Below are 71,639 nucleotides of genomic sequence, written 5' to 3' on the forward strand. Positions count from 1 at the left end.
ATAAATCAAGCTACATGATGTAGCATGCAGTACAGAGGAAGCAACAATAGAATAATGTGACCAAGAAAGAACTTGCATAGCTGCCACAGGTCAGGGGTTGGCAGTGGGCTCTCAGTAGCTCCAGAGGATGACTCTGGTCCTGCACTGAAGGCTGCTGAAGGGCAATACATATCCATGTATTGATATCCATGGGCCATCCAGGCCCTTGATATCCATGGGGGATGCATTCCAGGACCCCCATGCAGGGTGACCAGATAAAATGAAGGATAGAATGCCTATGCCTTTAGCCATTGTATAGAAGAGAGAATCTTGGGAGGTGCAGCTTTTTAAACCCTTCCATGTTGAGCTGCACCTGCCAACATTCCCTCTTCTATACAATGGTTAAAGATATAGGTACTCTGTCACCCATTGTCTCTGGTTACCCTGCCCTCATGGATATTGAATTCTGTGGATAATGAAATTTGTGGGGCGAGGGCATGCCATCAAACTGCATGTGCTATCCAGTCGCATCCAGGAAGAGGTGAAGGGAGGCTGCATGTAGCCTACCCATGTCTCAGAAGACATATGAACATAAGAACAGCCCCACTGGATCAGGCCATAGGCCCATCTAGTCCAGCTTCCTGTCTCTCACAGCGGCCCACCAAATGCCCCAGGGAGCACACCAGATAACAAGAGGCCTCATCCTGGTGCCCTCCCTTGCATCTGGCACTTCTGATCACATCTGGGAGGTCCTCTGAGGCCTTCGAGCTGTGGCTTCAGCATCCACAGATATTCAAATCTATGGATGCCAAACCCACAGATAAGGAGACTCCCACTGTACTGCCCAGATGCAGACAGCGTGGGGTCCTATGATCATGCAACACCTGTGTTGACACAGCTATTTTGATTGCCAGCGTGCTTCTGAGTGTGATGCAAGGCATGGGTCATAATCTTTAAAGCCCTACACAGCAAGAATCAGAGTGCCTTAATGATTGCCTCTCTCAACACACATTTGCCCAACCAGAAATATCTTGCTAAAATAAATAAATGCTCGTTTATTAATGCACCATACGTGTACATTTTCATATTTGTTGTTGCAATTCACTTGGAGAGCTGATTCTGGTGAAAAAGTCACTAATAAATGCATACGGTAACTAAAATCATCAGCAGTGGTCTGCTAGGCAATATCACCTTACCTATTCTTGGTCTGTTTCTCATGCCAACAAATGTTTCCCCACCTGAACATTTCCAACCCTGTGAATACACAAGTGAAAGTATATCGCCATCTAGTGGATAATAGATAGATAGCAGGGATTTTATATTTGGGGTTCCCCCTCCCTGAGTGGAAGGTTGTCAGAGCCATATTCAAAACAGTGATTTTGTTTCATACCAGCTGCAAACGATGGCCTGAATTGTGAGCTATCGTTTAATTCCAAAAAGAATTCAGTCCCTTGCCTGGTAACCAACTATAGTAAAACACCAAGAGTCCAGCACCTTTGGAACCAAGGTGGTACTGGATGATCAAATCCCAGAAGGTGCCATCTTGTGCAGAACTAGCAATGGGGTTGTCACACACACTACCATCTTGGTGATTCTATTGCTACTTCCATTACTGCCAAGTCACTTGAGTTGTCCCCAAGCAGCTTCCTTAACCTGTCTTGGCCTCGCCACCTCCAAGTCAGGTGTGACTCAGGGGCCAGCTGGTACAGGAGTCTGCTCCCAAACAATTTTGGGGTGGGCTACTGGGAGTGACAGACAGTTGGGCTCTGGACGGTTGGAGTTTCACAGAACTAGTTAGACCCCGGTATCCACGGGGGTTCCAGCCTTCAGTGCATTCTGGACTGAGCCTGGGAAAACAAAGGAGTCTCACCGTGACCCCGAAGTGGGTCTTTCAGTCCTAGAAGGAGCTCTACTGTCTTGGAAACCATGCAGTTTGGCCATGAAAAGGATAAAACGGATTTTGGCACTTTTTAAAAGAGGCTTTAAATTTGGACCCTGATATCTGCTGGCACCCATGGCGAGTCAAATCCGCAGATGCTGGACCCACAGATACTGCAGGTCCACTGTATTTTTGATTTAGGGTGGAATTAGAAGTTTCTGCCAGAGATATGGAGCTATCACAGCCCTTTCTCTCATTTTCCCTTCTTCCCAGTAATTTCTAGTGCAATAATGCATGTTATATCACGTCATATATAACGTCAGCCTTCCCCTGGGGGCTGGGGATAAGAATAGGCCCTCAGTTTGGCTGTACTTGTCATAAGAGGCGACTAAACAGCCACCGGGTAGATGGGACTCGTCAGCCTGGGAAGGCAGCTCATCTGAGAGAAGGAAAACTCTGATCCCAAACCTCCACTGCCTTGTGGCTACATCCAGTTATGGAAAAGGCTTCCGGAGTCAACCTCGAGGCAAAATCCGGAGCCAGAGTCCCTGAGGCAGTTCACGGCTGAACACAGTCACGTTCTGGCAGCTCCTGCGACGCCGCTGGAACCAACCGTATTGGCCTCTGCCTTTCCATTGGACCATTTCAGCAACGTGGAGAGGGGGGATTTGCTGCATGGGTAACAGCCTATCCTCCATACCTACTTTGCCCAGGCTTCGCGCACTGGAGAGGACACTCTGTTCCAGAGCCACCATTCAGAGCGCAATACCATAGTCTTCCGAGACTGAAGGATGCCAACACACAATGCATGTTATATCACGTCATGTCATGGTCAGTGTTACCAGGAAAAGTCGGCAGCAAATCTGTTTCTTGGTCTGAACATATGACTCTGCTCGATATTACTTGTCCCTCTAGCTCAGTGACTCATAATGGCCTCCCTAGGGTTTTAGGCAGGGACATTCCCCAAACCTACCTGGAGATGTGTCGGCAATTGAACCTAGGACTTTCTGCATGCAAAGCAGGTGCTCACCTTCCACCAGAGTGCACCCTCTACCTGTTCAGATTTCATACTGAAGTTAGGACAGACAGAAGAAAATATTTCTTTACCCAGCATGTAATTAGTTTGTGGAACTCTTTGCCACAGGAAGTAGTGATGGCATCTTGCCTGGATGCCTTTAAGAGGGGATTGGACAAATTTCTGGAGGAAAAGTTCATTACTGGTTACAAGTCATAGTAGGTATGTGCAAGCTCTTGCTTTTAGAGGCAGGCTGCCTCTGATTGCCAGATGCAGGGGAGGGCACCAGGACGCAGATTGTGACTGTTGTCTTGTGTGCTCCATGGAGCATTTGGTGGGCCATTGTGAGATACAGGAAGTTGGACTAGATGGGCCTTTGGCCTGATCCAGTGGGGCTCTTCTTATGTTCTCATGTTCTTATACATTGTCTCCCAAATTCCTATGATCTGGGCCAACCCATCCATGAGGCCAGCTGAAACAGTATCTTCAGGCAGCAGTTTGCTGGAGCACCCGTTTCTGTCTCCCTGCTTGCTTCCACTTCACCTTTTCCCTTTTCCACTCTCTGGATTGGAAAAGGAAGAGTGGAACAGACAGGAAGAGGAAATGTGGAGGGGAGGAGACATCAGAGATAGAGCACTGCAGAGTGTGATGAACAGAGGCTGGCATACGGTAGGCTAATAGGAGGGGCAGCATTTGGTCTGCTACCTCAGGTGTAAGGAGATCTTGGGTGGCTCTGACTCAGTACAGGATACACAGTATTTTACTTTTATCTTGATTTTAATTCAGAGAATCTGGTTTCTGAAAGCCAGGCATGCAACTATTGAAAAGATCAGCTGAAAGACAGTGTAGTTCACAAAACATTTATTTCAACAGAAAGCAATCCAATTTCCACAGTAACAAACCCTAACATGCCAATAACACTTCACATTGTTTGCTTCAAAACTGTTGTGGTGTTACATTCTTATACAATTCCGGCTTTCAGCATGAACAAGATCAATGTGTTGGCTTTTCAAGACAAGTGAACACTAAAAACAGAGAAACTGTCACAAAATATGCATGGTATACCACACAGCACCTTACAATAAAACGAAACACACAGTATAACCATTTTTATTCATTCTGGTGACATCTCAGTGATTTTGAAATAGTTATGATTTTTTTTAAGGAATTAAAACCCAATTCAGCCCCTATTCAGAATTTTACTTGTTACTGCATTTGTTGCATGCAAGCATTTCCACTGCTTAACAAATGATCGACAGTACTGATCACCTTTTGGGGAAAGAGTGAATGTTCACCAAAAGTATCTTCCACATTCAGGTAAAGGGGTCTGTCAAAAATGGATGTCATGCTCCATAAATTAAGCAGCACAGGTGCTGGATAAAGAGCTGCATTGACAGGAATATTTAATCACAAAAGAATTACTGGGAAATGTTGCTTTGAGGTGATATTTCCATGTAAAAAAACCACTTGCATAAACTCTTTCAAAGTGAACTGTCAGTAAGTTCTGTAGAGGCAGGAGAAAGAAAGCCAGCTTGAATGGTTAAGACTTTAGGCAACAGCAGCAGATGTGACAACAGGATAAAGAATTAGAGAGAAGGAGAAGACAGTACATTCCTTGTTATCACTTCCATACCTACACTGTGCTGCTGTGGCTGATCTTGTCCCACTTCCCGGGCCCGATCTGCCTCCTAGAGCACACTCTCCTGCACCAAAATGCCTCATCCCTGCCTCCATTCCATCCTCTGGCCACCCTCTCCCACCCTCCTGCGCCAGCTTGCTTTTGCCAGCATAAACTCACCGTGTTCAGGGATGGATCAAGCAGGGGAGGCCAGCACACATCCATGTGCCAGTGTGCCTGCTCAAGAGTGCACTGGCCCAGCAGCACTTCAGGATTGCTCTGGAAACAATATTTCAATATCATCTTCAACACTCTGAAAATAACTCTCCACTCCAGTCATGGCTACTTGAGAGATCTGGGTCAATGCAACTGAAGAATAAACAATTGAAGCCCAATTATTTTTAACTACACTTCAACACTGAAAACTGTGCCAAGCAAACAGCAATCAAACCTTTCATTCAGGACTGATTTGCCCAAGGCAAGACAGCCGCAGTCATTGGAAGCGATTCTGTTTACTTGCATGAACCTATTCTGAAAACTAGATTTCCTTTCACGGCAGTGGCAGGGATTGGCCAAAATGCAGGCAGCTTTAGCAGCCTTCAACCCATGCTGAATATTATGCAGCAACGCATCATGAACACCAACTAGGCTCAATGCCTCTATATTACCAAAACTGCTGCTCTGCAAGCAGAAATAAGAGGCATCCTCCCAGCTATTTGTCCATCAAGTTGAAGATCATCTCGCAAGTCATTCCTGTCTTCTCATCACCCAAAATAACTTCACCTTCCTTCGTAAAGGAAACACCATAAGGGGAGTCGTACTGAGAGTTCAGACCAGCAGACCCTTGAGGAGGGAAGAAAAAGGAGAGGAAGTAGAGAATCTGACAATAAATACATTGGCCCTCATCCCTCTATTCGCACATAGCCCTGTCAAACCAATAATAATTGGTTTATATAGATACCAATTTATATATCGCAAAAATGGTATATAAATACTGTTGCTGTTATTTACTATTATTATTATTAATTATTCCTATTACTATTATTATTGGTGATGATGATGATGGGCTGGTTATAGTCTGCAATTCAGGATTCTGGGAATCCTGCATTTCAAGATCCTGGGAATGGCAGAGATATCTTTGCAAAAATGTATGAAGATATATTTGTGATTCCCAGGATCTTGGCTAGATCCCGAACTACAAACTATAACTAGCCCAGCATAAGCTGTGATGAAGTTACAGCTTCATCATCATCACCACCACTGTTCCACTGTTCGCGTGGGGGGGAGGGGAGAAGGCACACAACCAAATTCAGCTCCCAGCTTCTTTCAATTCATATTGATTTCCAAGAGATAACTAATTACAATGTGCTTAATTCTCTCATTGAAGTCAACAAGAGTTCCAGGTGCTAAACACCAGATGGGCTGGGCCCCTTGCTACGGAAAAAAGAAAGCAAGAAAAAAATTACCTAATCCAATAGTTAAAAACGTACACTTATCACTTTGTGTAAAGTGTTAGGCCTTTAACTAAATTTGAGATCCAGTTATTGGCAGCAGCTAAATTGCTACAACTTGGAAGAAAAATGTGTGGATGTTGTGTGAAGCAGAAGATGGGGCAAGCTCTCTTTCTCATTCAGAGAAATGTTGGAACCATCTTGGTCAGGAAATCCCAGCAAAAGTGTAGGAGTTCATTTGGGAAACCGGAGCCAAGTATTTTTGCTGTGCCAATTTGCAAGTAATTATTTTAAACTACCAGCTCTGTGGCATCTCACACCAGTAAAACTGAAAAAAGACATGAAAGTCAGTCCATGATTTCTGCTGGAGATCAGGCAGGCCTGTACAGAAAAACAGGGGACATACTGATGACCTCTGTTCCTAGCTATGAAACTTCCTGGGTGACCTTGGGCCACTCACCACCTCTCAGGGCTGTTGTGAGGACAAAGGGAGGAACTATGTACACTGTCCTGGGCTCCTTGGAGGAAAGGTGACTATAAAAAATGTGAAAAATAATAAAAATAAAATTTGCTTGTTTTGAAGGTTCTGTTTAATGGGTGATTGAAACAGAAGATATCAGCAAGTTTCAGGATTGATTGGCTATCAGATTTTCGATAGTGCCATTTGTTCAAGTTATCCCAAGAAAAGGATTTGCCAGCATGGAAGCTACAAGGAGCTACGGATATTATGTTGAAGTGGGGAAAGCACAAATACAAGCGACTTTTGCATTGGCTTCTCATACTTCCAGCACAACCCCTGAAAGGAGAAGGATCTAAGGGGAACTTCCTTATGTGGAAGGACCATGTGGAAGGACCCCGACCATGGGTCCCCCACCTAGCTAATATCTGCTCCAACTAGCAGCTGTTTTCTGTCTGAGCGGAACTCTTTCCTGGGCCTGTTACTGGAGATCCAGTTTTATTGGAAATGTGATGGATTAAACCCGAGACCTTCTAAATGCAAAACATGTTATGAATCTCCCTGGGTTGAGATGTGCGACATCTGGTGCTTGCTCATCTTGGCACAGGGGAGATGGATTTCAGCCCTCTTGGGACATTATACTAGCAGTGGAAAAAGTGAATGCATAATCACAGGTGCTTTCCTCATTCCAATGTAACATCCACATCCTTATTGTAATCATAAAATTTTAACTTAAAGGAATTTTTATGGCTTATAAATTGTTGCTTCTGATATGGCAAAACTCAAAAAATTAAGGAAATGTGCATGCTACAATATTTGTGATCCCATTTGTTTGCCTGTACCGGCCACGTGAGAGTTCAGTTTTTAATACTGCATTGGTAACAATGGGTCGTTTCAACGTAAATAAGTGTAAAGTAATGCACACTGGGGCAAAAATCAAAACTTCATATATAGGCTAATGAGTTTTGAGTTGTCTGTGACAGATCAGAAGAGAGTTCTTAGGGTGCAGGTGGACAGCCTGGTGAAAGTGTTGACCCAATGTGCGGTGGCAGTGAAGAAGGCTAATTCCATGCTAATTCCAAGGCTTACACCAAATGTTTCACAAGACAACAAGACCAGGACGCAAGCTGTGTCTTGTTGTCTCGTGTGCTCCCAGAGACATCTGGTGGACCACTGTGAGACACAGGAAGCTGGACTAGATGGGCCTTTGGCCTGATCCAGCAGGGCTATTCTTATGTTCTTATGCTTGGGATAATTAGAAAAGGTATTGAGAATAAAACAGCCAATATTATAATGCCATTGTACAAATCGATGATAAGGCCATATCTGGAGTATTGTGTCCAGATCTGGTCACCACATTTCATTAGCCTGTGAAACACTTTGCCACAGGATGTGGTGATGGCATCTGGCCTAGATGCCTTTAAAATGGGATCGGACAGATTTCTGGAAGAAAAGTCCATCGCAGGTTAAAGGGCATGATAGGCATGTGCAACCTCCTGATTTTAGAAGTAGGCTACCTCAGAATGCCAGATGCAAGGGAGGGCAGCAGGATGCAGGTCTCTTGTTGGGTCTTGTGTGAGTCACAGGAAGACCCAGGTGGGCCACTGTGGGCCACTGTGAGACACAGGAAGCTGGACTATTTAGGCCTTTGACCTGATCCAGCATGGTTCTTCTTATGTTCTAGTTTTGATATGGATGAGCCCCAACCAAATCCAGTCTAGCAAAAACTTGCTTTTCACACCCAGGCATTGCCAAAATGCCTTTAGTTCTCAAATTCCACCTGAGATAAGCTTAGTTATTACCTTCTTGATTGACATCATGGCTTGATCTTGCACATTCTTTCTTTCTGCTCTTGTTTACTTTGCTGGGCCTTTTAGTCTTTGTCTCTCCACATTTCTCTGCATGTTTACGCATATTATTCTATCCAATAGAAGATATAAAAAATAAGTCCCATAAATGTAAAGCTTTCAGATATAATGCAGCTGAAAAAATCTTCAAGAGATGACAAAATGGCATGAGAGAACAAACTCATCTCCTGAAACAATCCAGGTGCCACATTGGAGAAGACCCTCTATACATGCCAAGAACCATCACACAGCTACCTTGCTGAAGCTGAGTAGGTCTGCGTTTGGTCAGTGAGAATCTGGGTGACCATGCATGAGGTCTTGAGCTCCATGGTGAAGAATGCAAATACAATAAATAAAGGAAGTGGGATGCACAGAAAGGCATACCTTAAACACCTTGGTTCTAAGTTGTTCAGACTATCAGCCCAATGCTATTCTGGATTGGGCTGTCACATGCCATATTCTGTCAGCAGCCATTTTGGGAGTGCTGCAACAAGAGGGGGCATCACTCCTGGAACATCACTGGACCTGCCTGGAGCAGGAAAAGCAGTGGCAGAGGTGGAGAGGGGGTAAAATGGGGCAGGGAGGAGGAATGGGGGCAGGAGGCTGCAGGAGGGTGTGGATCCAGCAGTGAAGGTGTGCACTAGACCCTATCCTCTCATTTTGCAGTATCCCTGCCTCCTTGCTCTCCTCAGACTTGTTCCAGCTACAGAACTGGTGCAAGTCTAGGGAGGCTTCGGAGGGGTAAGGCGATCCCCTTTTCCCTCCAAAGCCTCCCAATCCGTTCCCACCCCACTGGACATAGCACACTTTTCAAATAGGACTGGGTTCGAAATGTCCCTACTTTGTAAAGGGTGTCCTTTTTACCACAGTGTCAGGCAGGCAGGTTTGTCCCCAGCTTATTTTCAGATCAAATTTAAACGCTGCAAACTTCAGAGCTGTATATACACAAATGCCAACGAAGCTGCATTGACAAAGAGGCACAGAATCTTGCCTGCATGAGGCAGGAAACTTGGTACTACTTGGAGCTTTGCCAAAACATAGAAATGCTCTTCAGGCTGTGCACTGGTTCTGCCCTTATGTCAGTTCACAGGACTCAGCCTACACTGGGTGTCAGAAAAATGACACAGCAAAAACTTGTGTCCTGAAAGATACATTCTGATAAGTGAAGCCAGTTAACTAACACTGCATATATTACTTTAATTTCCCTAACTATTCTGCTTCTACTAGTAATCTGGAGAGGCAAGGGCAGTGAACACCAACCCTGAGATTTCACCAGGCATTGCCCAGAAACTTTGCAGCCGATCTTGGCGCTGTTAGGTTTATCTTTTTTTAAAAAAAGTTTTAAAGGATCGTTCTGAACCAATGAATTTGCTTTATACCAGGTCACCTTCAAGGTTTCAGATAGAAAACTTTCCGCATCCTACCTGAAGCTACCAGGGATTGAACCTGAGATCTTCTGCCTGTGAAACAGGTGAGCTATCATTGAGGTACAGCCCTATATCAAACACCTGACTCCTTCTGCCCTTACGTGAAACAGCGGACCATGCACAACCCTGGAATTATTTGACTTCAGACAATTTCCAAAGGGGTTCCTTAAAGACAAGGTAGCATACCCAGCGTGAATAGCCCTTGCCACACTTCGGGCATTCATAGATTCTTGGCTGAAAATTGACATCATGGTATTTCTTGAAGTGAATGGTGAGGAGCTGCTTCTGTCGAAAGCATTTGTTGCAAGAGATGCATATGAAGGGCTTCTCACCGGAATGTGTTCTCTTGTGCATAATCATGTGACGCTCCTGAAAATGGCATTGGACAAAACAAAGGCAATCATTGGGGGGGGGGGAAGGATTTTTTGTTTTAAAGATGGAATATGGGGAGATAGACAAGGATGGTGAGGCTGTAGCTCAGTGGCAGAGCACATTCTCTGAATGCAGAAGTTCCAAAATTCATCCCAGGTATCTCAGGGGAAGGCTTCGGAAGACCCTTTGATGAAATCCTGGAGATCGCTGCCAGTCAGTGTAGACCAGGGGTGCCCAAACCCCGGCCCGGGGGCCACTTGCAGCTCTCAGAGGCTCCCAATCCGGCCTGCGGGGAGCCCCCAGTCTCCAATGAGCCTCTGGCCCTCCAGAGACTTGCTGGAGTCCATGCTGGCCCAATGGTACTACTCTCAGCGTGAGGATGACTGTTCAACCTCTCACCTGAGCTGTGGGATGAGGGCTCCCTCCACTACTTGCTGTTTCATGTCTGTGATGCAGCAGTGGCAGCCAAGGAAAGGCTGGCCTTGCTTTGTGCATGGCCTTGAGCTACTGCAAGACCTTCATTCATTTGTATAAGTTCCATCTCTAATATATTCATTTATGTAAATTTATTCAAATTTTAAATGTAAATTAATTATTTCCCCCCCCCCCCGACCCACGACACAGTGTCAGAGAGATGATGTGGCCCTCCTGCCAAAATGTTTGGACACTCCTGGTGTAGACAATACTGTCTTTGATGGACATAGGAGAAGGCAGCTTCCAATGTTCACACGGAAGCAATGCAGGGTATATATGCTGCAAAAAGATGCTAAACAGGGCCAGTCGTAAGGACAGAACAACAAATTATGATGCGCAGCTCAATCCTATGCTTCCTGGTGGCGCTGAAGAGGCTACCACTGTATCCAGCAGGCTCTGGGAAGTCTCCGGGAGTCTCCTCGTGTCTGCACTGGCTATTTTGCCAGCGCATATGCGAGAGTCTCTATGTTGGGTTTCTGGCCTGACACGGAGTTCATGATCTGGAGCAGCAGGGCTCCACTTGTCCAACCCACTCCTGCCCCAGTTTCTCCCCCTGTTCTGCCCTCCCCCCCCCCAGAGGCTGCACTGCCACCTGGTTGTTTCATTTACCCCCCCCCCCAGTGACATCATGTCCTCCCCCTGCTGGAGCTGGGCCCGGTGCCTGACTGTGCAATAGACATTTGCACAGAGCTCAGGCTACCCCCCCCCCCATGAATTCCATCCACCTGGCCATCAGATTCCAACTACCTGCTTGCACGCATAACTGCACTGATCACACCTGAATCTCTTCTCATTTCTGTGTGTCTTCTTGTGCTCTCTGAACGCGTACCGCTCATGGAAGGTACCTTCACAGTAATTGCACTTCAGTGGCACTTCAATGTATGAATGCAGGTTTCGCAAGTGAATACCTAAAACAGTAACAGGACAGAAAGTTTTTAGTATTTCTTATGGACCCCCCCCCCCCCCAAAAAAAAAATTACATATGAAGAGTCCTCAGTTGGATATACTATACACGTATGCCTTCCTGAGTGCTGAATGCATTAGCTATATAGGTAGAAGAAATCAGGGCTTTGGAAACCAGCATTTCTGACATATTTTCGATTCTGCGTTGGAAGTGGAGCCAGTTTCCAAGCTGACAAAGCTCATGATAGTCACAGCAGGTCATCTCACAGTGGCAAACCATTGGCAGTCAATGGAAACTTTTTTCTCATCCAAAAACAGCACGTTTTGGAGGCAGTGATGTTCCTATGGGGGGGGGGGCAAAACAGTAAGTTATGCAGGTGCCTCAACTCACCATGAAAGTGGCCCCTCCCCTCACCTTCGGAGCCATTCCTGATGGCAAGAGTAACACAGAGGCATCTGCTTCCCATTGCTCTCATGGGCCAGAATGGCTTCAGAGGTGAGGGGGAGTGGCCACTTACATAACGAGTTGAGGTGCCTGCACAATTTACTGTTTTGCCCCTCCCCTGGGAATGTCACTGAGGGAGGGATATCACCAGGACTGGAATCACGGAAGTGACAAAGTTCTAAAGCCCCCTCCCTGCCCCACACTATTTTAAAGGGAAAAGGGGAGAAAAAACACGACCAAAGTCCTGGTAACAAATAGTTTAGTCCTCTGTGACTCACTAATGTACACTTGTTCGCTGATCCTCTAAGACAGGGGTGCCCACATCCCGACCCATGGGCCATTTGTGGCCCTTGGGGATCCCAAATCTGGCCTGCGGAGTGCCCCCAGTCTCCAAAAAGCCTCAGGCCCACCAGAGACTTGCTGGAGCCTGAGCTGGCCCAATGCAACTTCCCAACACGAGCTGTGGGCCTAGTTTTCTCTCCGCTGCTTGCTGCTTCATGTCTGTGAAGCAGCAGCGGCAGTGAAGGAAAGGCTGGCCTTGCTTTGCATAAGACCTTTTATAGGTTTGGAGCTATAGCAAGACCTTCAAGTCTCTGCAGCTGCTGCTTTGGGCTTTCTGGGGCTGCCCATGTGCTCGCCACCCTTAACTCTACCTATGGAGAGGAATGGTGAGTCTCGCTAACTTCGAAGCACATCCCTGATTTGCTCCTGACTGACGTTATTTTACCCATCCCTGTGTCCATGTGCATCATTGCCTCTGAACAATTTATGTCTTTATGTGTTTTATTTCTGGGCAAAACGTGTGTGGTCAAGAGTCATGTTCAGTCACGTTAAGAGTAATGTTAAGCCTTTTCTCGCTTGGTCAGTATGTTTGGTAAAAGCACATCCCTGACTGTCCTGTGTGCATCACTGCCTCAGTAATATTCATTTGTTCATATATGTTCCAACTCTAATGTATTCATGGATGTAAATTTATTCAAATTTTAAATGTAAATTAATTCTTTTTTTCCCCTGGCCCCCGACACACTGTCAGAGAGATGATGTGGCCCTCCGACCAAAAATTTTGGGCACCCCTGCTCTAAGGACAGGAAATGTACATCAGAGGGGGAAAATTCCTAGGAGTGTGAGGTCTTACACTTTTAAACATAAGGAGTCTGAAATATTCTGTTTTGTTCTCCGATGCTTAACAGGTTATTGCGACAATAAAGTTAAAGATTCCTTCGCCAAATCACAAGTTATGACTCTCTTGGACTCAAAAAATAACCTGCAATACAGGCTTAATGAAATGTAAAGCAGCCAGAGTGTCAAGAATTATATAATTAACTGACTTTTGCAAAATAGAGATAAAAGTCCAGGTGTTAATGCGCCAGGCCGACATGACGATCAAAGTTAACCATGGAGGCTGGCCTGACAAGGGTGCATTAATTCAGAACAGCCACAAGATGGTGCCACTTGACTTTGCAACAAAAAAATCCAGCTGCTTGCAGATTGTTGCCAAGTGCAGTAAGACCAGCAAACCCTAAACAGTAGAATGCGCCAAGCCCTGCTGCAGCACAGCTCATGTCTGTGGGGCTGCACAAGCTCAGTTGTAATAATAGAGGCTTCACTGCGGCACTGCTTAGCAAACTGCTCCTACTGCCTTTCTGAGGGTTGAGGCAGGTTCATATGGGAGACCAGCAGAGAACGACTGGAATAAGAAATTTCTGGGGGGGGGGGAGAGAAAGAGAGAGAGAGAGAGCATACAAGAACAATTTATGAAGATCAGCTCCCCCCTCCCCACTTTGGTTACTGAGGTTGGTTGGCAACCTTCAGTCTTGAAAGACTATGGTATAAGCCTACAGCACCCGGTATTCCCAGGCGGTCTTCCATCCAAGTACTAACCAGGCCTGACCTTGCTTAGCTTCCGAGATCAGACGAGATCAGGCATGTGCAGGGTAACAGTTACTGAGGGTGGGGGCCTTTTTAGACTACAATTTTGGAATGCCCTCACTAGGGACGTCTCGTGGGCTCCCCTTCTTTCTGTTGATCAGGTTTTGGAAACTTTATTAGGTATGCTTTCCAATGCATAATGTCCTGCTGTTTCAGTTCAATGCTTCTACTTTTTTTAATGTCAAAATGTTGAACACAACAGTTTTGCTGCTTGTTTATATTACTGGACTGCATGCCATTTAGATACACCTTTGGTAGGAAAGTGGGATATAAATAAACAGGGCTTTTTTTCTAATGGAACGCGGGGGGACGCAGTTCCGGCACCTTTTTGCAGGGGCCCCTCCCCTTCCGAGGCATTCCAGGAGGGGGGGAGTAAAACAGAGGCATTCGCTGGGTGGGTGCTGGGGGTGCAGGGTGGGTGGGCGCCTGGCTCTTGCCTGACCGCACAACAACCCCCTCCTGCCCCATCCCCAAGCTCTCGCCTGAGCCCAGCCCACCTCCCCTCCCCCCACGTTCTGCTTCCCCGTGCAGCTTCCAAGCCGGTGGAGGGCACGGGGGACACACGCAGACGCCGAGGAGGAGGACAGACAGACAGCCAGCCAGCCAGCGAGTCGGGCTGCGGCACCCACGGAATGCCCACGTACTGGCTTGGCGGAGGAGGAGGGGAAGGAAGCTGGCTGGTGCAGCCCCCGTGCCAATCTGCAGCATGAGCCTAGGCGTGTCTACTCAGAAGTAAGTCTCATTGTGCTCAATGGGGCTTGCTCCTGGGAAAGGGTGCATAGCCTTGCAGCCGGAGAGCCCAAGCCTAGGCATGTCTACTCAGAAGTAAGTTCCATTGTGTTCAATGGGGCTTACTCCTGGGAAAGTGTCATAGCCTTGCAGCCTGAGTAGACAGGCAGAGGAAGGGCTCTGAGGCTGCAGTCCTCTCCACACTTTCCCGGGAGGAAGCCCCACTGCCTCTAGTGGGACTGACTTCTGAGGAGACAGGCACAGGAGGGGCTCTGAGGCTGCAGTCCTGTCCACACTTTCCTGGGAGGAAGCCCCACTGCCTCTAGTGGGACTGACTTCTGAGGAGACAGCCATAGGCTTTGGCTCTGAGGCTGCAGTCCTCTCCACACCTTCCTGGGAGGAAGCCCCATTGACTCTAATGGGACTGACTTCTGAGTATACAGGCACAGGATTGGGCCCTGAGGCTGCCATTCTAACCACAGTAAGCCCCATTCACTAAAGTGGACTTCTGAGTAGACATGCATAGGATTGGGCTCTTAGGCTGCAATCCTAGGCACTTTCCCAGGAGTAAGCTCCATTGACTAGAACGAGACTTACTTTAGAGTAGACATACCTAGGATTGGGCTCTTAATCCTGGCAGAGATATATATCTGCACCCGTTTTCACATGCTAAGGGCAGGTGAAAAGGGATTCTACGTGTGTACAACGTGCTGTCCAGCCTTGCCAGAGATCCTCCTCATCCTTCCCCCACAAGCATGCCCTCCACCAGCCAGCGTTTGCAGCTCCTCTCCAGCAAAGCACAGCAGCTGCTCAGGGCAGCAGAGAACATACAATTGCATTCCAAGCACCTTCCCAAAGACACAGAGTATTCTGATACCTGAATATTTAACCCCTCTCGTGTAAGAATTCCTTTTTTGTTCTTACTCCCACAGTTGCTTAGAGTAATTTTACTACATGGAACTCATGTAAGCCATTTTTTGGAATCCATTCACTGCTTCCTCTCCTCGAAGTAGTGCCACACTACATACTACATGCTACAAGTGCACCTGTACAGTATTTTTCCCCTTGTGTAGAAAAAGTAGCTAGGGGGAAGGGGATATGGAGATTGACAGCCCAATACTATGCATGTCTACTCAGAAGTAAGTTCATCTTTAGGGGGAAGCACATAAAAAATATTTTATTTCTCCAATTAAAAATGGCTTATAAATAAATAAATAAATAAATAAATAAATAAATAAATAAATAAATAAATAAATAAAAGATTAACAAGTTGTGAGTTCCTGCACCTTTTCTTTTACAAAAAAAGCACTGTAAATAAACATACTAAATATTGTTGTGGCTGAGTGTCTGGCCACAGAGGTTCACTTTGGAAATGGGATTTTTCTCCTTGGGTGGCTGCAGTCTGAAAAACTCCAGACTGTGGCACCTATTTCTCTGTAGGGCATTTTTATCTCAGTCTTCCTTCAAGGAGCTCAGGATGGCACACATGGCACCCTGGTTCAAAAAATCATGGTTTCTTCCCTCCAGAGTTCAAACTATTGATTTAGAACAAACAAGCCAGATTACAGTACTTCGGAGTCCGAAGTTTCTTAAGTCAGAATTAGATCATTATGCCAACCTAATTCTCTATTGGTTTCATAGCATTAAAAAGAAAGAAAGAAAGAAAGAAAGAAAGAAAGAAAGAAAGAAAGAAAGAAAGAAAGAAAGAAAGACCCACAGACAAACTGCAAAACTTACGTAAATCTCCCTTCCTGGCAACAGTTGCATAACAGTGTGGGCACTGATACTTGGGCACATTTTTCCCATGTTTGTGCAATATATGAAATTTCAGAGTTCCGGCCTGAGTGAACCTGGCCTTACAAACCATACACTCAAAGGGTTTTTCACCTAGAAGAAAAAGATGAGCATGCAAACTGAAAATGGTATCGTCATGGCTGCAAATGGTGGTGCTTTTAATACATACTAGTTTCCTCCTAATTTTTACTGCCCCTGGAAATTACACTGTAACTAGTTCTCCTCTAGGGAACGTAACACTTATAACTCTGCTGAGATTTCAGGTCTAGTGGTTTGCCTGCCTGGTGCACCATGCTAAAGGCCAAACTACACATTATGTTAAAAAAAGTTTTTAAAGAATGGCTATGCTTCTTTAACAAAAACCAGCCACAGGGAAAGGAAACTGAAGCAAATCAGAACTGTGGCAGACAGGGCAGGGGAATTAATCCTTTCCCCTGTGTTGCTCTCTGGTCAAAAATCTTCTCCCCTCCCCAAATGACCTATCTATCTCTAAAGCTGCTATATGCTAGAAGAAAATAATTGGGGGGGGGGGGGTGAATTTGCTGCAGAAAAATGAGATGGCAGCAAAAGGGAAAAACCTTCTCTGCATGCCACAGATGGGCCCTCATTGTCTGTTTTCCCATGCACGCTATTTTACAAAAAGAGAGCACCATGTGCACAGATGGATGTACCAATTTCATTTTTATCGAACCCTTTCTCCAGAGTGTTGAGCATAGCCATGTAGCTAGAGGGGGTGCATAGCACTTTGCAGGCGCCTGAACTCGCCATGTGAGCAGCCCCTCCCCTTCCCCTTCGGAGCCATTCTGGGTGGTGGGAGCAAAATAGAGATGAATGCCTCTCTTGTGCTCCCCCTGCCCAGAATGACTCCAAAGGGGAGGGGCCGCTTGCGCACTGTGGGGAGGCTCACTGCAAAACTGAGTGCTTTGCACCCCCTCTAGCTATGCCACTGGAACATAGAATACATGTTACTTTCAAATGGTATACAACAGCAAAACCCAGGTACGCCCACACTGAAAAAGGGCAGTGAACTGTTTTTTGTACTGCATCCCAAATTCTTACCTGAGTGAGTGACCATGTGCCTTTTTAGCTTGTAAGTGTCTCTGCTGGCATAGGCACAGAGAGTACAGCTGTAAGGGCGCTCGCCTGTGTGTGAGCGAATATGACGCTTCAGTTTGCTTGCCTATTGTTATAAAGGAAAAAGAAATTAAATAGCAATAGCACCAAGGATAAAGCCAAAACTATCCGTGTATTTTTTTTTTAAAAAGCACTACCAGTACAGTATGACAAACGCTGCACTTGTCAACAAGTCACCCTGTCAAAATGGTTGCATCTTCCTATTTTCATCCCTTCTAAAATGGTTCTCCTCTTTTAATGCAATGCACACCTATATAGGAAAATAGCTGAGCATATAACAATTGGATTACTAATCAGGATCTGGCATCAGTACAGGAATAGATGGGGGTGAACAAGCTGAAATTTAATCCTGATAAGACTGAGGTGCTGCTGAACAGGGAGTGAAAGCGCCTGCACAGTGTGTTTCAGAAGAAGTCACATTCTCCTACAAAAGGGGCACGTTCACAGTTTGGAGTTGCATGCATGTGGGTTGTTGCTTTTTGTCCTCACAACGATCCTGTAAGGGAGACTGGGTTGGGCAAGTACAACTGAAGTGGGGATTTTGAACCCAGGCCTTTCTGATCCTAGTTCAAACTTTAAGCATAAGACCACATTGGCTGTCAGTGGTTAGCCTGGTGGTAACAGTGGCAAAGAGTGCCTTTTACCAGCACTGTCTGGTTTACCAGCTGCTAGCAGAGTTCCACGTTCTAGATATTTCTCAAAATTGCACAACACTTCTGTTTTCCAGAGGCAAAAGTGGGCTGTAAACAGCAATCCCTCATTTAAAGCACCATCAATCTAAAAAAAAAAAAAAAAATGCTCTCCTAGTGGCATAGCTAGAGGGGGTGCAAAGCACTAAGTTTTCCAGGGAGCCTCCCTACAGTGTGCAAGCGGCCCCTCCCCCTCCCCTTCGAAGCCATTCCAGGCGGGAGGGAGCAAAACAGAGGCGGAATGCCCCACGTGGAATGGTTCCGAAAAGGAGGGGGAGGGACAATTTGCACACCACGGTGAGGCTCCCTGCAAAACTCAGTGCTTTACACCCCCTCGAGGAATGCCACTGCTCTCTCCTCTGTTGCTGCCCCCACACACAGAGCTCACACTGGACTACAAAAAGTGCTATGGAGCTTATACAGTACTTACCTCTACGCTGCAATAGTCACAGAAGGAGCACTTAAAGGGTTTCTCAAGGGTATGCTTATATCGCCTGTGCCTTGAAAGTTCACCACTGGTAACAAAGGCCATCTCACATTCACTGCACTTGTATGGCTTGGTCCCTGAAAGCAGAAATTGGGGTACGGAACTATCTTGTTAACATGAACAATGAGAGCGACTAAGATGATTACGGGGCTGGGGCACCTTCCTTATGAGGAAAGGCTACGGTGTTTGGGCCTCTTCAGCCTAGAAAAGAGGCGCTTGAGGGGGGGGGGAGACATGATTGAGACATACAAAATTATGCAGGGAATGGACAGAGTGGATAGGGAGATGCTCTTTACACTCTCACATAATACCAGAACCAGGGGACATCCACTAAAATTGAGTGTTGGGCGGGTTAGGACAGACAAAAGAAAATATTTCTTTACTCAGTGTGTGGTCGGTCTGTGGAACTCCTTGCCACAGGATGTGGTGCTGGCGTCTAGCCTAGACGCCTTTAAAAGGGGATTGGACAAGTTTCTGGAGGAAAAATCCATTATGGGGTACAAGCCATGATGTGTATGTGCAACCTCCTGATTTTAGGAATGGGTTAAGTCAGAATGCCAGATGTAGGGGAGGGCACCAGGATGAGGTCTCTTGTTATCTGGTGTGCTCCCTGGGGCATTTGGTGGGCCGCTGTGAGATACAGGAAGCTGGACTAGATGGGCCTATGGCCTGATCCAGTGGGGCTGTTCTTATGTTCTTATGTTATGTTCTTATGAAGATCTTCACAATGTTTATTGTTTTAAGCCTGCATTTCTTATAATGTTCAATGGCTGGTTTTATATCTACCTATCTTAAGAAGTGCAACGAGGAAGAAATGGCTCATCAAACACTTAACAGATCACATTGTCATTAACAAGAATTTATTTCATTTCAGGCTAGTTAGGTTTTTAGCTGGAAGCGCGGCTTTTCAGAGGAAAAAGCAAAGAAAACAGATAAACAAAACTATGCCAATATGCTCTGAATTGTCACTGGATTTTAAATAGGTGCTGGTATGCACAGTTTGGCTTCAACAGTCCAATTCCATGGCCCATGAACCAAGGCTGAATTACAAAACATGGTAAACGTGGTATTGAAGTCAACACAAAAAGCAGAACATCAACAGCAGAGGCAATCAGCATCTTTGGACATTAAGCAGAAAACGAATGTGCTTAAATGTGCAATATAGACCAATGGGAGGCAAGAGTCCTTTATTAGTGGTGCACGCGGGGAGGGCTGCAGTGAAGGGCTGCAGTGGTGCACGCGGGGAGGGCTGCAGTGGGTAGGAGGGGACTTTATTACTTTGTTCCTACCATAGTTTCAATCCCAATCACAGCCCCCCCTCCTCACATCATGTACTATTTTTTAGTTCCCCCCCCCCCAATCCCTCACTGGTTTTCAGGTTTAGTTCTTGGGAAGAAACAGAACTGCAACCAGGACTAAACAGCCAGTCCAGTCTTATGCAGGTTTACTCACATGTCAGCCTTACTTTATTCAGTGAAACTTATTTCCAAGTGTACATAACATACAAGTCTCCCTGAGGTGGGGTATCCCATGTCATATAAATGTATCAACCTGTCTTATGGCCACAGCCATAACCAGGGTAGAGCCTAAGGGGCACCTCCTCGGAGTGCTCTGCCAAGAAGGGACACATGAGTGCCCCCAGGCTCTGCCCTAGTTATGGAGGAGGGGCTGGTGGCTTTGCTTGCCCCATTCCTTCTGCTCTGAAGGCTGGGAGTCCTGAAAGCAGAAGGAGCAGGGCGCACTAAGCCAGCACCACCTCCTCCTCTGGGGAGAACCCGGAAGTAACTGCCTTGCACTGTTGGAGTAGGCACAGGAGGAGGAGAATGAATGGGGCATGTAAAGTGGCCGCAGTGAGCACCCCCTCCTCCTGGGAGAACCTGGAAGAGATGGCACGATTTCATGTGATGTCATGACGTCACTGCCCCAGGCACTAGTGCAGTCAGTTACGGCCAAGCTTATAGCAAAGCAGAACTGTGGTCAGTCCAGCTCACTGTTGTCTGTGCTGGTGGTGGCAGCATCTCTTCAGGGCTTCAAATTCCAGCCCAACCTGCCAGGGACTGAACCTGACAGAAGGTCACCTGCATACAAAATGGGTGCTCTGTTACTAGATGTTATGGATGCTTCTGAGGCAACCTGGTCTGCCACACCCCAAATTCCTTCCATCTAGAAAACTGGTCTGGTGGGGACTCTGCTTTTCTCTTGGCACCTTGTTTTTATGTATGAAGTGTTGCTTCTGCTTAGGAAGAAGCATTCAGTCACGTAAAGCATCAGACAGAATCTGCATGTAGTAAAGCAGGCCTGTGGAGGAAGGAACAAGTTCATCACTTGGGAGAACCCCTGGACCCAGGCTTGTTCCTGGCTATCCAGATGACGACAGTGGCCCTGAATGCTTTCTCTTAGCTTGGTCTGACAGCACACCTTCGTCTCAGTCAGACCTGGCTTCAATAATCCCCCATTGAGTCACTTCTTGTTTGGACTACTACATTGGGCTTTATGTAGGGCTGCCCCTGAAGACCCTCCAGAAGCTTCAACTAGGGCAAGTTGGCTAATGGCTGTTAACTAATTACATTTCACCCTGGTGCTTCCACCTGCACTGGTTGCCAGTTCACATCTGGGCACAACTTAAGGAGCTGGTCAGGAAAGTACAGCCCTGAACAGCAATGGCATACCTGGGGTGGTCCACGGGTGCAAGTAACCCCGGGCAGCATAGTTGGGGGGGCGCCGCCGACGCCACCCCAGTTCTGCCACAATAGCTGCCCATGCCCACTGCCTCCCTCCTGAAGTGTTCTAAAGACCAGAGAAGCCATGCCAGCCCTCAGAAGGCTTTCTTCAGTCAAAAATTGGAAGTGATGTTTACAGCCCCTTAGAAGACCTTCTAAGGCCCCCGGAGGGCCTTAAAACATCACTTCTGGTTTTTGGCCAAAACCTAGAAGTGATATTTTAAGGCCCTACTCCTTTAAGGCCTTAGAAGGGGGGGTGGCACCTCCAGGCATGTCCCCGGGCACCACAGTGGCCAGGACCACCACTTTGTGGTGACATGCTGAACAGCTTGGGGCCAAGGTCCCTGAAGATCCACCTTTGTCAATTTGACCCATGACTTACAATGTCTCCCATTGCTCAGTGAAATGCAGGTTGTCGAAGGATACACAAGAAGGATCTTTCAGTGCTGGCTCTGTTCGTTTTGTGTTTTTAAGTATTTCTCAGATATTGTCGCATGTTTAAATTTTGTTGTGAGCTGCCTTGGATTTGATGAAAGCAGGATATATATCTTTTGACTAAATAAACTGCAGGTTTATTTAGTTAAAACTGCAGGTTTGGGCTGCAGTCGTAAAGATTCTTACCAGTGTCCACTAGACACACTGGGGCTTACTCCTAAATAAACATGCATAGGATTGCACTGTAAATTTGGGAAGCATGAAATAAAACAAATGTGCAGCTTTCCCACCTAATAAACCTACCTGTATGTGTGTTCACATGATTGCGCAAGAGGGAAACTGTATGGAAAGCCTTAAGACAGAGGTGACACATGTGCAGTTTCTTGCTAGAGTGTTTTTTCATGTGTCGATTGAGGCCTGACACACTATAAGACGTGAAGGCACATACATTGCAATGTTGCAGTACATCTCCTAGGAAAACAGAGTTGTTTTTAGTTGCATTATGCCATTAAAAATAACTGCCATTAATAAACAATACAAAAATAATAAGCCATTAAAAATAAATTTTCTTTTTAAAAGCAACGGATGCTATAATTTTATATTCCCTCCTCTGCCCTCACCCACACATGCTCCATTCATAAATGGTTTCTCATTACTTGATGATTTTCAGCTGAATGTGTAAGAGGCCTGAAATATATCATATTTGAAATTATATGAAAGTTACTTCTTTGATATTTGATCTGAAATGGCTCATTCACACATGGAGCGGCTCAATCCACTGCATGATGAAGCCACAGTGCCAAGGCAGTGTCCCCTGAATCTTGCAAATCCAGCATCCACTGAATTCCACTGGGGGACTTTTGGCCTCCAGAGGCCTCCTTGGGGTAAGGGGAACATTTACTCCTATGCTTCTAGGGTAAGCTCCTAAAGGCCCAGTGGGTCAACTCAGACCTCTGCCAGTGATATCACTGGTGCAAGTTCGTGTTGACCCAGGAAGGTGGATCAGGCCTGGGAATGGGGTCAGGATTTGGTTGGTGCAGCTGCTGCCGAACCCACCGCCTTCCTGGGCTTGATCTGCGGGGATCTGCAGTTCATCACCACATGGACCCGGTCACTCGCTGCTTCCAGGAGCGGCCAGGCTGCACTACTTGGCTGAGTCACCTTTGTGACAGCCAGGAAGCATGCTATGCAGGCGGAACACAGGTTCTGCTGACATAGGACAACCTTAGGATTAGACCCCAATGGGAACCAGACCTTTAGCAGTCTTTAGTTCACACGTAATAAGACTGAAAGGAAAAAGGAAAGGTGCTAACATAACTGTTTCGATATAAACAATATGCAGAAACCACAAGATGAATCTTTATGAAAAGAACAAGATAGTTGCAACAGGAACAGCTATTTTCATATCCTGTGGCTCCAGTATATACACTCATTAGGGGACAGAGCTGCAACAACAGGGTACACACACATACATAGCCTTCAATGCAAACTGGGCCATTTGTACAATCAGTCACTTATGGGTACAGGACTCCCTGGAGGCTACCTGTGTGATAGATGGGATGTGTACTTGTCACAATATCAGAGATCTCAGACCTACCTTAGTCATGAAACTCACTGGGTGACTTTGGGACAGTCACTATCTTTCAGCCTAAACTACCTGACAGGATTGTAGGGAGAAATTAGGGAATGAAAGCCATGTGTGCAGCCTTGAGATGCTTGGAGGAAGGAAAGGATAAAAAATACAAGTACGTTGTGTCCCTTTGGGGACTCACTTTCAAAGGATGACATTAATTCAGGGCATGCTTTGACACTTGCCCCCAAGTCCTATGTATAAATGAGTAACTATGAATAAATGAATTACATAGAATGACATCAGAGGGTGCCAAAGGACCCTAAGAACTGCCCTGCTGGATCAGACCAAAAGTCCAATCACTCCCACATTTCCTTCCTGACAGGAGCAAACCAGATATCAGCTGTCAAAGAACAGGATGCCCTTCACTAAATAAGTTGTGTCTGCATATAAAGCACAAAAACAGTACAGGTGACTTTATACCGTCTCTCCTCTGGGCTACCCTTCCATGGGCCTTCGAAGGAACATTGGTGCTTGTTACAACTGGATGTTCTGACGGAGATTCATTGCTTTGGTCTTTATTTTCAGAAGTCCGCAAGATCAAGGAATTGCCTTTCATTGTGCTACTCAGAATGTTTGCTGCCTCCACCATAGAAGGGTGGCTTATTCTTTCCTCTCCAGCCTGAAGTAGCTCTTGGTCTTTTCCTCCATCTGCAGCGGTATCTTTACTTCTATCGATTTGCTTTTAGAACACATATATTAAAATAAGAGAAACTCAGTGGGATCCTGATGTATCAAAACAGGATAGCCCAAATCCAGACCTCCAATACACTTCCCAGCTAAAATACACAAGCCATCAGATTCCCGTAGGAAGCCCACAGGCAGGAGATGAGAAGGCACAGCCTATCTCAATAATGCTTCCATGCAACTAGAATTCTGAGGCACACTGTCTTCAATCTCAGGGCCAAATAACATAACAGCTGGTGTACTGCGATGCTCCAGACACCAGTTCTCTTATTTGCCATGGGGGAAAAAAAAATCCCCACTGGTGTCATAAGCAACTTCCTATAGGCATCCCCTAGATTAATCTGCCTATCCAAAGATCCCACATTGTAGTCACACAAACTCTCAACTGCATAACTTTCTGATCCATTTTTAGCCTAGGGTTTGACTTTCAAAAGAGAATGGAATTTACAGGTAATAAAAGAATAAACTAATTCTTTTGTTCTGCATACCAGTGTGAGATACAGTACCTGCAAGAAGCATATTTACACATTGCAGGCATTTTTACAAGTGGTATCATAAAGCAATACAGGAATAGTAGCACTTTCCTTACAACAGCAACTCCCAAACTTTCCCTGGTCATGTACCCTTAGTATTGCAGAAATACTTTCACAGTGGCACTGTGCCACAGGAAGACAAGACGATTGCCAGTATTCTCCTGAGATCGTGTGATATCTCATGAGAACATGCAAACTTTCATGCAATCTCGGCCTAGGTAGGACGGTGGTACCCAGGCACCCCCAGAGTTCGTTGGTTTGGGAACCACTGCCTTATAGGGTTGTCAGGACTACAAAAAGACAATATATATATGAAGTGCTCTGAGCACTTAAAAGCGCAATATAAATGCTAAGGACAGCATCCCTTATCCAAAATACGGAGTGTTTCGAAATATGGAACTTCTTTGAGTGCCAAAATGACTTCTTTTTTTTTTTTTACTTTCTTTGCCTAAAGAAATAATTCACAGACTGTGTTTCATGCACAATCCTTGTTTTTAAGCACAAAATTATTAAAAATATTGTATAAAATTACTTTCAGGCGATATGTTTAAGAGTATATGAAACATAAGAACATAAGAACAGCCCCACTGGATCAGGCCATAGGCCCATCTAGTCCAGCTTCCTGTATCTCACAGTGGCCCACCAAATGCCCCAGGGAGCACACCAGATAACAAGAGACCTCATCCTGGTGCCCTCCCTTGCATCTGGCATTCTGACATAGCCCATTTCTAAAATCAGGAGGTTGCACATACACATCATGGCTTGTACCCCGTAATGGATTTTTCCTCCAGAAACTTGTCCAATCCCCTTTTAAAGGTGTCTAGGCTGGACGCCAGCACCACATCCTGTGGCAAGGAGTTCCACAGACCGACCACACGCTGAGTAAAGAAATATTTCCTTTTGTCTGTCCTAACCCGCCCAACACTCAATTTTAGTGAATTTTGTGTTTAGACTTGGGCCCCATCCCCAAGATCTCTCAAGCGTTTCAAAATATATTCAAGTGTTCCAAAATATGGAAAAATCCAATATCCAAAATGCTTCTGGTTCCAAGCACTTTGGATGAGGGATGCCCAGCCTGTATTCATGTTAAATTCATTGCATCATTAGAGGTGACATGCATTTTTTCTTAAACAGGAGTGCCAGATCAGTACTGTGATATAGGGGGAAGGGGTTTTAAACCTTTAATTCAAACCATATTCTGGATCTGAATTGGGAGGGCCTGGTGCAACACCAGTTGTCTGTGGCAACTCTCTGTAAACAAGATCTTTATTTGGTCTGAATTTAAATCGTTTTAAACTGTTTGCAGTCAGACATCCATTTCCTCTCATCAGAATAAATCTAGAAGCAAATTTCCTTCAATGATTCTTCAAGCCCAGCTGCTGCAAAAAGAATACAGAAATGAGAGTGTTTGCTAGTGAGCGCAAGAAAATTGAACATTGGGTTCAGGGCTGCAAGACACAGGCCTTGGATTTATAGGCATCATCTCTTTTTATGTTAAGCAATATTTAAAAAAAATCTGAAAAGTTCAAAGAGATTCCTATTAAGAATGCTTAGACCTTATTCTTTCCCAAATACATTCCTTATGAAGTTCCTTTTTAAGTGGATTCTTTATTTGTAACTATTTCTTCTTACACAGCAAGGACAACCAAATTACCATATTCTTTCCACCCCAATGACAGATCTGCAACTTGGTTAAGTCAGAGAAAGCCAATATAATCCTGTTTACTTCAAAAAGGTCTAAAGTGATTTATATCCAAGGACTTAAACAGCCACCATAACGCATATTCAGCTATAGCTGCCCAACCAATTACACAGCTACTTTAATCATGAGGCACGGCTACCTTAATCCAAAGGACATCCGGAGTCTTCTTGGTGGAACTGTCATCCTCATTCTGCACTTGTGCCTCTTTCAAATTGTTAACATTCATCACTTCCATTTCATGGATTGTATAAAGGCCTTCCAGCAAACTTATGGTCCAGCCTTCCTCTGGGTTCTCTTGAACACTTCCACTTGGAGATACTGTCTCAGTATGCTGCAGGATGCTTGCCTCTTGCTGGATCATGGTATGCAGCTCATAGGGTTGATGGATAGGAGAAGTCCCCTGGAAGTCATTGTTCTCCATCTTCCAATGTATTGTCTTTAGCAATACAAGGTGTTTTCCTCCTTCCCCTGAAGACTGGGTAATATCATCTCCTCCTCCTCCTTCTGGCAGTCTCCCAAATGAAATGGGATGTAGGTCTCGGGGCTCTTTACTATAAACACAGCTTTCCATTTTCTCCTGGGATAAGTCATTCCCTTCTTGAGCTTCTGGTGCTTTGTTGCAGACTCGTTCAGCATCTTTGATTTGGGTGAACTGCTGCTCAAGTTCAAAATCGTAGCTATTCATGGTTCTCTTGAATCATGAGCAAAGTATCTGTGTTAAACAAAACCTCTAAGTTAGGGATCAGCAATATGGGATTTCAATGTCAAAACTATCCCTCTTCTCCAGTTGCCGACCAGATGCTAAAAGTGCATTTGGCGGGATTAGAGCTCTGATATCGATGCACTGGCAGTCCACTTCAGGGTTAAAGTATCTCTCCAGTTCACCATTTTGCTCCATCCTTAAACTTTCCCTCACTCAAAACCAATTGTTGACCAAGGATTTATATTAACAAAAATCATTTCCTGGTTCCAACTGAGTCTGAATCTTATGATAAATCTTAACATTTCAGCCATTTCTAAAAGCCCCACATCTCTTTGCTGCCAATTCCCTTTGTGGCCACTGCATACTTTCCTTCTGTCTCGCATTTCCCCAAAATGATCAGATTTAGAGACCAGATAGCGGCCGACCCATCCACTAGAAGCTAGAAGCAGCTGCATCAGTGGCAGATTTTGAGAGGTGGTGCACTTGGGGTCCCTGTCTCTCTGAGCAGTGGCATAGCTAATGATTGTGCAGCCCAGTGCCAAGTTCAAAATGATGCCCCGGAAGTGATGTCATGCCCGGGCTTTTAAAAAAAGTGAAAATGGGGGGAAATTCACCTCCCCCCTCCCCGTAGCTCACCACCCACTGGCTCTGCCACTTCCCCCCAGGCTCCCCCATATTAACACCTTATTAGTTCCCTGCTGTATCATAATAATACCTAACTGGATCTCGGAACAATCAGTTTCATTACTCAGTTTTGAGTTTTAAAAAATCCAGTTTAGGTTACATAATGCAGTTGTGTTTTTATCTTCTGGTTATTTGGCTATAACTTTTGATAGAATAGAGATATTTTGACATGGTTTGTTTCATTGCATTCTGCATTAAGTGCTGCATTGAATGGTATATAACATGATGGTATTACTTGAAAATGCCAAGATTGTCACACTTTTGGCCAGTAGATTCAAACTCAGGTTGTTGCTCCTCTAAAGCCTGTTACTAGTGCAGTTGCTAACCCCTGCACCCCCTTGACTCTGAGTCTGCCAGCGCCACCACCGCTCTCCTTTAATCCAAAAATGATCAACTTCTGCTGGAGTTTACTTGAGCATGAAGCTGACCGTCCCCCTACTTACTGGGCTCCTTGAATGCTGTCTTGAAACCTTGAAGTACACCTGAAATCGAGCAGGTTTCTATGCAACAGCGGGTTTCAATGCAAAAGAACCTGGAGGTGCACCCAAAGTCGAGCAGGTTTCAGTGCAAAAGTACCCAGTAAGTAGAAGAATGGGGGGGGGGGAATTGTGCATGGGCAGCAGACCCAAGCCAGCACCAGGCAGTGGTTCAGGTCAGGCCCCCTGAACCCAGATATGTGCCAATGCACCATATCACATACCTAGCTTCACTTTTACAGCCTCCAGATTGTCCCCTGAATTAGCCTCCTGACCCAGAACCTCTGCAGTGGGATTGCTGAGCCTTGGGACTACATTTCCCACTGGTCCCTGCTGTGACTCTGACCTGGAAAAGTTGGGGTAGGCCTTACTGGAAGGAGGATTGCAAAGGGCAGAGAGGGAGGGAGAGATTGCAAAAGGCGGGGAGGGAGGGAGAGCTGCCAGTTGGAAGTAGGTCTGGTGTAGGCCCATTGAGGCATTCCTTGCAAAGAAAAAGGACCTCTGTGTCTGCTTTTGCAGAGGCTGAGCTAGGACATCCACTAAAACTGAGGGTTGGGAGATTTAGGACAGACAAATGAAAAAATTACGTTACCCAGCATGTAGTTAGTCTGTGGAACTCCTTGCCACAGGATGTGGTGATGGCAACTGGCCTGGGTTCCTTGAAAAGGGGAATGGAGAAATTTCTGGAGGAAAATTCCATCACAGGTTATAAGCCGTGATGGGTATGTGCAACCTCCTGGTTTTAGAGGCAGGCTACCAAAGAAGGCCAGGCGCAAGGGAGGGCACCAGGATGCAGGTCTCTTGTTGTCTTGTGTGCTCCCTGAGGCATCTGGTGGGCCACTGAGATACAGGAAGCTGGAGTAGATGGGCCCAGGGCCTGACCCAGCATGGCTCTCCTTATGTTCTTATGAAAGCCCTGGAATCTAAGGGCTGCTATTGAACTGGCGGCCACCGAAGTCTAGTTCAAGACATTTTTTTGCCACTCGTTTTAGCTCCTGTTTTTTAATCCCACTTCCAAGTGATTAGTACAATCTTCCAAGTCTTCCCTACCTTAGTAAGTCTGCAGTCCTATACACATCTTCCTGGCAGCAGGCCCCATCGAACACAATGGAATTTCTAACTAGACATTCATACGATTGTGTTGAAAACCATCTGTTGCAGTGGCGTAGCTGGAGGGGGTGCACAGCTCTAACTTTTGCAGGTGCTTGAACACACTGTGCAAGTGTCCCCTCCCCCCTCCCCTTCAGAGCCATTCTGGGTGGTGGGAACAAAACAGAAGAATGCTTCCATTTTGCTCCCACTGCCCAAAATGGCTGTGAAAGGAAGGGGGAGGGGCCACTTGCATAGTGTGTTCAAGCACCTGCAAAAGTTAGAGCTGTGCACCCCCTCTAGCTACGCCACTGATCTGTCATTAGCCAGGTGTCGGTGTGATTGCTGCAGCCTATCAGTGTTAAATGTAGAGAAGGCTGCAATTACTTCAGTACTTATCTTCATGTCTAGTTTCCCAGGCATGCTACTGATTTGTCCTGTATACCTCATTTAAAAACTTATGGTTCAGCCAACTTACAAGCCCTCCTGTGTACAATCTCTTCTCTCTCCAGCAAGGCCTCCCCATCCTTAGCAGGTCAGAGTCACAGAGCTTGTAAATAACTCCTTGCATGATAGGCAAAGAAGAATTTCTCCCAGGTGGTCAGACAGGGAACTGTTTTTGTAAAGCACGTCTTCCTTCGTTTTTTAGATCAGGAGTGTCAGCCATAAGGTCCACAGGCCAGATATGACCCATAGAAGGACAAAGCACTTATTTCTGGCCATCATCTGTTTTATAACATCACTTCCTGCTTACTAATGTAACTTCCAGCCCCTAGCAGGTGCCACAAATTCTATTCAGCCCACTATATGAAACGGGTTTGATACCCCAATTTTAGATCTTCAGTTGGCTAACATGGGTCTCTGTGGCCAGATGGGCTTGTAGAGCATTAACGTGCACTGGAAACATTTATGCATTTTTTGCAAGACTGCTCTAAACTCAAGCCTAACTCCCTTCTTTAAATGTCTCTGCCTTATTTTTTGGAAGCTCTAGTCTAGATTATCTCTGAATTCTAATTCCATGGCCAACCTGGACTATCTCTTCATAGCCCAGTGCTTGTGTGACCCAAACTGTGCAAGAGGCCCCCAAGGATGAATTGGTTTTAAGCCTCAGGTAAAATATGCTACTGACACAGGGTTGATGCCACCACCCAAAACAATCTGTTGGGGGTTTCTCATTAAATTCTGCATCAAGGTGCCTTCTGTCTGAGATGGAATTTTGTAGTATTTGGGCAATCCCTATCGATATCACCACTTCTTCATACTCGTATCTTTTCAGCCAAGTGAAATTGCTGAAAAACTAATTCCCATTGGAGCCAATGTAACATTTTTCCAAGGAAAAGGTACAGGACTGGGGCATGCAGAGGTTTGAAGCCTCTCCCCAATCCTATGTTTACTTGGATGTATGTTTCCTTGGACATAAATTCCATTGATGTCAAGCTCCTTAATCCTTATGCACACTTGATTTTTGAACACAGTGGAGCTTACTTTTGAGTAAACAGCTCATAGAATTGAGCCACACCGCACCTTTTCCTAACAATGAACCCCCTTGACTGGTGTATTGGAATTTGGAAGAACTGGCGAGGAGGTGGATGTGGTGTCAGCAGTGGCCCCTTTAAGGGTAAGGCCTGGGCATCCAGCAGAGTGTGCTGCACAGCTGCAGCCACTGGAAGGCAATAGGGCCCTCAGGGATATAAGGAGCACCTGAGGCAGAAAGGGGTGTGGGTTTTGAAGGAGTGCAGGTTGGAGAGAAGATGAGACTGGCTTGGCTTATTGAATTTGGAATCTGACTGGGCTTTGGACTTGGATACCCTGACTGATTTGACTGACCTACCTGGAACCTGACCTTGGACTGTAACTTGGCTTATTGGCTCTGGACTCTGATTTGGCAACACTAATGGATTGGACTGGTTTACTTGGCATCTGTGGACTGGAGCTGGACTTTGACTCTTGCTTGCTTGCTGCACTGGTGAGTTGTACAAGGGGGACTGATCAGCCTTAAGCGGGCACAAGGCCCATTGGATTGGGATTTGGCAGAACAACTGGTTTCTTGTACCCAAATTTCCCCTGCAAATTTCATTTTTTGTCCCATTTCAACTCCCAAGTCTGCTTCTTTCAACCCAGTCCCTTTTGCTCTCCCCCTCCCCCATCTTGCCTTTTGCCTGTGGCTCCTTCTTACCCACACATTTGTCTGAATCTCGAACATTCAGCCAGCAGGGCAGGTTCCACTTCTGCAGAATTTGCTCATATGCCTGATGTGGAAAGTAACCTGTGGTAGAGGCTGCAAACCTATTGCGCACCTACTTGGGGTTAAGTCCCCTTGACCTCTGTGAGTCTTACTGCCAAGTAAATATACACAGGATTATGCCGGAAGGCTACAATCCTAAACACACTTAGCTTGCCGTAAGTGCTATTATTTACTAGCAAACATCCACAAGAAGATATTTACTCAACTGCGTGTCTATGCATGGTTCTTGGATCTAGTGCAAGGGCTCCCTTGCAAGGAACTTCCACTTGCATGCTTTCTCTCAATCTGTGCCCTAAGGGGTCCAGCTAGCATAACACTTTGCACTGTACAGTCTGATCCAAAGCCCACACTATTTTGGAGCAGGTAAGCATGCAGTTCGGCTCTCATGGTGGCGTACGTGGAATTTCTACGTAGCAATTGACCAGACCTTGATCTGTGTAGCTTCTGCAAAGTGACTGTATCATGCTCCTTCAGACCCAATGGGAACTGCCTCTAAGCTTGCATAGGGTTGTGCTGAAAACTACTGCTTCCTGTCAAGACACCTGTAGCTTTAGCATTAGCATGACTGGAAAATTCAATAGGTTTCTTTTTTCCTTGACATGGCAATACTCTAATGGGAGCATATTCACCAGTTTAATTGCTGCCTATCTGGTCATTGTCAGAAGCACAGGAACCAGGCCAAACAACATAGTACTAGAACAGAACTGTGCAGCTCCAGACATCCCCCTAGCCATAGATTGGAGATGATGTTTTATTCAGCATCTGTGCTGGAGCAAAGCAGCGCATATGGACCCCAAAAGAGGGGTGTCATATTACTGTGTAGAATATCCTCTGTTAACAACTTGAAAATATTCTTCCTTGCCTCTACGAGTGAAACAGGGAACAATCTTTTGAATATATAAATGAAAATTTGGTACGTCCATCAAAGACAAGCAGTATGGAGCTGGGGTTGGTTTTTTAAACTCTTGATCTTCTCGCTGACCATTTCAGAAGTAAGGTTATGGTGGACTTCTGCCATGTTCAGAACTGGCCCATCCATGAGGCCAACTGAGGTGGCTGTCTCAGGTAGGGTATACACACCCACCTCCGTATGCTCGCTTGCCTCCACTATCCCTCTTCCTGTTGCTCACTCCCTGGACTGGGAAAAGAATAGGGGCACAAAGCAGAAGAGTCTTCCACTCTCCTCCACTATTCCTTTTCTGCTCTATCGCCCAGCTGAGGGAGTAGGAGGAGCAGAGGCTGGAACATCATGAAGTAAGGGTAAGCATCTGGCATGGTACTTTGGGTCCTGGGATGACTTCGGCCAGCCCTAGCCAGGCTGTTTAATTAACTTTGTGTCTTTCCGCTAGCAGCAGCATAGCCAGAGGGGACAACGGCACAGAAGGTGCCGCAACTCCCCAGGTAAGTGGTTCCTCCCAGTTGTCCCGTATTTGGGGCAGCGATAGCAATGTGCAGGCACTTGCCAAACGGGAGGAGCCACTTTCATGGGCAATTGTGACACTTGGCATGTGTCTGCATGTTGCTGTCACTGCCCCGAATGGCTCCGACGGCAACTGGGAGGGCCGCTTACGTGGGGTGTTGTGGCATCTCCTGTACTTACCACCACACCACCACCACCCCTGGCTTTGTTACTGCCACCCAGTGTGCAGCTTATTCCACTTAACAGAACACTTAATAGAACACTTGTTCTATTTTACTTTCCTGCTGTTTGCAACAGATGAGCTTTCCAGCCTTTTGTAATCTGCGACAGCCTCAAGTCCTTTTGCATTAGTGGATGTTTCCGAGACACCACTAACGAAGATGTCACAATTGTTTTAACCTTTGCCTTTCTTTTGGAAAGGGCCTCCTCTGAAGTTGCCTCTGCCCTCCTTGTCGAAACTGCCCCTGGACGTTTTCATCATGCAGCTCTTTGTCCTGCTGCTCTTTGACATTGATGAGCAACGAGCAGAACAAACCAGAGGACAGTATGGAAATGTTGGGGGTGGGGTGGGGCCCCTATTTTGTTGGTGCCGCTGTTATGGATATTTTATTGAAGACTGAAAAGTATAATTCCAGTTCACTACTAGGAAATACAGTAAAGAGATGGGGAAATGGTTGGCAACCTTCAGTCTCGAAAGACTATGGTATAAGCCTACAGTACCCGGTATTCCCAGGCGGTCTCCCATCCAAGTACTAACCAGGCCTGACCCTGCTTAGCTTCCAAGATCAGATGAGATTGGGCATGTGGAGAGGGGAAGTAACAGCACAATCCTACGCATGCTTTCGCAGAAGTAAGTCCCACTGTGTTTAGTCAGGCTTACTCCCAGGAAAGCATGCATAGGATTGCAGCCTCAAAGGGGATGAAAGATGGTAATAACAGTAATAGGCTATTAGGGATATGATTAGTCATGGAGATACACTAAGAACCCAATCCTATGGACTGATTCCACTGCAGGAACTAGCATTCCACCTGCACTGACCGCCTTGCACCAGTTGCAAAATGCTTCTAGCAGTGTGCTGCTGTAGTGCCAGTGAAAAGGCTGGAGCCTTCCCATGAGCATTAGCAGATTGCCAGCCACCTGCTGAGGAAGGAAAGGTGGAAGGGAAGGCAGGGAGGGGGAGTGACTGGGTGGGGAGGGGTGCAGGAAGCAATGGCGCAAACCAGTTCCAATCCTCTCTGTGAGCAGCCCCTATAACTACAAAAGTCACTGGTTGACATAGTTGAAAAGGCAGATTATGTTCCCACACTAAGTTGGCGTGCCATGGAAAATAAACATAATGGAGCTGACTTGTTCCAGTTTTTGGTGGCAGTCCCATAATCTGTAGATTTCAGTGATGAGAGTGTCCTAAGTCAGTTGCTTCAATCTTCACTACTTGATTTTCCCAACATAATTTTGCAATGGCTGATACTGAAGACTGACTTTTAGTCTCGGCCTCCAAAATACAGCCCTGTGCTGTAGCCACCTCTCCTCCAATTGATGTGCACGCATCACCTTAGCTTGATGTGTAGAAAATGAGGCTTTAATCAGGGGCTCATCCTCTGCAACTTGTGCATATTCATTTTCCCAGAGGCAGAATGCAGGTAAAGATAAGAACATAAGAACAGCCCTGCTGGATCAGGCCATAGGCCCATCTAGTCCAGCTTCCCGTATCTCACAGCAGCCCACCAAATGTCCCAGGGAGCACACCAGATAACAAGAGACCTGCATCCTGGTGCCCTCCCTTGCATCTGACATAGCCCATTTCTAAAATCAGGAGGTTGCACATACACATCATGTCTTGTAGCTCCTAATGGATTTTTCCTCCAGAAATTTGTCCAATCCCCCTTTAAAGGCATCTAGGCCAGATGTCGTCACCACATCCTGTGGCAAGGAGTTCCACAGACCAACCACACGCTGAGTAAAGAAATATTTTCTTTTGTCTGTCCTAACCCTCTCAACACTCAATTTTAGTGGCTGTCCCCTGGTTCTGGTGTTATGTGAGATTGTAAACAGCATCTCTCCATCCACTCTATGCTTCCCGTGCATAATTTTGTATGTCTCAATCATGCCCCCACTCAGGCATCTCTTTTCTAGGCTGAAGAGGCCCAAACACCGTAGCCTTTCCTCATAAGGAAGGTGCCCCAGCCCAGTAATCATCTTAGGGAGCAATCCTAACCCCTTATGTCAGTGCTTTCCAGCACTGACATAAGGGCAATGCAGCTCTGAGGTAAGGGAACAAATATTCCCTTACTTTGAGGAGGCCTCCGTGAGTGACACCCAACTGCAGGATGCAGCACACGTCCCATTGACACCATTATGCCAGTGTTGGAAAGCATTGACACAAGGGGTTAGGATTGCACTCCTAGTCACTCTTTTGCACCTTTTCCATTTCCACTATGTCCTTTTTGAGATGTGGCGACCAGAACTTGATGCAGTACTCCAGGTGTGTTCTTAACATAGATTTGTACAACAGCATTATAATATTAGCCGTTTTGTTCTCAATACCCTTTCTAATGAAAGCATAGAATTGGCCTTCTTCACTGCCGCCGCACATTGGGTCAACACTTTCATTGACCTGTCCACTACCACCCCAAGATCTCTCTCCTGATCTGTCACAGACAGATCAGAACCCATCAGCCTATATGTGAAGTTTTGATTTTTTTTGCCCCAATGTGCATGACTTTACACTTACTTACATTGAAACACATCTGCCATTTTGCTGCCCATTCTGCCAGTTTGGAGAGATACTTCTGGAGCTCCTCACAATTGCTTCTGGTCCTCAGCACTCAGAAAAGTTTGGTGTCGTCTGCAAACTTAGCCATCTCACTGCTCAACCCTGTCTCCAGGACATTTATGAAGAGGTTGAAAAGCACCGCTCCCAGGACAGATCCTTGGGGCACACCGCTTTTCACCTCTCTCCATTGTGAAAATTGCCCACTGACACCCACTCTCTGTTTCTTGGTCTTCAACCAGTTCTCAGTCCATGAGAGGACCTGCCCTCTATTTCCCTGACTGTGGAGTTTTCTCAGCAGCCTTTGGTGAGGGGCCGTATCAAATGCCTTCTGAAAGTCCAGATATATAATGTCCACGGGTTCTCCCACATCCACATGCCTGTTGACATTTTCAAAGAATTCTAAAATGTACGTGAGGCAAGACTTACCCTTACAGAAGCCATACTGATTCTCCCTCAGCAAGGCTTGTTCGTCTATGTGTTTTGAGATTCTATCTTTGATGGGGCATTCCACCATCTTACCTAGAATAGATGTTAGGCTGACCGGCTCATTGGAGATTGTTTGGCCACCATCATTGTTGGAGGGGGGGGCTGCTTTTTCAATTGCATCATAAAAGCTATAGACAGGGGCTTCAGAAGAAAAAAGCACTCCCCAAAGCACCAGAGGAAATGAAACCAACCCAAAATTATCAGCTCCCAGCATCTGGTAATGAAGGAGAGTAGGGCCTCCAAAAATGTCTTGTCACTCATTCTACACCTGTGTTACCTTGATATTCTTTCTGAAAGGGCCGTTCATGCAGCACTGTCCCTTCCACCATCTTGACAGTGTCTCAAGTGCACTGAGAAAAAGGTTAACAGCCCTTGTGTCTGACACAATTATCACTATAATTAAAGAGAAGAGTTTTTGAGAAAGCCACGCTGATCTCCTGATTAGCTCTGAAGTTGCTCTTGAAAGATTGTTTGGGCGTGTAGCTCACAGCACAGCATTTGTTCTGTCCGTGAACTAGGCCTGAAGTGTGCTTATATTTGTAAAGAAAAATAATAGTATGAAAGACTGAAAACAGTGACTCATTTTTTCCAGTAAACCCAAGAACCTTTTTTCCTCACAGGCGTAACACGGATCAGAGAAACCCAGTTTGCTGTCTGGATTCAGTCCTCAAGGCAAAAATTTGACCGGAGGCAGGAGAATGCAAAAGGTCCTCAGGTGTGAACTCAAGATTTTTGTCACCTGCTTTCTCTCTGGAAATATCAGAAACTGCCATGCAGAATTGGAATGTATTGGTATCTGCAGTGGTGTAGCTAGAGAGGGGCTTTCCTCTCCACTGTGGCACCCAGGGATACACCTCCAGGGGTGCCACCCCCTGTACCTGCTGCCTCCCCCCAGAGGCATTTTGAGGACCGGGGAGACTGCATCCCTTTCTCCCATTCATGATATGGGGCTGTGGTTTTCTTCGCTGGAATTGCAGTATCCTGGTTGCTTCGCACAATCCTCATGGACATACACACGCATGCACAGGCACACACACGCATTGCATTTTGGGGGGGGGGGGACCAAATGTCTTGTCTTAGGAGCTAATGCATTGGCCAGGTTTTGGAACTGGCTGCCATAATGGTAAATAGCAATAAAGGAAGGTGGAAATAAATCTTATGCAGTAGTTAGCACACCCCATCCAGAAATAATTTTTTTTTTAAGCCTGCTTTTCCTTTTAACACAAAACAAGTGGTGTCACCCAACTCTCTTTTTTTCACATGACAATACCTGGAACATTTAGAACCACAAAGAACAATGAAGAACAGTCTGTGAGAGAGAAGTCATTACCCACCAGCAGCCACTTTTAAGTGTCATGATATGCTCTGTTGTACTCATTCCTGTGGTAATGAAGTCAAAAAGTTCTCTCTCTCTCTCTCTCTCTCTCTCTCTCTCTCTCTCTCTCTCTCTCTCTCTCTCTCTCTGACAGTTTTTCCTTGCTCATCTTCTCCTCTCCAGGAACGAAGCAGAACTGTGATTTATTTTTTTTGATTCCGCAGTATTGAGCGGTGGCAAATCAGCTCCTAGACTGAAGCACTCAAAACCTTTATTTTGGAAAGCTTGAATGGTGTCCATCAAAGTAGAAGCCTTGAAAACATGCCTTTTAAGGTACTTATTGAGCTCTCTCATCTGAAGGGGAAAAAAATGTCAGATTCACACTCATTTAAATAATCTGACAGCTTCCAAGAAGACACCTGATGATGAGCATTACAATCAAGTGTCAAAAAGAAAGACAGAGGAGATGGGCCTCCCCCACCCGAGCCCCCCAATCAGGATTTGTATTCACTGCTCAATGAGAAGCATTATAATCCCATTAATACTCCAAAAAGTTTTGAACTGCGAATAAATTTACAGTGAAAATGCTTTTAAATTTGAAAACTCTGGTGTTTCTTTCTCCTTCTCTGCCAATATTAAGAATGATGTCGTTTGCCAGACTATTTAATTTTTCTTTTGCCAAAGTAGAGAATGAAAGGGGAGAAATTTGGACCCAATTTTTAGGGGAGGGGGGGCCACTGGCATGCCACGATGAGGCTCCCTGCAAAACTTAGTACTTTGCACCCTCTCTAGCTACACCAATGTGTACACCATTTGCCTGGTTTACACCCAAAGTCAGTCCTGTGGTGGGGATCCTGCGTGCTCCTGAGGCCCAGAGCTGCACATCCTTTGCACAAATCCCCCTTGCACTGATTGCATTGATACATACAGAGTGCCTTCCACACTGCTGCAAACATATTCCTGCCCTGGACGATCAATATACACACCCATTCATTTCCTCCAGATCTGTGTCATGTGTGTTTATTGTGGGAGGTACCTGTAACCCGGGCAAGTGACTTTCTCAGCTAGACAAAATTATTCTTGGTGATATCTGGGGAGGAGCTCAAGCTGAACCTGAAGATTCTGCCTCCATAAACATGGCCAGATGCTCTTTGCTCTGTAAGCAAATAAGGTGATATCGCTCAAGCCACTTGGAATCTTGTTTCTTTGCGCTCGGCAAACATGGTGTTTTCCTCTCGGCCCAAAGGATCAGAGCTGCCTTTTGATCTGTTTACTACTTTCCAGCTTGTTTATCAGCTGGAAGGGGGTCATGTCAGTTCCTCCAAGAGGCTTAAAGTGCTACGTTTTCCCTGTTGGCTCCACACAGTGCCTCTTGTGGATTACTGTGCAATCTTCTGGTTTATAAGGAGGGAACATAGGCCTCCTGAATAATCCAGTTCAGATAACTGGGACAATTGTTTACACTTACATGCCAAAGGACCAACTTGTTGGGAATGAGGCCTTAACTCAGAGGTAATGCAAATCCTTTGCACACAGAAAGTCAACTCACACCTGCATCAGTGATATTGTTGGTGCAAGTCTGCATTGATCTCTGCAGGTGGATCAGGCCCAGGAAGGGGGTTGGGATTCTGCATGTACCACTGCCAAACCCTCCTCGTCCCCCTCCCAGGCTGGATCTGCTCACCCCTGGCCCATCCACTCCTGGTTCCACCATCTCCCACCCCATTCAACCCCTCCCTGCCCTTCTCCTACTCCAATCCACCTCCTGTACTGGCTCTGATATTATTCTCTCTCTCTGATGGTGTTCATGGGAAGGCTCTGGCCTTCCCACCACATGCTGGCTCCCTGCACTACCACAAAGTGCTTTACAGTGCTTTGGGGGCACCTAGTGTCATCAGAACATGCATTTGAATAGGACTGGGCCGCAAGACTAGGAGTTGGTATAGCATAGTGACTGAGGGTCTGAGATATGATTCAGGACTTTGCTGGTTTGAATCTTGCCTGTGCCATTAATGGTTACTTGGTGGCTCTAGACAAGTTACTGCCTCTCAATCTCAGCTCCTGGGCACCAAAGTGGGTGTAGTGCTTACCTTATAGATTTATTTATTTATTTAGTATATGGCATATAATACATGGACTTATAAATCAATTAGATTAGATCAAATGTCAATGTCCAGTTCGTCCAGCCATTCAAGGACTGTGTTACGTACAAAGTCAGGCCATGGGCCAGTATACGCTCTCAACCTTATAGAATCATAAATATAAAACATGGCAATGGAAAAATCTTATAGAATTGTGGCGGGGATGACATCGAGATAATACCTGCGTGTGTGATGCAGTTGCTAAGCATTATTACTGGAGACCAATTTCAACTCCTTGAATTTTTTTTCCCCATTTCAAAAAAAGGAAAGGTTTTAGTGAATGTGGAAGCAAGTATATGTAGAGCAGAAAGATCCAAACAATGAACTTCCAACATTACTCTGTGCCACATTATACTTCCCCATTCATATGGAATATGGGAACTGGTATATGTGACCTGAATGCAAATTTTGTTCCCTTGCTCTCCCGCAGATTGCTATTCAACCAGCCCTTTTCCATCAGGCCAAAGGACATTTTCAAGGCAAGTAAACACGCCTTGGGCGAGCCTCCAGTTCTCAGCCAACGAGCAGTTGCTGTGACTACAAAGTGCGCTTTTCTCTCTGTTGCACAGAACTGCCCTCCGAGTCCGTGATTGCTGCCACTAACTGGTACGCTCAGCCTTTTGCTTGCATAGCAAAGTGACGATAGATTTTGTTTGCATCGGGTGTGTTTGCATCAGAATAGAATTAGGCAAAAGGTTGGTCTGGCCAAGACGTTTCGTAACAGACTTGAAAACACTGGACTTGTGAAGAATAAGTAGCCTGTGTTCCAAGCACTCATTAATCAAGCCAGTTAAATGATAACCTCTTTGGGACCACCAGTTCATTCTTGGGGACGTCCATTCTTGGCAAGGACCCAGGAGACACGCCTTTTCAGACTGACGTAAGAGACAAGCCTCTTTTACTTTGGGTGGTGGGACGGGCTGCAATGGAGGAAGAGTATTTAAGCAAGGAAGATGCTTTCTGGGAAACTAGACATCTCTGGAAGATAGTAACATAGCAAGCAACATCTTGCTGACGGAAGGACCAACAAAATCCTTCTCAAACTTTCCTTTTCAAAGTGAAATACGGGAACTTCCCCAGAAATGTAAGTACAGTATATGTCTTGCATGTATTTATTTCTTCTTTATTCCATTGAAAAAGCATTTATCTCTCTGCATTTGTTCATCAGTCTGATATGCAACATCTGTCACTGAAACAATTTATTTATTGCAATTTTCACTGAAAGCTCTTTCATTTCCTGCACTTTTAGCCTGATTTATCTTCAACTAACTCAGAGCAGATTATATGGTTCTCTCCACTCCCTTCATTTCATCCTCATAACAGACCTCAGATGCTGAGAGATAGCGACTGGCCCAAAGTCACACAGGGAGCTTCATAACTGAGCAAGAATTTGAGCTCATGTCTTCCTTCTTAGTTTGATACTCTAAACAGTGTTTCTCAAACTGTGGGTCGGGACCCACTAGGTGGGTTGTGAGCCAATTTCGGGTGGGTCCCCATTCATTTCAATATTTTATTTTTAATATATTAGACTTGATGCTACCATGGTATGTGACTACATTTGGGGAAATGTTACAGACCTGTACTTTTAACAAGCTGCTAGGTATATTCTTTTAACAATGATAGTAAATTGAACTTACTCCTGGTTGTGTAGATAGGATTGCAGCCTAGGATTGTTAAAAATTTTCCTGTTTGATGTTATCACTTCTGGTAATGACATCACTTCTGGTGGGTCCTTAACAGATTCTCATTCTAAAAAGTGGGTCCAGGAGCTAAATGTGTGTGAACCACTGCTCTAACCATTGCACACGCCATCTGCAAGTGTGTGTTTTTTTTTAAGCAAGCATTGTGTTTCAGCTCAGATCTAGTTTGCAACACACAATCATTTTTTTTCTCAGCTTGCTGTCCACATCACTGACCGTTCTTCCAGACCCTGCTTGACACCTGCCAAAAGGAGGCCATGCCACCTGAACTGCAGACACAGGCGAGCATAGCCTCAAAAGTCACCCAGGGGGACCTGAACACTCTGGCCCCAGGAGTGAGGGACTTCATTGAGTGCAACGCCAAACTGTGCCAGCCAGAAGCCATCCATATCTGTGATGGCTCAGAGGAGGAGAACAAGAAAATCTTGGAGTTCATGGTACAGCTTGGCATGATTAGGAAGCTTGACAAATATGAGAACTGGTAAGTTACATGTATCATACAATACATGTATCATACAATATGTCATACAATATGTGCAATCATTCAATATGTACACATACCATTGCACTAGTCTTCTGTAACGTGCAGGGCTTCTGTGGTGGACATGCAGGAGTTTCTTTAATTAGTCTGTGAAACTCCTTGCCACAGGATGTGGTGATGACATCTGGTCCAGATGCCTTTAAAAGGGGATTGGATGGATTTCTAGAAGAAAAGTCCATCACAGTTTACAAGCCATGATGCGTATGTGCTACCACCCAGTTTTAGAAGTAGGCTACTTCAGAATGCCAGGTGCAAGGGAGTGACACGATGATGTAGGCATCTTGTTGTCTTGTGTGGAAATGGAAATGGTGCAAAAGAGAGCGACTAAGTTGATTACAGGGCTGGGGCACCTTCCTTACGAGGAAAGGCTATGGCGTTTGTGCCTCTTCAGCCTAGAAAAGAGACGCCTGAGGGGGAACATGATTGAGACATACAAAATTATGCAGGGGATGGACAGAGTGGCTAGGGAGATGCTCTTTACACTCTCACATAACACCAGAACCAGGGGACATCCACTAAAATTGAGTGTTGGGAGAGTCAGAACAGACAAGAGAAAATATTTCTTTACTCAGCGTGTGGTTGGTCTGTGGAACTCCTTGCCACAGGATGTGGTGACAGCATCTGGCCAGGACGCCTTTAAAAGGGGATTGGACAAGGTTCTGGAGGAAAAATCCATTACGGGGTACAAGCCATGATGTGTATGCGCAACCTCCTGATTTTAGAAACGGGCTATGTCAGAAGGCCAGATGCAAGGGAGGGCACCAGGATGAGGTCTCTTGTTATCTGGTGTGCTCCCTGAGGCATTTGGTGGGCCGCTGTGAGATACAGGAAGCTGGACTAGATGGGCCTATGGCCTGATCCAGTGGGGCTGTTCTTATGTTCTTATGTGTGCTCTCTGAGGCATCTGGTGGGCCACTGTGAGATGCAGGAAGCCGAACCAGATGGGCCTTTAGCCTGATCTAGCAGGGCTCTTCTTATGTTCCTCAGCAGACAAACAGTTGTGTATAGGATTCACCAAAACCACCTCTCTGCAAGGGTACAATCACACATGGCATTAAATGTGCCATCAACTTTCCCTCTTTCTTTACCCCTTGGAAGATCTGATCTGGATCAGTACCACAAAAAAGGGGGAAGTGTTCCCAGATTTTTGTCAAATGTAGCATGTAGATAATGATGCTCTCTATACCAATTTTTTTTAAAAAGAAACATTCATATCTTGTGAAGGACCAACTTAGATATGATATTAACAATTGGGATTGGAACTGTGGCATGTATGGAGGGCTTTAACTCTTCCCCCTCATGTATGGTCCTGATTAAAATTTCCTGTTGTTGCTATTGATCTCAATTGCTATTGTCAGAAATATACCTAACCTAAGACTTGTCACATGTTGATCTACATTCCAAAATACTTGGACTGCAATCAGTAGGAGAGGCTACATTTGAAAAAGGCTGCTATTGAAAAAATATATCTGCTGAGAGCCTCAGAGGAGCTGGTCCCCCATTCCTCAAACTCCTAAATCAGGAGCAATCCCACATACGACTGCAAGATTTCACCAGGGTAAATGGTTTGATTGTAATGTTTCTATTCTTCCTTCCATGGTGCAGTCTATATTGTGCAAAACTGCCTTGAGGTAAGATTTCCCCCCCCCCCATCATTTTATTTGAAGGGTAAACTTCCACCTTCTTGTCTTCCCAGCTGGTTGGCTTGCACAGATCCAAGGGATGTTGCAAGAATTGAGAGCAAAACAGTTATTGTCACTCCGGAGCAGAGGGACACGGTTCCAGTCCCTCAGAGCGGAGTCAGCCAACTGGGGCGCTGGATGTCTGAAGAAGATTTTGAGAAAGCTTTCAGTCTCAGATTCCCAGGTTGCATGAAAGGTAGAGACACCAGAAAGGCTATTCGCTGTTGAAGATACCATTTCTGCTTCATAGGATGACCTTTTTTCCTCTATGGCAGGGATGGGCAGACATCAGGTTTATGTGATCTACTTTGCTTCTTACTAGAACACTATCAGCCAATCTGAACCAGGCACAAAATAATGGGGTAGGGGAGCAGATATGTACCTAGAATTAAGGGACAGTGTGTGCAGTCCGGTTTTCAGTACAGAACTGCTTGCAGTCCTTTCGCTTGGATAGTCACTCCCAGTTCTCCTCCAGACTCTCTTTGAACTCTCTCCTGGTTTTCCTTTTAAACTCTTGGACAGAATCAGGAGGCAAGAGGGGAAGGAAGGAGGGCGGACCAGGCCTTGAAAGCAGGTGGGTTGGGTGGCAGCTTCACCCACCAGATCCTAACTCCCTTCCCTGGCCCAATCTGCCTTCACCAGTCAATGCAGACATGTGCCAGCGAGTTGACCAATGGCAGCAGTGGCGGGGGGGGGGGGAGAGAAACGTTCCCTTCCCTGAGGGTTACATCCAAAATACCCCCTCTAGATGCCAAAACTCCCCCATGGGATATAGCAGACACCACATTGGTGTAACTGCATGCTATAGTGTAGTGGGGGATAGGATGAGACTCTTAACAGCCCAATCCAATGTAAGTCCCTGTGTGGCGATGCAGCTGGTGTAAGCTACATTGCATCTGGAGGTCTCTTCATTGTATCCCTGGGTAAGCCCCAGCAGCTGCAACTCAGACCTACATCAGCGATATCGTTACTGCCCTGTTCCACCCTCCCTGCCCCATTCAGTCCCATCCTCCACTCCCCTCCACACCTGCTCTGCACTTACCTGTTCTGGTGGGCCTCCTGACAATTGCTGGTGCCAGCGGAAAGACTTCAGACTTCCTGCTGGTATGCCTGGGCCTTGCACTGTCCCAAATACTTTATGGCAATTAGTAAGTTCATCATCAGGGGGGATATATGTACTGCTAGTAAATATTTTGAACAAAATTTCTACAGCAGTTAGCAATAAATATTGGCAAAACCAGAAACAATTTAGAATGGAGCAGCAAATAAAAATCAAAGCACATAGCAATAGACAAGAAGAAAAAGAATAGCAGCATCAGCCTTAAAGCTGATAAAACACCCACAAAAAGCAAATTTAAAAAATGTGCTAGAAATCTCAGTAGATACAAATAGAATAGCTAAAGCTTCAGGGAAGGTACCAGATGGGCCTCTGTCAGGAGCAATGATTTTCAATGTTTTTTGTCTCATGGCACACTGACAAGGAACTAAAATTGTCAAGGCACACCATCAGTTTTTTGGACTATTGACGAGGCACACCATGCTGTTGATGGGGGGCTCACAACCCCCAATGATGCTACTCATAAATTACCCTCCCCCAAACTCCTGCAGCACACCTGCAGACCATTCGCGTCACACCAGTGTGCCATGGCACAGTGGTTGAAAATGGTTGGTCGGGAGGGTATTCCATAAATGGGCCTTGAATACCACTGCTTAAAGGTCACAACATATGTCTACAGTGTGATTCTTGCTCTTTAATTCCCTCCTCTGCTTCACATTTGCAGGGCGTACCATGTATGTCATACCCTTCAGCATGGGGCCAATAGGTTCTCCTTTATCCAAGTTTGGTATTGAGTTGACAGATTCTCCTTATGTGGTGGTCAGCATGAGGATTATGACCCGGATGGGAACGTCTGTCCTAGAAGCTCTTGGCAACGGGGAGTTTATAAAGTGCCTCCATTCCGTTGGGTGCCCGTTGCCACTGAAAAGTAAGCCATTGTCTCTTCAACTAACTTTCCATCCAAATCTTTAGCCTCCATTATTTTATCTGTCAAGCACACTATTCTGGGTGCTGGGCATCCATTCGAATATTTTACTGGGGTTGACTGGCCATGAAGGGCAATGGTCCAGCAAATGTTTGTTAAGATGCTTTCACTAGTGCTGTGGAGTTGTCTTTTTTAACTTTATGTCCGTTCATATGGTTGTTCTGTTCTTGCTTGTACAAATTAAGTGCTGTCTGCTTCCAAAGAGATGGAGAAGGATTTCCGTCCTTATCAGAGAGAACGCAAGAGGAACTAGCTATTTTCACAGGACCTTGCCACTACGAGCTGGTACACTACAGTTGACTGAACAAACTGTGCTACAGTGTCACCTAGTGATAGAAAACAAGTATTGCAACTCAGATTTACCATACAACAAGAAAAGAAGGATGCATGTGCTCCTTTATGGAAAAGATAACGTAAAGAAGATTGCACCCTAATCTAGGTAACCAATCACAGGACGAAAACTATATAACCAGGGTTGTGCTTTGTATTTTGTAGAGCCTTTGGTAAATAACTGGCCATGTAATCCGGATTTGACTCTCATTGCTCACATCCCTGATCAAAGAGCGATCATTTCCTTTGGAAGCGGTTATGGAGGAAATTCCCTACTGGGAAAGAAGTGCTTTGCTCTCAGGATTGCCAGCAGAATTGCCAAGGAAGAGGGCTGGCTTGCTGAGCATATGCTGGTAGGAAAAGTTTGAATAACTGCATTATTTGAATGCCTGTTAGCTCAAACAAATACTCATACCAAGTGTCTCTCCTGATTAAAATTGTAGTGCCTTAAAATGGTTTACTGAACTTTGGCTCAGGGCCAACTAAAATATTACACACAAACTTGTGCAGCAAACATCTGGTGGGTCTTCTTTCCCAGGAAGAAGCAGCTTTAGGAGTGGCCGATATGAAATGGAGAAGTGGAAGAACAGAGAGGGAGCCAAGCTCTTTCCCTGCCCGCCACTTCTCTCCTTCAACTTCCTACAGCACTCTGCCTTCCAAACCCGTATTTGCAACATTTTGAGCTGTGTTGACTGGGGCCCACCTTTGCAAAAGCTCAGCCAGTCAGTTTTCTTCCTCCTGTTCTGTCACAAGGAGGCATCCCTCCAGCTGCACTGACATAAGGGGGCCTGTCCATGAGAAAAGTTGCTGTTTTTCATTGCCTCTGAAAAATAAAAACTGCAACTAGGAGCATCTGTAAAAATGACACTTTCACTTTGGTTTCTTGAGTGCATATGATGGAAATACTTGTGCATTAATCTGGATTTGATCACACTATTTTGTGATGCAGTCTTGTCACTAATAGTAGCAACATGTGATATATAGTTCTGGGTGATCTGGATCACCCCTGTGTCTATTGATAATAGGAACATCAAACATCTCAGTAGGAGCATAGTCAAGTTTAGCCCCTTTGGGCGTTGTTCTTTGGATCTTAGCCACAAGCTTTAATATCATTGTTGTTGCTAGTGCAATTTAGGGAACAGCAGAAGTAGGATGCCTGAATGTAGGGTCCCTGCCCTGGAGGGGCTTGGAGCAGGCTTGTCCCACCCCCAGGGAGGCCTCAGATTGGCTGAAGGGGAAGGGGGTTCCAGCACCCTTGTCCTCCTCCCTAGCAGAGCTGCCAAACCTGGCCCAGGAGCAGGAGCTGTTCACCTCACAGCTCCCTGCTTCACACTGACTGCCTCTCATCCCTGGCCTCCCTGTTTTATGGAGCAAGCCTGCCCCCTTTGGCCCCTCCCCTTCCTCCAGGTGGGGCAGAAAGGGCCCTTCCTGTTCCTGGCTTGTTTCCTGCAGTGTTCCTTGTTTGCCCTGACAGCCCCCTCTGGCTGGTTGGGGTGAGCCAACCTTCCTTGCCCCCTTCAAGGGCAGGGAAGTCTCCCTACCCTGGCCATGGGGTGCCTGCTCCAGGGTAAGTCGGGGGTCAGGGCATCTGGGAGGGGCCCCAACACTGAGCAAGGCTAGTCTTTATTGATGCTGGTGCAGCATCATGGGCAAGTTGTGAAGTCCCCAGATCAAAACTTATAACTGGGCCATATGGTCCCTCACTTCGGCTATAACCTTATAATCCTGTGCATACCTTCCTGGGCGTAAGTCCCATTGAAGATAATGGACTTTCTGAGTAGACATACATAGGATTGACTGTGTCCACTTGGGGATAATTGTAATGACTAACATTAAAGGGCTATTGCAAGAATGTATGTAATATAAGGACTGCTACAGGCATCCTTTATTAAAATGCTGTATATGAACTAGCACCCCAGTCCAATCCCATGCAAGGGTAGTGTTCACACACAATGGATAATCATGGAACTCCATAGCTCAAGTGCACCAGTACATGCTGAATAAGGAGGGTGGGGGAGGGATGAAACAGGCTTCTACATACTATAGGGATTCTCTGCATGGGGGTGCTGTACCCACATCGGAACTAAATTGGGATCTATGTTGTCTCATTGTCATAATATCAGAGAGAGTTGGGCTACACAGTGTCTGGTTACAATCCTAAACAGGTTGACCTGAGAATAAGCCCCACTGAACATTGTGCGCCTGGCTTCTGAGCATGTATAGGATGTATAGGATTGCTCTGTCAGTGTGGCTTGATGGCTGGGTTGTTGGACTATGATCAAGGAGATCTGGGTTCACATTCCCCCTTAGCTGTGAAGTTCTGTGGGAAATTTTGGGTTACCCCAAGAACTCTCTGGAAGGACTAAAAATGTAATAAATGGGTAGCTAGTAGAGGAAAATCATAAACTGCAGAGATAAAAATGTATATAGTATTTTGGTACATTCTAGAATTTCAGCTTCTTTTCAGTTTCATATTCAACTATCATGAGTTCAGTGTGAGTTGCAGTCTTCATTTTGGAAAAAGTTTCACAGAGGTCCACAGTCATTGCTTTGAAGTTATTGCTATTAACACTTCACAGTTTTTAATGTTGCGACTGTTTGCTGGGTAGCATTCCTCAAGATAGTAGGAAAACTGTTTCCTTTTCCCTCTCAACAGATCTTGGGTATCACAAATCCAGAAGGTGTAAAAAAATATTTTGCTGCAGCTTTCCCTAGTGCATGTGGAAAAACCAACTTGGCCATGATGAATCCGACTCTGCCAGGCTGGAAAATCGAGTGTGTTGGAGACGATATTTCCTGGATGAAATTTGATGATCAAGGTAACCCCTGTTGCATTCAGCTGGACATTTAGCCAAGAAAAGTTGGTATCCCAAACTGTTGGACATTCATAGTGAGTTGTGGCCTGGATGATACTGGAAGATTACTGACCAGTAATCAGTAATCACCAGTGCCCTCCAGCAGTGAGGAAGTGGCTCAGTTTTTTGTTGAATTCACTCTGACTTCACAGTGGTGATCATGTGATACATTAAGCAGGTTTCCATTTCATGAGCCAGCCTATCCTTGCACAACTTCCAAAAGTAAATTGAGCAAATGTGTGTTTGACTCATGTGTTTGGAGGTGTGTTGAACCATCATACGTCTCATTAACCATATGATTAAAACCCAGGATTATTGCATCAAACTCAAACATGAACTGAAAGTAATAGTATGAATAAACTTGGAGGGACGTGTTACTTTCAGGAAATTTCAGTGCCAGATGGTAAAAGAACAGAGTTTCTCTGCTTCTAGCACTCTGGTAACAGTGGCTCCTTTTCCAATCTATTTGAGTTTAAAGCAGATTTTAAAATTTATTCTAAGCATCTTTTTTTACCGTTGGTGTTATTGAAAAGACAGGCATGTGTTTTTAAATGCCTCTGTAGTGGATTGTTAAATCAGTTGATACAGGGCATGCAGGAAGGTGGATGTAGAATAACGTTTTAGTCTTCCTGCATTTTATGTGTCTCTTATGCCCAATCCTATCCCCATCTTGTAACCCACTGCCATCAGTTCATGTATGATGGTGCGAAAGGTGAGCTGTCATCGGGTGCCCTGGAGCTATCATTGTGAATGGCTGAAGGCTCTGCATGGCCAACACTGCTGAACCCAGCCCGGTGGGTTATGGGTGGGGAGGACAGAGAGTGGGGAGCAGACTATAAACAGTGGATCAGCAAAAGTGCGTGACAGAATTTATCCCCCATTTTCTAGCCTGCCCAGCCCCCTTCTTCTCCTTGGAAATATGCCAGCTACAAAGCTAGTGTGAGTCTGAGGAGACCCATAGGGTGCTAGAAGGCCTATCAAGGACTAAGAAGTTTTTTTACGTACCTCTCACAGGCCTTCTGGTCATTCCCACCCACCATAGCACAGAGCACATGCTCCATTGGTACAGCTGCATGCTATAGTGTGGTGGGGGATAGGATTAGGCTTAGTCCTCCATGCGTCTTTTTTCATAGAATTATACCCATCTGGGAGTGCCTTTCTTCTTATATTTTAATATTCACCCCTCCTCATGCCCCCCTAAGTGCGTCTTCTGCGCTCACTGGTGAGGGTGTGGTGACATTTAAAACGATTCAATCTTGTATTTGGAAGAGTGAGAATGTTCAGTGTGCATTTGACTGAAGCAGGGGAAGATTCCCTGAATGATAATTAAAGCACTTACATGCATCTGTGATTTTGGCTTAACTGAGCAGGAACCATCAGCCTCCCTAGGTGCCTGGTGTCCAAAAATAATCTATGTGAGCGGGTGGAGGAATAGAACAAGGGGAAAGAGTTGCATAAAATTGGGGTGAAAAGGGTTACATAAAAAGGGATGGTTGCATGGGGTCACAGCAATAGGAAGGGCCTGTTCAAACCACCTGAATCCCAGCTAGAAGCCAGTGGATGTCCAAAGCTCACATGACTTGTAAAATCCTCTAGGGAACTTAAGAGCTATCAACCCAGAGAATGGCTTCTTTGGAGTTGCTCCTGGAACATCTGTGAAAACAAATCCCAATGCTATGAAGACCATACAGAAGAACACCATCTTCACCAATGTAGGAGAAACCAGTGATGGAGGCGTATACTGGGAAGGTATTGATAAACAGCTTCCTCCAGGAATCACACTTACCTCATGGAAAAACAAGGAATGGACTGCCAAGAATGGTAAGAAAAATGGTTGTGAAGCCTACCAGCCTTCATTTTCTTTGTGTGTTTGTATAAGGCTGCAGTTGTGAAGTATGTATTTAGTGTTACATTCCTTGTGCAGGAGAACCTTGTGCTCACCCGAATTCCCGATTCTGCACCCCTGCCAACCAGTGCCCAATTATTGATCCTGCATGGGAGACCCCAGAAGGAGTGCCAATTGAAGGCATCATCTTTGGAGGCCGGAGACCTGAAGGTAAGGGTTCCAAAACAGGCCCAAGTACCCATTCAATGAGAGAAGGTCCCAAGTCCAATCTGTGGCATCTCCAGTTACTAGGCAGCAGGGCTGGGAAATTCCCTTTTGCCTGAGATCTCTGGGATCAGGTAGAGATCCCCTGAAAGTTAGAATAGATGATATCGGGCCAAGCAGATCAGCGGTTTGACTCAGTATGCGGCAGCTTCCTAAGTTCATGTAAGAAACATGGACAGGGGCTGGAAACTTTTCTCATTCACTTCCCTGTGCATGGAAGTCTGTTCTCACTTGTGCTATTACTAAACAAGCCTATCCACTTTGATGGAATTTTGACAGGAGTAAATCTAGGCTCAAATGTTGTCTCTATTTTAATTTCCTGAAGATGAGCTGTCACATTCAAAAATGAATGTGAAAATTCATTGAAAAGCAGACATTTCCTTAACATTGCTCCGTATAATTCTATGCACCTGTTGTTTTTGCTCCTTGCAAATGAAGTTGAGACTTTCACAAGGCACCGTAGACAGATAATTTGCTGAAATGTTTCAAAGACCACCTTCTTAAGTAAGTTTGTGTGACAGGCAAATTTAACAACCTAAATGAAATGGTAGCCTTAGGGTAGAAAATGATGTACATATCCACAGGAGATGGTCAGAGGTTTTCAGCAGTGGACTGAGTCTAACTGGCTCTGAATCCAGAACTGATCTTGAAGTTCCCTAATACTTTGACTTTAAACAAATGATAATTTAGATGGTTGGCATGTTTATCCAGATGAATATCTATTATTATTTTTTAAACACTTTTTAAAGAATAGAAAACATTGATCCCAGCAGGTGGGTAGTGGGGGAGTGGATTTAAAACTGTCACCTGGAGCAACCAATCACTAATCTGTATAGCCAGATTGTGCTGGAATAGTACAAACCGGCTGCTCCTGAGTGCAGATCTCCATAGAAGTCTGTATGTCTGGCCAAAAAAGGATGAGTTCAGAATCTGAACAGGTTCAGTACATTTACTAGCATAGCTGAGGGGAGTCAAAGGACACCAGGCAGCACTCACCTTGGGGAAGCAATGCCACCTCCATCATGGCTGCCGGAGTCCTGCCCCCCTCCAGCTCACCATTGTACCCCCTCTGAACATGACAAGAGCTACACTCCAGTCACGTCCAGTGGGTGTGGAGGCCCAAAACCAGAAGTGACGATCTTCTGCCCTCAGAAGGCCATAGAAGGCATTCTGAGGGCTTGGGAGGCCATGAGCAGTGTCTCCAGCCCTCAGAAAGCATTCTGAGGGCCGAAAATAGTCACTTCCAGACATTTTTCAGCCCTTAGAAGCCCTTGGAACATCCTCCGAATATGACTGGAGCACAGCTTGGTCACGTTTGGTGGGGGAGTGGGTTGCCCCTGGATGGTGTGCCCTTGGGCCATATAATACTCTTATAAAGCCTCAGGTGGATCACAGTATATATGTTACAGGCTAACACTTACCTTAAATTAACAACAGTGTTTCAGCAGTTTATATAGTGGTCTAGTTCCAGCCTCGGTTGCAATCCATGCATGTTTTTGTGCGTGCTGTATATGCATGTGTGTGCCACATCTTCAGACCACCAGTGAGTGCAGGTGAGAGAAGAGCATGGGCTTAATATCCACTACCACTGAACTGTCTTCCTAATCTGCTTGCTGTTCAACAATAAAGCTATTCTTCACTAACATCAATCTCCTTCCGCAGCTCCTTGTACATTAGTAAAGAATAGCCTCTTTATAGAACTGTTTAGTCTGAGTTTGATTAGATAAACTGCAGGAAGGAATGATATGCCCTAATCCCAGATGTGCAATATTGCCTGCATTTGTGCCATAGGGCTTTTTTAATGCAACAGCACCATCAACCTTTAAATATTGAAGCTGCCCTGTTCTCTCCAGGTGTCCCTCTGGTCTACGAGGCCCTGAACTGGCAGCACGGGGTATTCATAGGTGCGACAATGAGATCTGAAGCAACCGCTGCTGCAGAACACAAAGGTAAATCCAAATTAAAAAAAAAAAAACCTTCACATTTAAATAGCACATCTCATTATTTTCACCTGAAAATTTCCAGTTTGGGAAACACTGTCAAAGACCATTATTCATTGTTTTGTTCAGTCCCAGACCAGGTGTTTGAGAACTTGGCACCTGGCTCCTTCTCACATCAAATCCCAATTCTGCAACATTTATTATTTTTCAGACTGATGAATGAGGCAAAACAGAGGCATGATCGCCTGTGATGTACACACAGACAAGTATGCCTAAAGCCCTTAATGGTTTAGATCCAGGACATAGAAAAGAATCACCTTTTCAAACATACTGAGAGAATTGGGTCTGCTCCATGTCCCCACTGCCATCTGAAGTGCTCTCAGTGGATATGTGGGACAGGCTCTTTTCTGGAGTCCAGACTCTGAAACATTTAGAAAACTGGTAGAAAGACCATGCTTTTTAGATGAGCCTTTAAGCCATTTCTGTTCAACGTTGCATATATGCAACAAGGACCAAATGAGTACACCTGTGCTATTGTTTGTTTTTCCTGTTGAGGTTTTTGGATCGTATACTGGTTCATTTATGCTGCTTTTGATCTTTGTTTTAATTTTGATTTTTTTTTTTTATGAGTAACTGTGACGCCTTGGGGGTCTTTGGCTGAAAAGCAGGCAATGCACTTTAAACAAACATTGCCTCGGTTTAGAAGTTCTGTAGTTTTGGAACTACTTCAAAAACCTGTGTGACCAGAGGAACAGTAGGACAAAAGAAATGACCATGTTCACCAAGGGAAAAAAATTTTTGTGCCACCTTTACTTCTCTTTGAAATTATTGTCATTCTCTCGCCTGTTTTTTTTCTTCGGCAACCTTCATGCGAATGTGGCCCCTGCCCACTTCAAACACCTTGTGGTGCTCTCAATATTGGCAAGTCACTGATGTTCTGTGTATGTTCCTTTTGCAGGCAAGATCATTATGCATGACCCCTTTGCCATGAGACCGTTCTTTGGCTATAATTTTGGCCAGTATCTCTCCCACTGGCTCAGCATGGCGTATCGACCGGCTGCAAAACTTCCAAGGATTTTCCATGTCAATTGGTTCCGAAAAGACAAGCAAGGAAGATTCCTGTGGCCTGGCTATGGCGAGAACTCTCGGGTGCTGGAATGGATGTTCAATCGGATCCAGGGCATGGACTGCGCACGGCTGACAGCCATTGGCTACATCCCAGATGACACGGGCTTGAACTTGAAAGGCTTGGAAGGTATAGATATGGAAGAACTGTTCAAAGTTTCCAAAGATTTCTGGGAAAAGGAGGTGGAAGAAATCAAGAAGTATTTTGAAGAGCAAGTGAATGCTGACCTCCCCTATGAAATGGAAAGGGAAGTTCTTGCACTGGAGCAGAGAATAAAGCAGCTATAACTGATCAAATCTGCAGACCTTCATTCCTTGGGGGGAAAAAAATGAAATACTTTATTTACTAGTTACCCTGTTGAAAGCACAAAAAACAGTGGCAGGCAGAGAGTTTCAGGCCGGAACGAAAACTGCAAAGGACTAGTTGAAGCAGTAACTCTCAAGCTTCTCAGGCAGAGCTTGACAAGCGATTGAAGTACAGGTTATCAAGTTCATCATGTTTGTTGCTTGATAAACTTGCCTCCACTGATAAGTACTGCTCTCACATGGCAAGGAGGCTGTCGGAGGATGGCTGCAGTTTTCATCTTACTAATATTCATGAATGTGTAACACGCTCCCTTCCTTCCTCCCACATATAATGATAACAAATAATTACAGCATTGGTGTACCGTATAATGCCTTTCTCATTGAGACTCGGGCAGCCCAACCCTAACTTGTACTGGAAGAGGCAGGCCACTGGGCCTGCACTGTATCCAGCACAAGTTTCAGGCAAGTTTCAGGCAACAGGAAAACTTTTTCCATTACCCCAGGGAGAGCCACTACAGTCCCAATGGGGCTACTTGGATCTGCAGCACCTTAGGAGGCGACGCAACTCCAAGCAGCCCAGAATTGCTCTGGCCTGCTCGTGAATGGGGTTAGGATCTGGCACTAGTGTCGGATCCCAGCCCCACCTCCCACTCGCCACCTGCCCGCCCCCAGGAATGCCTGTCGCTCACCGTCCCCCTGCTCCGAAATGCCTCCTTCCTTCCCTGCCCTCCCCCCCACCCTCCCCCCACCATTGCACCTGCTAAGTTTGGCTGACGCAACTCACCTTTCCCCGGGGCCTGCGTCGGCACAGGGGGGCTGGCGCACCTCCATGCACCATCCCATCTCCCCTTATGTTGGCACTTTCATGATGACGTTGGGCCAGCGCAAGGGACTTGGTCGGCCCAAGAATGCCTCTGGATTGCACCCTTACAGACTCAAGGTGGTTCACATAGGCAGGTTATACTAAACTCATCTTTATTTCAAATGAGTTTTTACAATAAATTGTTCTATGAACACTTGTAGACCCTTCACTTCCAGATGGAATCCTTCATGGTCATCATATCTGGCATCTGGGTATGCCTTCCGATCTTCCAGCAGGAGCAGCTTCAGGCTGGCCAAGCTGTTAATCATTCTGTCTTGAAAGCTGACTCTCCATACTCCGCCACATTCCTGCAGCATCACTTGTGAGTCCGTCACCCTCTCACAATGAGGTCACAACAGTGACTCCTCCTGGCTCTGTCCTCTCCCAACAGCTTTGTCAGCTTTATTCAGTCTTTCATCCAGAATTTAACCAGGACTGCTCCTGCTTAGCATTCTTCAGGCAGCCTTCAGCTCAACCATGTCTCCTGTCTCCTGCCCATGCCTCTGATGTGGCTGTCAGAGCTTTGTACGCACATTGGTGTATCATGTATTGTTTGCCCTTCTGATGGCGTGATAATAGCCTTTAAGGCAATCAAATGGCCCAACAACGGCATATTTTTGTATGTACAGCGTGTAGCAAAACAGAATCAAAGTTATCAGGCTTTTGCCATCCTGTAGTTGACTGTAGTGTGGTCATCTCAGAAGAATCTACATAGCAACAGTTAGGGAAGCAACAAAGAAAGTAATTAGAAAGTGAATAGTAATTAGCTGTAACTATGTTTTAGAATAAAAAAAGACACATTTGAAAAGGCTGTCACAGTTCCAACTTATTTGTATGCTTAGTAGTTTGCCTGAGTTCCTTTTATTTTGTACGTTTTCTGGTTCCTGATGTATGGGAGGTTTCTGTTAAATTCAGAATTAATAAAATAAACTTTTCCAAATAACATTCTTCATGCTCAATATTAATATGGCTTTATGATTTAATGTATGTTCAGTGAACATCTGAGGGGGGAGGCAGGGCCATGCTCACTGGCCAAGTCCCTTGACAGCCAGGCGTTTTTAACATTAGTGTGAAGGGACTCTATACATTTTCACCTGTATGCACATGGGGTTTCTCTATACCAGTGTTTCTCCAACTGTGGGTTGGGACGCACTAGGTGGGTCGCAAGCCAATTTCAGGTAGGTCCCCATTCATTTCAATATTTTATTTTTAATATATTAGACTTGATGCTCCCATGGTATGTGACTGCATTTGGGGAAATGTTACAGATCTGTACTTTGAATAGGCAGCTATGTATATGCTTTTAACAATGATAGTCAATGGGCGCAATCCTAACCCCTTATGTCAGTGCTTTCCAGCACTGACATAAGGACAATGCAGGTCCGAGGTAAGGGAACAATCATTCCCTTACTTTGAGGAGGCCTCAAAGTAAGGGACACCCAACTGACACCCAACTGCAGGATGCAGCACGTGTCCCATTGGCACCGCTATGCCAGTGCTGGAAAGCACTCACATAAGGGGTTAGGATTGCGCCCAATGGGACTTAGTCCTGGGTAAGTGTGGGTAGGATTACAGCCTAGGATTGTTAAAAATTTTCCTGCATGATGATGTCACTTCCAGTCATGACATCACTTCTGGTGGTTCCTGACAGATGCTTATTCTAAAAAGTGGATCCTGGTGCTAAATGTGTGAAAATCACTGCTCAATACCAATGTTTCTCAACATGTGCCCTTAGAAGCCCTGGGGTTCCCTCCACGAGCACACCATAAGTGGCCACCATCTGCCCCCTACCTGGTTTGCTTGTCTGTCCCCCCCCCCCACCTCCCCTGTTCATGGCTCTCCTTCCTCATTCCCCTCTTGTTCTGATTCTTCACAGGTATTGTGTGTTGGGTTTGGTGCTGTACCACTCCAGGCATGTGATGGTGCTCTGGGGGCTCCCCGAGACTCCTTTTAGGAGTATAATGGGCTCCAGAAGCCAAAAAGTTTGAAAACTGTTGCACCTCACAATTGAGAACTCTGGGAACCATTGTGATTTTTGATTTCATGGAGAAGTTCTATGAGTATACAGCTGCATGTGCTTAGGCATCTTTCTCAGTAACACTGAATATGTAGATGTTAGGGGTGTGATTGTCAGGTATGTTGTGGGTGGGATCTTCAGATGCAGCTGTCATCCCCCCAGCATACATGTTCACTGAACATATGGAGGAGGAATGAGTGAACAGTCTTAGATGTCTCCCTGTTCTTCAGTTTAACCAGTCTTGTTACTTATCCTCCTGCCTCCATTTTGATTACTCAGTTAGCATTCTTAGAATTGACCCTGGCTTGGTTTTTCAACCATACTTCATCCTAATCCTTCTGTAAGGCCCTCTGGCCCAATTTCAGAGCAGAGATCCCTCTAGGTATCTATTTGCTCTTTCACCTGCTGGTGTTTAAACCACCCATGGAGTCAGAGCAGAGCGTTCCACCTCCGTTTTGCTCCCCCCACCTGGAATGACTCCAAAGGGGAGAGGCTGCTTGCACGGTGCATTCAGGTGCCTGCAAAACTTAGTGCTTTGCACGCCACTGAGTCAGCGTTTAAAGTGTCCCATAGATTTTCAATTTGACTTGCTCCCCTGAGTAACTACATAGGATTGCAGCCACACAACCTGATTCTATACAGAAATAGGCGAGACTAAGCCGGGGTGTACCAAACTTTACACATGACTGGGCTATCAGTTGCACAATAAGTAAAGTGCTATAAATCTTTCAAAGAGACCATTTAGAGCAACTGTGAATTACTTGGAAACAGTAAACATGACATTTACTGATTTTTTTCACCCCAGAGACTTCATTTTTGGTACAGAGAAAATTACTTCCTAAACTTGGAAGACATGTCACTTGAAGTGTGTGAAGTGATTTTCACCATTTGGGTACCTCACTACTTAGTCAATGGAATGTGTACCAATTTGGTACTGGAGGATAAAAGTTGTTGAATGGCTTATCTCCATGAGAAGGGTGGAACCAAATGTTTGTCTGATTCTCTCACAATAGGACAAGAAGCAATGGTTTGAAACCCCATAAAAGCTGTTTATCTTTCTGGGTGGCACTGGGCTGGTCACACTCTTGGTTAAACTCCTAAGAAAGGAAGCAGAAGGTTGCTGATGAACAGGGTCAAATCTGCAGGGTAGCAAGCTGAAATCCTGCACAGGCCTGTGCTAAACCTGCAGTCAGTCATATGAACTTATGATGCTGTTTTAGACTGACTCAGACCACTGGTTCATTTGGCTCAGTACTGTCTACACTGATTAGCAGCGCTGGATCCAGGTTTTGAAGGGCCTTTGAGCAAGTGGGAGCCCTTTTTGAGTTAGCCCACTTTCTCCTTGCTATGGTCACTGCTGCCCATTCAGTTGCTTTCCCTCTGGGCTCAACCACACCACCATCCAGAGGAAGAGGGCCAGGTGCACAGAGGTTACAGGGAGTTTTCCCAGCCCTAACTGGAGATGCCAGGGATTGAACCTGGGATTGAACAGGGATTGAACATGTCATTCTACGTGCCCATTGCCACATATACCATATACTGGATTTCTCTTTCAGCATTGCATGGCATGGTTATATATCAACAGCTGGTTCCTGAGTGTGGCAGTGGATAAATATCACCAGGGTTTTCAAGCCTTAAAGCAGGAAACTCAGCATCTGAAGCTGACTCCTAACTACCAGTCTATCTGGGGCTGTATGAAGGCTGCTGCCAGGATGTGCTGGGCTCTGGCCAGTTCTAGGTTCTAGGTCTAGGTCCTTGTGCATTCTAGGTCCTTGTTCTAGGTTCTAGGTCCTTGTGCATTCACACCCCATCCCAGCTTGTTTCACCCTATCTACCTCCATGCCCCATGTCCTTCAGCTCCTTCTCCCCCAACAGTTACAGGGCAACAAAATGAAGATCTGTATCAGACAGCCAGCTGGTGGACCATAGAGCAGCCCTGACAATGGGCAGAGGGACAGCAAACACACTAGATTGTCACATGGCTTCTGCATGCTCAATAGTTATGTGAATTAGCCCTAGCAAAGAAGTTTCTGGATTTTTTAGAATACAAAAAGACTAATAAAGGATTAAAGCAACAACTGTGGTAATGCGAATGTGGACATCCTTTTCTGTTTTGCTTCCAGAGAATTAAAACTTACAGCGTTCTACCTCTTACTAGTCTGATCACTTCTGTTAAGACTGTGTGAGTTCCTCCTCCTGAAAGCATCTAAAAAGGCCGCAAATATTTGTTCAGCAAAGAGGATTGCTTTGATTGCCCGATTAAACTCTTTACAGTTTGCCTTCTCCACAAGAACAAATAAGTATAAGTGCCAGTCAACAGATGGCCTTCGGAGCTGGCTAGGTGAAGTCTTTTGGCCTGAATACTTAACTCAGTTTAACTTCCTTCTACTTTCCTGTTGGGCCTCAGCCATATAAGGCTGAAGAAAAACTCTCCCCACGCCTGGGAAAGCAGCTCTGTCCAGTGGTGTAGCTAGAAGGAGTGCAAAGCACTAAGTCACCGCAGTGTGCAAGGGGCATCTGCCCCACCCCTTTGGAGCCATTCCTGGCGGTGGGAACAAAATGGAGGCATATGCCTCCATTTTGCTCCCACCACCTTAGAATGTCTCCAAAGAGGAGAGAGAGCAGCCCCTTTTGCACGCCCAGGTGAGGCTCCCTGCAAGACACAGGGCTAAATCCTATCCAATTTTCTAGTGCCGGTGTAGCTGTGCCAATGGGGCATGCACTGCATCCTATGGTGGGGAGACAGTCACAGAGACCTCCTCAAGGTATGGGAATATTTGTTCCCTTACCCTGGGGCTGCACTGCGGCTACACTGACGCTGGAAAGTTGGATAGGATTGGGCCCTCAGTGCTTTGCAATCCCTCCAGCTACACCACTGGCTCTGCCTCTCTTGCCATGTTTGCCTCCTTGACTAAGGCTACTTCCTGTGTGTTGGAGGTTGCTTCATAGCCCTCTTCCTGCTTTTGAAACTCAGGCGAGTCACCCGGCCTTAGCAGCTCTGCTCTTCAGCTCCTGAAACTACTCAATTCAATAGGTATGGAATGGCAATCTTGGTGGCTGGCACAGCCTCACAAAGCCATAGCCTCACAAACTCCCTACCATCTTTCACTGTCTATTGCAGTCAAATTGATGATGCACCTAGTGCAGTGTTTCTCAAACTGTAGGTCAGGACAAGGATGACCAGATAAATGGAGGGCAGACTACCTGTACTGTACCTTTAATCACTGTATAGTAGAAGGAATTTTGGCAAGTGCAGTTTTTTAAACCCTTCCATGTTGAGCTGCACCTGCCAAATTAGCTCTTCTATACAATTTGGTTAAAGGTAAAGGTAGTCTGTCCTCCAATGTATTTGGTCACCCTGGTCAGGACCTACTGTGTGTTTGAAAAGCACACCAATAACACATAAAGGGACCAAATAGGAGGCTCCATGAAGCATTCAGCAAATGTTTGTTATGTAAATATAACCAAAAGCATCATCATCAGTGGCAAAGGTGGTTTGTGTTTTAAATGACCAAAACCTTCAATATAGAGAGAAGGAAATGCCTGCAAGCCAAAAGAGAAAACTGTGGAGTTGGAATTGAATGCTGGAAACCAACCATGCTCCTACCTGGTGGTGATCTAAGTCTGTTTTAAAACCTCTCTCTCTCTCACACGCACATGTATGCCAAGCTCCATTAAATAGACTGTAGTAAGAACAAAGCACCTTTAATTGGGATTGGGAGCATCGCTGCAGGCTTTTAATAAAGGAAGCAGCCTGTGAAATCCATTGAAGAAACAAGTTGCAAACCCATAATTATTCAGAATGGAAACAGGCAGAATCAGTCTCTGCCATGCCATTGAATGGATGTTTCCTACTCCAGGGCAGTGGCGTACCTAGCCCATCTGTCACCTGGGGCAAACATTTTGGCGCCCCCCCATGATTTAATTAATTAAGTTTATTATTATTACTGTATTATAGAAGATAGCAATGTAAAAATGGTAAATGAAATAACTTTAGCTTACAAAAGAGAGCCAGGGTTGTGTAGTGGTTTGGGAGGTGGACTTAGACCTGGAAGATCCAGGTTCGAATCCTCCCTCAGCCAGGAAGCTTCCTGGGTGACCTTGGGTCAGTCACATTCTCTCACCCTCACCTACCTCACAGGGTTGTTGTGAGGACAAAAGGAGGGGAGCAGCTGTGTACACCGCCCTGAGTTCTTTGGAGGAAGGGTGGTATAAAAATGTGAAAAATAAGATAAAAATAAAAACAAAAACTTGTGCCACATTACTTTGTTAGGCCCCAATCCTAAGCAAGTCTACTCAGAAGTAAGTCCTATTGTGTTCAAGTGGTCCTACTCCCAGGAAAGTGAGGTTAGGATTGCAGCCTTAGGGCCCAATCCTATCCAACTTTCCAGCACCAGTGCAGCTGCAGTGCAGTCCCAAAGCAAGGGAACAAATGTTCCCATACCTTGAGGAGGCCTCTGTGTCTGCCTCCCCACCAAAGGATGAAGTGCATGCCCCACTGGCATAGCTGCACTGGCACTGGAAAGTTGGATAGGATTGGGCTCTAAGTTGTCACAGGGTCGTGAATATTTTACAATCTTGGCACATCTCCCACACACACAGTTCTGTCTTAAGCAGCTTTATGAACTCTGAAAATATCTGATCAAAAGCATTCTCTCAGAGACAGCTGCATCCTACAGTGTTCTGGATCTTTAAAATGCAATGTAAGAAGTTGCCCATAAATCATAATCCTGAGCACATTTATTTGGAAACACCTCAGTTACCCCCAAAATGAGGATGACGGTGTTATAATTATACACTAGAAACAAAAAAACAGCTGCCAGCACTCTGAGGCTGCAATCCTAACCACACTTACCTGAGAGTAAGCCCCACTGAACAAAACAGGACTGAGTAGACCTGGTTAGGATTGTGTCTTGAGTTTGTTAGCGGCACACCTGGAGGGTTTTGGAAAGGGAGGGGGGAAGTGATGAATTTGCTGGGGGAGGGGAAGACTTTGTTTTGTGTGTATCTGCTAATTGCAAACTGATGCAAACTGAGACCCGGAGGCTGTCTGGTCGCAAGCCTAACCTCACTTTCCTGAGAGTAAGTCCCATTGAACACAACAGGACTTACTTCTGAGTAGACCTGGCTAGGATTGTGCCTTTTGTCTTACAATAGCAGCCAACATGAGAAGTTCACCCCCAGGAGGCAGGAAGAAAAAGGGGGGATGGCTGAAAAGGAATGGATATTTTTATTTTTTAATCAATTTTTGGAGGCAAAGCCATCAAGAGTGGTTTTTTTCTTTTTTTGAAGGGGGAGGAAAAAGAGAAAGGTGAGAATCCTTGGTTAAGCTGACACAGACCCCACGCCTATGTAGGTCTACTCAGAAGTAAGTCCCATTTGAGTCAATGGGGCTTAATCCCAGGAAAGTGTGGAAAGGATTGCAGCCACACAGAGCAAGATTACAACTCACCCCAAAGCTCACACACACACACACCCCCAACATGCAGATGCCACCCCTATTCCCCCCAGGCAAGATGGAGGGATGCGGGCTGGGGCATTTGGACACACCCCCTCCCCCAAGAGCAGGCTGGCTCCTTCCTTCCCAAGCAGAGGAAAGCGCTGAGCTGCTTGTACTTACTCTTCCCTCCCAGTCTGAAGACTGCCAGGAGCCCACCCTGTGCTGATGAGATGCAGCACCTCCTCTGCTGCCCAGCCAGCCTTCTCCCCCACCCCACACTGCCCCACCCACCTCATTCACAGCCACAGAAAAGCAGCAAGTAGGGAGGCAACAGGTGCAGCTGAGCTGAGCAGCTACAGCCACCCCTCTCCCCCAGATGCCATGCCTCCCTAGTAGTTACCTGGGAGTAAGACCCATTGAACACAATGGGACTTACTTCTGAGTAGACAGAAATTGGTTGAGGGGGGCAGGGGTGCAGAAGCAGGTCAGCTGCTTGGCTGATACTCAGCCAGTGGAGAGTCCTGAGTGCCTGCAGAACACTACAGCCTCCCTCCCACATCTACCTCCCACAACCTTCTTCCCTTTCCATCTCCCAGAGCGCCCCTTGCCCTGGGCGTCCTGGGATTGGTCAAGGCTGGAGGAGAAGAGAAGAGTGCAGGGGGTGCCTAGAGGGACTTCTAGCATTCAGCATTTCACTGCTTTTCCAGCAGAGATCATGAGCACTTCTCCTTTAGGAAAAGGACGGGAGGGTGTGAGGCTGGTGAAGCCGCCCCAGAGGGTCAGCGCTGGGGCATTTGCCCCGCCCAAGGTCTGCCAGTGCTCCAGGGTCAAGTTCCTTAAAAAGCAAACAAATAAAGGGCAGCGGGTTTGCAGCAGGAAGCAAGCCGCTTTCAATTTAGCCAAGCAGGTGAGGAGGAGGAGATGCAGGCATACAGCTTCTTCCTGGTTTAAGCAACTTACCTTGCCCCATCCCAAATGGTCCTTTTCAACAAAACAGAAAGTGCAGGTCATGCTGGGAGTTTCCAGCATGTCCCAGACTTCTTGTTTTATTTAAAAGGGCTGCACAAGGAAGGCACGAGGTGCATGAAACAACACAGAGAGGGTAAAGAGAGAATTGCTGCTGCCTAGGCCGAAGAACACCGTGGAAGCAGCAGCGACCCATTTCTCTAACCCAGGGTGACCAAACTTTTTGGCAGGAGGGCCACATTATCTCTCTGGCACTGTGTCAGGGGCCAGGAAAAAAAAGAATTAATTTACATTTCAAATTTGAATAAGTTTATATAAATTTACATAAGTGAATATATTAGAGTTTGAACTTACAGGAATGATTGAAGGTCTTCCAATAGTTCAAAGCCTATAAAAGACTTTGCACAAAGGAAGGCTGGCCTTTCCATCACTGTCACAGACGTGAAACAGCAAGCAGTGGAGCTTAACCAGTTGCCCTATGCTGAGAGCAGTTGCCTTGGACCAGCAAGGGCTTCAGAAAGTCTCTGGAGGGCCAGAGGCTCATTGGAAACTGGGGGCTCCCTGTGGGCTGGATTGGGAGGCCCTGAGGGCCACAAGTGGCCCCCAGGCCGGGCTTTGGTTACCCCTGCTCTTACCCCTCAACTTGTTCCTTCCATTAAACTTAAAGGGGCTGTGCAAGAAAGTAAGTGAATGGGAAGGGAATCAATTGTGGCCTGCCACAATTCTCTGTGGTTTCCATTCTTTCTTGTTTATTCATTTCAGCTCTCATAGCCTGGCTTCCTAATGCTAAATCAAAATGGCTTACGAAAAAAATGTGTATCACAACAAATTCCCAGAAGTATTAACACAGCACAAGAGAACCTCAGGCAGATGCCGGGTTCCTTCCGCGATGCAGGCCAGGCCTGCCATTCCAGCCTCGCGACTAGCCCTTTTCCCCTGGGCAATGCATAGAGAGCAGTCTGCATCAACTCACATGTAACTTAGTAAGCGTATTTGTGGCAGGCATGGCGGAGGTTCCCTGAAGCTGCTCCTTCTCTGGTCTATGGATGGAGGTCAGACCACTCTTTCTTTTGCCCTGTTGTTCACCCATTTCTGCCCAGTCCACAGGTGTATACATTTGATCCCTGTTGCATATATGCAACATTGGGGAGAAATGTTAACAGGAGGTAAGGAATGCAAGCTCTCAGTGGCCATTAGCCTTCTGCACTAATTTCTTCTATAAAAATCAGACCAGATACACTAATTCATATGGAAGTGTGCACATGGGTGTAAGCAACTATACTTGGGTATAGCATAATGTGTGAATGGTCTTGGTATGTGATATTAAGAACTCCGTGGATCCATGGGGGAGGGAGAATAAACAAGAAACTTTCTCAGACCAGGGCCTAGCTCTCGTTCAGTCATTCCAGTCTCACTGTACACAAACTCTGAGAATTCAGAGAGACTGCTGACCCCATCCCCTTCCTCCAGCCTCATGTAGATGGTTTAAAAAAAAAAACCCAGCTCTTGCAGAAAGCACTCTTGGGCCTAAGGACAATTGCTTTTGGAGCAACCACCAGCCACCATACAAATCTTGTTAAGGGCTTTAACACAACATGGAGTCGAGTGCAGGGTGGAGATAAGCTTATAGAGTCACAGCAGCCTGCAGGAAGCAGCAGCCTCCTCTTTGACCAACTGGCTGCCACTCTGATTCCAGCCCATGACAGATAACCTGGGGCAGCTCCAAAGCCACTTAGCACAACTGTGGAGACTGGCCAGAAGGAAACAGATGCTTGCACGGAGGAAATGCTTTTGGCAACCCTGTAGCCCTCCATTTCTATAATTGCTAGAGAGAAGGATGTGGACGCTGCACAGCCAGCCACTGATACCTACCTGGGGCTATTAGCTAGAGTGGATCATGTTCACAAACTGCATGCTGCTAAATAGCAGATGTTCAGAACAAACAGCAGGGGGAAGTTTATCACCAGTGTGGCCTTTTGTGGGTCTCCCAGAGGCATCTAGCTGGTCATTCTTGAAGACAAAATAGTAGAAGGACCAATAGCATAGCTAGATGTACAGCAGATGCTGCTATACGCCCTGTAAATGGCCCCCTCCCACTTGCCTCTGGAGCCATTCCGGGCCGTGACGCAATGCACAGGTGCTCACCAAGTGCCTGCATGTTGCCCTAACTGCCTGGAATGGCTCCAGTGAGTGGGATGGGCTACTTACACAGTGCACTGCAGTGTCTGCAGTACTTACCATGCCACCCCCCTTTAGCTATGCTACTGGACAGAATGAGTTCCATGATGGAAGAAAGCTAGGATATAAATGCAAAAATGAACAAATAACGAAAGAATAGACTGGATGGTCCAGCAAGGCGTTTCTTGAATTCTCAGAATGGCCCTCTTGGAAATGAAGGCTGTGGAACAGTGAAGAAGAGGTTCAGCATGTCAAGGGAGGTCCTGCCTCACTAAAGGTCCTGCCACAGAAGGTCCTGCCTTCTGTCAACGGAGGTCCTGCCTCACTAACCTTCCAAGGTTACCTGAGGATGTCAACAAGGAAGCAGAAAGGGTTGATGCAAGCGACACCGTATACTTGGGCTTCTAAAAACACTTTGTTGAAGTTTTCCACCAAAGGCTCCTAAAGAAACATAGCAGTCATAGACAAGAGGACAGGCAGATTGGTAACAGATGAAAGAATAGGAACTGATGAATAGGGATAAATGGTCAGTTCTCACAACAGAAGAATCGGGGCCCTCCAAGGATATGTTCTGGGGCTAGTGCTTTCACATTTGTTCATAAATTATTTAGTTAAGTGTAGAAAATGAGGTGCAGTTGAAACCAAGTTATGCAAGATGGTGAAAACCAGAGCAGATTAAGGGCACAATCCTAACCCCTTATGTCAGTGCTTTCCAGCACTGACATAAGGGCAATGCAGCTCTGTGGTAAGAGGACAAACATTCCCTTACTTTGAGGAGACCTCCGTGAGTGACACCCAACTGCAGGAAGCAGCACATGTCCCATTGGCACCACGGTGCCGGTGCTGGAAAGCACTGAAATAAGGGGTTAGGATTGCGCCCTAAGAGTCCAAAATGATCTCTTCCGACTGGGTGCATGGGTAACAAAATGACAAATAAGATCCAGTGTAAAAACTGGGATTCCCAAACTGTGAGCTGTGGCTTCCCAGGGAGCAGTGGAAACCAGCCAGGTGACCTGAGGAATCCTTGCAAAAAACCTGCTGCCCTATACAATGCATAGGATTGTAGCCCTAATGGGGAGCTGTGGCTGATGGCCCAGTAAGTTGAGGGAGCTGCCAGACAAAAAAATTGGGGAACCACTGGTGTGAAGTGACGCACATTTGTGCAAGAAATCCACACATACACTGGTGGAGGTCTGAATTGACAGTGACTAACCAAGAAAGTGAGCTTCAGGTCATGGTGGAGAGAACATAAGAACAGCCCCACTGGATCAGGCCATAGGCCCATCTAGTCCAGCTTCCTGTATCTCACAGCGGCCCCACCAAATGCCCCAGGGAGCACACCTAATAACAAGAGACCTGCATCCTGGTGCCCTCCCTTGCATCTGACATAGCCCATTTCTAAAATCAGGAGGTTGCACATACACATCATGGCTTGTACCCCGTAATGGATTTTTCCTCCAGAAACTTGTCCAATCGCCTTTAAAGGCATCCAGGCCAGATGCCGTCACCACATCCTGTGGCAAGGAGTTCCACAGACCAACCACATGCTGAGTAAAGAAATATTTTCTTTTGCCTGTCCTAACCCTCCCAACACTCAATTTTAGTGGATGTCCCCTGGTTCTGGTGTTATGTGAGAGTGTAAAGAGCATCTCTCTATCCACTTTATCCTTCCCATGCATAATTTTGTATGTCTCAATCATGTCCCCCCTCAGGCGTCTCTTTTCTAGGCTGAAGAGGCCCAAACGCCATAGCCTTTCCTCATAAGGAAGGTGCCCCAGCCCAGCAACACTTAGTTGCCCTCTTTTGCACATTTCCCATTTACACTACATCCTTTTTGAGATGCGGCGACCAGAACTGGAGACAATACTCCAGGTGTGGCCTTACCATAGATTTGTACAACGGCATTAAAATATTAGCTGTTTTATTCTCAATACCCTTTCTAATGATTCCAAGCATAGAATTGGCCTTCTTCACTGCTGCTGCACATTGGGTCGACACTTTCATTGATCTGTCCACCACCACCCCAAGATCTCTCTCCTGATCTGTCACAGACGGCTCAGAACCCATCAGCCTATATCTAAAGTTTTGGTTTTTTGCCCCAATGTGCATGACTTTACACTTACTTACTTCTGCCATTTTGCTGCCCATTCTACCAGTTTGGAGAGATCCTTCTGGAGCTCCTCACAATCACTTCTGGTCTTTACCACTCGGAAAAGTTTGGTGTTGTCTGCAAACTTAGCCACCTCACTGCTCAACCCTGTCTCCAGGTCATTTATGAAGAGATTGAAGAGCACCAGTCCCAGGACAGATCTTTGAAAATGTCAATTCAGTTTGTAGCAGTTATAAACAAGGTATATTTTATGCTTGGAATTATTGGGACAGGGTATCATTATTATTGTAGTTCCTTTATACAAATGTATGATGTAGCCACACTCGGAATACCCACTATTGCCTATTCTACCTGACAGCAGCTCTCCAAAATCTCCAGCAGAGATCCCAGTCCCATTTCTAAGGCCTGTTCTATGAGTGCAGGTAACAAACTCCAAAAGTGGTAAAATAGATTGTGCTACCATGGTCGGCAGGTGACAACATTTTTGAAGATTCCCTTATGTTTAGAACTTCATGCAAGTAGAAAACCAGGACATTGGGAAGAAAAGGTCTAATTCTGTCTTCTTGATGTACTAGTTTTTGTTTGCATGGATTTTTTTCAACATAGGATAGCATTCAAGAATGTGGTCCCCACTTGCAGTGGGCAATTACATTCTTTCGCATGTGTAGACCAGACCTCAGATTATTTACGTGGAAATGCAGAGGACCGCAGCTGGGGCCTTTGCATGCAGTGCACATGCTTTGCCACAGGCCGACATATTCTAGCTAGCTATCATTTCATTTTTGTCCTGCTCTTTTTCCCTTTCCTGCTCTTTGCTTTCCTCTTGGTTAATCTCCCTTCATTTGCAAATGGGAAATTGATTTCTTAAATACCTGTCACAAATGTTAATCATTTTTTTATAGGAACAAGATCATATTTCATAAGACAAGTTATGGAAAATTAAAGCTTTTCCTTTACCTGGTTCTTTTTGGGGCGTGTTTGGTGAAATAAGAGAAAGGAGCAGGCATCTTCTGACTCCGGAGCAGCATGACTGGCAAATTAACTCTTTGCAAGCATCCAGGGCAACATATCTGAAAGCCCCTTTCTCTCATAAGAACATAAGAACAGCCCCACTGGATCAGGCCATAGGCCCATCTAGTCCAGCTTCCTGTATCTCACAGCGGCCCACCAAATGCCCCAGGGAGCACACCAGATAACAAGAGACCTGCAAGGCCTCCTGGGAATTGTAGTTAAGAACATAAGAACAGCCCCACTGGATCAGTCCATAGGCCCATCTAGTCCAGCTTCCTGTATCTCACAGTAGCCCACCAAATGCCCCAGGGAGCACACCAGATAACAAGAGACCTGCATCCTGGTGCCCTCCCTTGCATCTGGCATTCTGACATAGCCCATTTCTAAAATCAGGAGGTTGCACATACACATCATGGCTTGTACCCCGTAATGGATTTTTCCTCCAGAAACTTGTCCAATCCCCTTTTAAAGGTGTCCAGGCCAGTCGCCATCACCACATCCTCCTCCTCTCCTCCTCTCCCCTCCTCTAATTTTCCATTTCAGGTCTTTGCTTATGCAGTCAGAGTGTGAACAGCAGGCCTCTAATTAAGAGGGAATGCAGCTCCCCTTATTAAGGTAAATAAAACATTGAAATTACTGCTTCTGCTCTGTCAACAAAATTTGCAAGCATGTCTGCATGCATAAACAGGTACATCAGTGTAACTGTTAAATATTTATACAGAAATAATGCCCAGAGGATGAAACCAAGGTTGTGACACTCCACAAAGTATTGTATAAACACATACAAGGGGGGAGGGGAAAAGGCAATACAGTTTGGATAAACATACATGGAGGGATAATTGAGCACTAATTAAATTGGCCTAAGAACTAGACAGGCATGCCAAGGCACAGTCCTTTTGCTCAGGGGGAAGAAAAGCAACAGTTCACGTGGAGTTGCCAACCTTGCAGGACTGGCGTAGAGCGCTCGTTCCCAAACTTATTACTGCTATGGTGCTCTCCATCCACAGTACGCTGCTCTGGCAGCACTATTGCACTAAATCCTGCACCATTGCACAAGTTCTTGTGAGAACAGCATCTTGTGAGATCTTGCAAGAATAGAGCGAGAGTGCACAAGATTTCGCGTTATCTCGGCCCAGCGAGCCAGGAAGAAGAGGTCATGCGGTACCCTAGTGCTGTCCTTGGGCATTGTGCTGCACAGATTGGGAATCACTGGCCTAGAGTTTCTCCAAACCAGCATCAAACTCCAGGTGACTACTGAAAACTATCCTAGAGATGTTTGACAGGGCCTCCTTAACTTACTGCCCAATCCTATCCCACACCTTCCCCCCTCCCTGCCCTCCCCTCTCCCTGCTCCAGAATGCCCCCAAATGTTCCCTTCCCCCAGTAACGTAGCTAGAGGAGTGCAAAATCGTAAGTTAGTGCAGGCTCCCAAATGTGAGTGTAAGCAGCCCCTCCCACTCGCCCTTGGAGCCCTCCAGGTAGCAATGTGCAGCCTTTTACCTCTCAATGGCTTCAGGATTCTTCTCCAACCTTACTACATAAGTAGACCAGTCGTCCATAGCACTGTCTAGTATAGCTTGCCATCCCACACAGCTTCAGGGCACTTGTATTTCTATACCACTCAAGTGGTATTTCTATACCACTCAAGGCATCCTCACCACCAACTGTAAGAGGGCACACATGCACACCTGGTTGGGTTCATCACTTGGCATTCTACTGAGTAACAGTCACAGTTTGTATGACCAATGAAGGCAATTGAACAGCAGATTCAACATAACCAGCTACAAATCGAAACCTGGCTTTTACAACAGCAGAATGCAATAGGATTCAGGAACAGCAGAATGCATTATTGTGCTGTGAATAACCTCATTTAACAACATAGTAGCTACTTTCTGTTGACGTGGCAATGAGATACATTCACAGCATCCTTCAGTCTTGGAAGACTATGGTGTCACGCTCTGAATGGTGGTTCTGGAACAGAGTGTCCTCTCCAGTGCGCGAAGCCTGGGTAAAGCCGGTATGGAGGATAGGCTGTTACCCATGCAGCAAATCCCCCCTCTCCACGTCGCTGAAATGGTCCAGTGGAAAGGCAGAGGCCAATACGGTTGGTTCCAGCGGTATCGCAGGAGTTGCCAGAATGTGACTGTGTTCAGCCATGAAAAGCCTCAGGGACTCCGGCTCCGGATTTTGCCTTGAGGTTGACTCCTGAAGCCTTTTCCATAACTGGATGTAGCCACAAGGCAGTGGAGGTTTGGGATCAGAGTTTTCCTTCTCTCAGATGAGCTGCCTTCCCAGGCCTATCGAGTCCCATCTACCCAGTGGCTGTTTAGTCCCTTCTTACGACAAGTACAGCCAAACTGAAGGCCTATTCTTATCCCCAGCCCCCAGGGATAATGAGATACAGTAGATTAGTAAAGTGGTTTTTTACAAAGGTTAGTATTCGTTATGAGAGGATTCCATCAGTTCTGTTCCATAATTCTTCTGCTCTGACACTCTGGTGATAGTCATTGTGTGCAGCACTATTTGAATTCCAGGAGCAATTCTGGATTCCAGAATTATGGTAAAGGATCTTTCATGTACACCTTTGTCATATATAATGTATATAAAATACATTTATGTATTTAATATTCTGTACAGACTATCAACACAGTTCTTCCTGAGTGGTTAAATTTAAATGAAGAACTGAGAGAAAAAAGTATAAGAGCATTTGGTATCATTGTGATATGAAAAAGGGCCAAAATATTTGGTTCTGTGT

At 45.8% G+C, this 71,639-nt stretch overlaps 2 protein-coding genes and 2 pseudogenes across 2 annotated transcripts; 1 reads left to right on the plus strand and 3 right to left on the minus strand.

Annotated features, from left to right (window-relative positions):
- Positions 1-8,190: 8,190 nt before the first annotated feature.
- CTCFL (CCCTC-binding factor like) lies at positions 8,191-26,907 on the minus strand. The gene is made up of 9 exons (XM_066626247.1): positions 26,476-26,907; positions 23,918-24,096; positions 22,088-22,257; positions 18,573-18,706; positions 17,379-17,499; positions 16,263-16,412; positions 11,267-11,427; positions 9,860-10,042; positions 8,191-8,319 (listed from the first exon to the last, which is right to left on the minus strand). The coding sequence occupies exons 1-9, from the start codon at positions 26,905-26,907 to the stop codon at positions 8,191-8,193; spliced, it is 1,659 nt and encodes a 552-aa protein (XP_066482344.1).
- On the minus strand, positions 13,700-13,819 carry LOC136650121 (5S ribosomal RNA; annotated as a pseudogene).
- Positions 26,908-33,661: 6,754 nt separating the features above from the next.
- On the minus strand, positions 33,662-33,783 carry LOC136650863 (5S ribosomal RNA; annotated as a pseudogene).
- A 7,843-nt stretch (positions 33,784-41,626) lies between these two features.
- On the plus strand, positions 41,627-54,282 carry PCK1 (phosphoenolpyruvate carboxykinase 1). The gene is made up of 9 exons (XM_066624976.1): positions 41,627-41,850; positions 43,607-43,788; positions 45,374-45,577; positions 46,130-46,317; positions 48,621-48,783; positions 50,416-50,640; positions 50,744-50,875; positions 52,783-52,878; positions 53,828-54,282. The coding sequence occupies exons 1-9, from the start codon at positions 41,627-41,629 to the stop codon at positions 54,280-54,282; spliced, it is 1,869 nt and encodes a 622-aa protein (XP_066481073.1).
- The last annotated feature ends 17,357 nt before the right edge of the window (positions 54,283-71,639 follow it).

The sequence above is a fragment of the Tiliqua scincoides genome, chromosome 4 (assembly GCF_035046505.1).
Source record: "Tiliqua scincoides isolate rTilSci1 chromosome 4, rTilSci1.hap2, whole genome shotgun sequence".
In the NCBI taxonomy this organism is placed as follows: Eukaryota; Metazoa; Chordata; class Lepidosauria; order Squamata; family Scincidae; genus Tiliqua; species Tiliqua scincoides.

Coding starts and splice junctions, on each gene's coding strand:
- CTCFL (XM_066626247.1), bottom strand. CDS start 26,907: ATGGAAAGCTGTGTTTATAGTAAAGAGCCCCGAGACCTACATCCCATT. Junction 24,097..26,475: donor CGGATGTCCTTTGGATTAAG/GTAGCCGTGCCT, acceptor GTGTTCTAAAAG/CAAATCGATAGAAGTAAAGA. Junction 17,500..18,572: donor GTGACTATTGCAGCGTAGAG/GTAAGTACTGTA, acceptor TTATAACAATAG/GCAAGCAAACTGAAGCGTCA.
- PCK1 (XM_066624976.1), top strand. CDS start 41,627: ATGCCACCTGAACTGCAGACACAGGCGAGCATAGCCTCAAAAGTCACC. Junction 45,578..46,129: donor GTGCCCGTTGCCACTGAAAA/GTAAGCCATTGT, acceptor TGTATTTTGTAG/AGCCTTTGGTAAATAACTGG. Junction 50,641..50,743: donor GGAATGGACTGCCAAGAATG/GTAAGAAAAATG, acceptor TTCCTTGTGCAG/GAGAACCTTGTGCTCACCCG.